We start from the raw sequence: 72089 nt of genomic DNA, 5'->3' as shown, positions 1-72089 counted from the left end.
ATCCTCTTCTGCCTCTTTCCTGGGAAGGAAGGCAGGGTGGTAATGGGCGGAGCTTGAAACCTCCGCGAAAAACCGCCCGAAGGCGTTGGAGACAGCCACAGGATCGACGAGGACCTCATTAACTGCGTGGGCTTTAATGCCCGACAGCCGGCGCAGGCCACCCCATACGACAAAAGAGGGAGTAAAACTGTTAAAGGAGCTGGTGAAAGAGGCCCAACAAGCTTTTTTGCTGTCTTTGATGACTCTACAGCATTGCGCTCGGAGTCGTTTGTATAAAATACAATTCGCCAACGTAGGATGGCGGCGAAAGGTGCGTAAAGCACGTCGTCGAGCACGGATAGCGTCTCTACAAGCCTCATTCCACCAGGGGACGGAAACGCGACGTGAAGAAGAGGTAGTACGAGGAATGGAATGTTCGGCAGCATTGATGATAACAGCCATGAGGTATTCGACCTGACTGTCACAACTGAGAAAATCGTGGTCCGGAAAGGTCGCCAGGGAGGAGTAAAGTCCCCAGTCAGCTTTCGGTATGTTCCAGCTCGAAGGATGTGGGGATGGGGTGTGGTGCAGGAGACGAACGACACAGGGGAAGTGGTCGCTCGAATAGGTGTCAGAAAGGACATACCACTCGAACCGATGGGCAAGAGTGGTAGAACGGATCGAGAGGTCCAAGTGGGAGTAGGTATGAGTCGAGTCCGAGAGGAAAGTCGGGGCACCAGTATTGAGGCAGACAAGATTGAGATGGTTGAAGACATCCGCCAAGAGTGAGCCTCTTTGACAGGATGCAGGAGAGCCCCAAAGGGGATGATGGGCATTGAAGTCGCCAAACAATAAAAACGGCGGGGGAAGCTGAACAATCAGGTGCATCATGTCAGCCCGACTAACAGCGGATGACGATGGAGTGTAGATGGTACAAACTGAAAAAGTAAAAGCAGAAAGAGTAATACGGACAGCTATTGCTTGGAGTGGGGTGGTCAGTGGGATGGGATGGTAATAGACATCGTCCTGAACGAGCAACATGACCACACCATGAGCTGGGATACCATCCACAGAGGAAGGTCATACCGCTCCGAGGTATAGTGGGGAAAGGCAATACAGTCAGTCAGGTGCAACTTGGTTTCCTGGAGACCAAGGACGAGCGGACAGTGCAGGCGGAGGAACAGTTGTAATTCCTCCCGATTAGATCAAATACCTCTTATGTTCCAATGTAACAAGGCCATCGCTAGTCAAAAAAGAGGGGTAACGAGACGGGGGAAGAGCTGGTCACCTCGACGGCCGCGGAGGGCCAGGTTTCGAGCGAACAACGCTACAACTGGCGGGAGGCGGACCCTGTTCCATCGAGTCGTCGCCAGCTGTGGCCGCTGTCCCTGGTTGTGTAGGAGGGGCAGCATCATTTGCCGACAAGAGGCCAGCTGAGCGCCTGGCAGCAGAGCGTCCCGGCGAAACTGAGGACTGCCAGGAGCAGCGACTCACGAATGGAGCGTCAGACAGAACGCGCCGGGGTGGAGAGGGGATAGAGACTTCTTCTTGGAGGCCTTCTTGGAAGTCCGAGGAGGCACAGGGATGGTGGGCTGGACCCGAAGAAGGTCCTCACGCGCGGGGTCCGTTTTGGAACGCCGGACCTCGGAAGCTGGGGTCTGGAACGTTTCCACGATGGACGCCTGAGAAGAGGATCGCTTCTCAGGCGGTGGGGGGGGGGAGTAGATGGAGGAGGAAGGGTGGCCCCTGGGGCAGAGGGGGCGGGGGCCACGGGGGAGGAGGATTTGGAAGGGAGGGATTTGGGAGGCGGAGGCAGAGACCCCAGATGGGGGGAGGAGGCGGAGGTGGCACAGGATACGGGTGAGGATACCCCGGAAGGAGTGGACACAACTGAGGCAAACGAAGTGGTCAATGGCATGGGATGAAGGCGGTCATACTTCTTCCTGGCCTCAGAATAAGAGAGACGATCCAAACTTTTGAGTTCTTGTATCTTCTTCCCCTTCTGATATGCGGGGCAGTCTGAGGATCTAGGCGAGTGGATCCCAGGACAATTAATGCACCGAGGTGGTGGGGTGCATGTATGTTCCTCACGAAGAGGACGTCCACAATCGCCACAAAGGGGCTCAGCCTCACACCGTGACGATATGTGCCCAAAGCGCAAACACCGAGAACAGCACATAGGAGGCAGGACGTAAGGTCACACGTCGCACCGGTAGCACATCACCTTTACCTTCTCCAGGAGAACGTCCCCCTCGAAGGCGAGGATAAAGGCCCCAGTGTCGATGCGACCGTCTTTGGGGCCGCGCTGGACTCGCCGGACGAAATGCATGCCTCGGCGCTCCAGGTTGGCCCTGAGCTCCTCATCAGATTGCAGCAGGAGGTCCTGATGAAAAATAACCCCCTGCGTCCTATTTAGTGCCAGATGCGGGACAATGGACACTGGGATGTCGCACGCCTGGAGCGCCGCCGACTGTGTGGTGGAGGTGGTCTTTATAAGAATGGACCCCGAACGCATCTTACTGACAGCCTCGATTTCCCCGAAGATGTCCTCAATGTGCTGAACAAAGAACATGGGCTTGGAAGTGGCGAACGTCACCCCATCGGTTCGAGAACAGACCAAATAGTGGGGTAAGTACTTCGCCCCAAGCCGGCGGGCCTGTCCCTCCTCCCAGGGAGTGGGCAAGGGGTAAAGGGCAGGAGAATCAGAACTAGAGACAGTACCTTTCCTTTTGAAAGACTCGGCCGCAGAGCGACCTGATACATGTTGACGTTTCATCTGCGAAACGTCCGCCCCGATACCACCCACTCCGACCAGGGGCTCTCCCCATGGGCGCCACCCCAGCCTCAGCAAGGGCCACCTGGCAGGATGACCGTTGCCGGGAGTCCTGATGCCCCAAGGAGACGGGCATCTACTCCTTGGCCGACGTGGGGAGGGTGCAGCTCAGGTACGATCCCTGTGTTGTCAGGGGGCTACAACACAGAGGGTACATGACGACCCCACCACAACAGGCTGGCTACTGTGCTGGATTTCTGGTGCCATGGAAAGTCCATCATGATCGTAGGTGCAGATGGGGACTCACTATGGGCGTAACTTGTACAACCCATCAGACGTTTAGGCCCAATTTGAGGAATAGTGGGTATGGTTACAACGCTGGTACAATGCTGAGTGCCAAGGTCTTAGTGCACTGAGGACCAGTGGTACACCACGTAAGGCGTCCTTCCCCAAAAGGCTCATACTTCTGTAGAATTTTGAAAAATGGAGGTCAAACCCCAAGGGGGACCATCACATGGAAGGCCGAAACGGTTGAAACTCCTTTTAGTCGCCTCTTACGACAGGCAGGAATACCTCGGGCTTATTCTTACCCCGGACCCGCAGGGGGGAATCAGACTGGGTGATTATGGTGGCCAGGGAAGATGCAACAATTCTTCCACGTGCTCACAAACTAGTCCAGGACGATGCGCGCTGTGAAATGAGGGCCCCTGTCGTCTTGGAAGACATAATCCTTGGGACAAATGAAAGTTGCAGAGTAACCAAGAGGTTTATGCAATACCACAGAATGCTGCTCTAATCACCATGGAACTCCCCGCCATGGTTGATTCTTGGGACGAAAACTCGCTCACAAGTCGCATCCGGTGAAATGATTTTCTTCCATTCCTCCATAGATCAGGTTTTATGGCTCCTGTGCTAACTACACACTTGATATAACACAACCACATGGCCAGTGACATAACACAGAGCCTATCAGTCCTACATATTGCTACAAAGGCAAGTTACGAAATACTTTGGTAGAAATAGAAATTTTCAAATACATAACTAAACATACTGCCATTATTTTAAGTTCACAACTCGTGGTCTAGTGGCTAGCGTTGCTGCCTCCGGATCACGGGGTCCCGGGTTCGATTCACGGCCAGGTTGGGGATTTTCTCTGCCCGAAGACTGGATGTTTGTATTGTCATCATCATAATCATCATCATAATCATCATCATAATCATCATAATCATCCGTAACAGTAGCTAGACTGGACTGTGTAAAAACTGGACAGTGTAAAAATTGGGACTACTTACGTTCTGCTGATGACCGCGCAGTTGAGCGCCCACAAAACATATGTATTTTAAACGAACAGATCGTTCTAAAAATAAAGAAATTCGTCGAAAATTTCGCTAGTCTTCTTTAATTTTAACAAATTTCTCTCTGATAATACAAGTTTCAAGTAGTGTTACATTTTTTTCGCCTCCAGAGGGCCGAGCGGCCACCGTGACACATCCTCATGCGGGAACCCCGTATTCGAGTCCCGCTACTACCAGGGCATTTTCCCTGATGTCAATTGTGGAATTACCCGCCAGATAGCAACTACAAGATCTGGAAAGCCGGCAAGGCGTCATGGAGCGTAGTGTGCTGACCACATGCCCCTCCACACCGCATCGGATGGTGAATATACACTACTCGCCGTTAAAATTGCTACACCCAGAACAAATGCAGATGATAAACGGATATTCATTGGACGAATATATTATATTAGAACTGACATATGATTACATTTTCACGATATTTGGGTGCATAGATCCTGAAAATCAGTACCCAGAACAACCACGTCTGGCCGTAATAATGGCCTTGATACGCCTGAGCATTGACTCCAATAGAGCTTGGATACCGTGTACAGGTACAGCTGCCCATGCAGCTTCAACACGATACCACAGTTCATCAAGAGTAGTGACTGGCGTATTGTGACGAGTCATTTGCTCGGCCACTATTGACCAGACGTTTTCAATTGGTGAGAGATCTGGAGAATGTGCTGGCTAGGGCAGCAGTCGAACATTTTCCGTATCCAGAAAGGCCCGTACAGGACTTCCAACATGCGGTCGTGCATTATCCTGCTGAAATGTAGGGTTTCACAGGGATCGAATGAAGGGTAGAGCCACGGGTGGTAACACATCTAAAATGTAACGTCCACTGTTCAAAGTGCCGTCAATGCGAACAAGAGGTGGCCGACACGTGTAACCAATGGCACCCCATACCATCAAACCGGGTGATACGCCAGTATGGCGATGAATACACCCTTCCAATGTGGGTTCACCGCGATGTCGCCAACACGGATGCGATCATCATGATGCTGTAAACAGAACCTGGATTCATCCGAATAAATGACGTTTTGCCATTCGTACACCCAGGCTCGTCGTTGAGTACACCATCGCAGGCGCTCCTGTCTGTGATGCAGCGTCAAGGTAACAACAGCCATGGTCTCTGGGCTGGTAGTCCATACTGCTGCAAACGTCCTCGAACTGTTCGTGCAGATGGTTTTTGTCTTGCAAACGTCCTCATCTGTTGACTCAGGGATCGTGACGTGGCTGCACGATCCGTTACAGCCATGCGGATAAGATACCTGTCATCTCGACTGCTAGTGATACGAGGCCGTTGGGATCCAGTACGCCGTTCCGTATTACCCTTCTGAACCCACCGATTCCATATTCTGCTAACAGTCATTCGATCTCGACCGACGCGAGCAGCAATGTCGCGATACGACAAACCGCAATCGCGATAGGCTACAATCCGACATTTAACAAATTCGGAAACGTGATTGTACGCATTTCTCCTCCTTACACGAGGCATCACAACAAATTATCACCAGGCAACGCCGGTCAACTGCTGTTTGTGTATGAGAAATCGGTTGGAAACTTTCCTCATGTCAGCACGTTGTAGGTGTCGCCACCTGCGCCAACCTTATGTGAATACTCTGAAAAGCTAATCATTTGCATATCACAGCATCTTCTTCCTGTCGGTTAAATTTCGTGTCTGTAAAACGTCATCTCCGTGGTATAGCAATTTTAATGGCCAGTAGTGTAAATGTTGTTCTTGCCATACGCTTGAGGTCATTACACACAAGGTACGTAACATATCCATGAATTGAAAAAAGTATCATATACACATAGAACACTACTATATACAGTGTACGTCACTTATAAGGAGCGTGTCTTTTGTGTAATACGGACACAATAGCTGATGGGCAACGCCGGAAACTAGTCCGGTAAACAAAAATAACATGAACAAGCAGCATCTTTCGAACAATTAATTAATAATGTGACATTTAAAATTTCTACAAGCTGCAGAACACCAAATGTGCAAGAAATTCCGGTAAGGGCGCTTGCCTCTCTGATGAGTGTTTTTTTCAGGTCCAGTTCGTCCTAAGATTCTCGACTCATGGAGCTCCCTTCGTGTTACTTTGGCGGTCAGAGTTCGCGACATTTATTTCTGCAGTGACTTTTGCAGCCGTCTTATTTCCCTTCACAATGATATGCAATGACCGTCTCTCACAATCAATCGACACACTCGTTTGCGTTGTCAGCGAATGACGCTTTTCCGCTTTCTACATACGCGATATAAATCTTCGGTACAGTACCTGTTAAAACTCCATCTTGTTGGCTCCCATACGACCACCAACAATTTTACCACGTTCGAAGTCACTCTGATCCGACACAATGCACACGCAACTACACTGGACACTCCTCTTACCACGACTGATATTTTCAAGGGTTTGCAAAGGTGCCGTTCGTCTCAAATGCAACAGTGCAAGCTGCAGCTTGGCCAGCTTCTGCGTTTATGTTCGAGCATGTTTTTCTCGCAGTGTTTCCACACTTCGCTCCAATCCCTGTAGCTCAATATCCACTTGCGCTGACCTGTGTTCACTGATATAGTCCCAAATCCAGTGAACGGTGACTAACGGATGTTATATATGTCGCCGGGTGGCGTAGCCGTGCGGTCTAGGGCGCCTTGCCAAGGTTCTCGCGGCTTCCCCCGTCGGAGGTTCGCGTCCTCCCTCGAACATGGGTGTGTGTGTTGCCCTTAGCGTAGGTTAGTTTAACCCTTTCAGACCCTCTGGCTACAATTGTGTACATTAAATTGTACTGCGTCTTAGCTGCGACAGAAGTATTCTTTCCCAATGGAAACCTGAGGAACATATATGAGAACAAGCTTTTCATCATGCACAAGTGATGCCAACTAATGGACATCTCTATGAAAATATCAGCAAGTCAACATAGCAGTGCACGGCAGCTCGTGTCATCAGAATACACACGCGTGGCTGATTCGCTGTATTCCAGTAGATAATTGAAGATTGTTATCGTTATTTTGCATGGTAATTATTGACCGAAGATTTAGGTGTTTAATACAACAGAGAATATTTCGTTATTAGTTTTTTAGTCCATAAAATGAAGCCAAGTATACAAAGTATGTTTTGAAAACGGGTACATATTTTTGTGTAAATCTTGTATCTAAAATCATTAAAAAATCACCTGAGAGCATCACCACATAAAAATATTTTCTGTTCTCTTGAAAATATTCAGGTCTGAAAGGATTAAGTTGGATTAAATAGTGTGTAAGCCTAGGGACCGATGACCCCAGCAGGAAGGTCCCATAGGAACTTACCACAAATTTCCAAAAATTTATATATGTCCGATTTGGCTCTTCTGGCGGCACCTGTAGGTGAGTCCTCAGGCACTCGCTGAGAAACTCTCGTAATACCATCTCACGTTTATCTTCAAGTGCTACCTAAAGAGTGGATGTATAGTGGAGGGATATCTACTCGGGAACTTTTTGTTTGACTTAACGCAGATATGTAAAACAGTGTTCTCGTGTGTGCCTTCTGTGGAGTCCAGCCTTAACTGTGTTGCATCTGAGACGTAGTCAGCTTTCAGATCTTCCATGTAGGTTGTGTCCTGAGTCTCCTGGAAGACACGGCATGGACTAACGAGGAGAGCTGCATCAAACCAGTTTTCGGCCTGAAGACCACAACGAGAGCATTCGTTTGGTCTATCTGGAGACAGCTGCTGTGTCGAGGGAGACCGCTTATTAAGTCACTGGGAACGGAATACTTCTGTACCCCTTGTGACAGGATTGGCATCACACCTTGTATTGGCTATCACAACGAGCACACGACACAGTGTTCTCTCGGTGTCTGAGGTTAAGCAAGCACTTTAAGTTGCATGTGCCACCACTGTAAAGCAAATTTTCATCTAAGTTCCCCGTTTAGAAAGTATTCACCCTTGATAAACTCAACTGCCACGAGTAACACTGTGTTTGCACAGCGGTCGCTGCCAACTCTTGCACTTTGTAAAAGTGGATAGCTAAACAAAGTAAAACGGTTAACGGCAACGACATCAGTATATTTATAACTGTAGCACATTTTGCACTTGAATGACCCTGAGAAGTGCAAATCAGCTAAAAACTAAAAACGCGGTAGCTCTACTACTCATGACGTTACTAACCAGGTTGCCTTTATCAATGACATCACCATTTTCAGGTGACTAGCCGTTCCCTCTTTCTCTACGAGTATGATGCAGTCTGCATTCCAAGAAGTGAACAGAGGTGACAATTAAAACGAAGCAGTACCTTACAGACGATTAAAATAAAATAGTCCATCACAATGTAGCTTCAGAGCAGCCGTCTTGGTTGTACTTAAAGGTATCTGATCTATTGTAGTGTAACTACGTAAGTTTTGTATAAATGGTTTTCTTTTGATATATGACCATGTGCAGACTCCGTCACCTACGTCAGTTACAACACACTTCAAAATTATTTAAGTTCCTTTTAAATTGTCTCTAAATGGTTCTTGAACGAAACTGTAATTAAAACATCATTTGAGTCGTATGCGCAGAATTATGTCACTCAGTCCAATTTGTTTGCGTAAACTTTTTCAATACAGATGTCGTTTGTTTCTCCTCAGAAATTATATTAATGCAGGTTATCTGCTTTAATAGATATTAGAGCCACATTGAATAAACTTTCAAGACTCAAACTCGCGATGAACGCTGTCAGAAATTAATTATCTTGTCAAATGAATTACTTAACATAATTCTTCATAAATAAATTCTCGGAACACGTATTTAAACTTTTGTAGCATCCACTAGTTTATTATCTTCCTACATATAGACGTGAACCTGAGCCTTGACAAAACAGAACTGAACATTTACAACAAGATTAAACTTTCTATGACGTCATTGTTGTACAAACATCGCTAATTCTTATTTTTTTTATTTTTAGAAGCACGACCCAACAACTGTTTCAGGATCTTCTGTTGCTCTTTGGCTGTCGACCCGCGACGTATAGTGGCCAGCAATTTTCTCTCTGGTCCCGGCAGCGAAAATGCTGTCTCCGTTCGTTGCGCCGCCCTCTCCGTACATGAAACATAAAAAATAAATACAAAACTTTAGACAATTCACAGCCATTACAAATATTACAAAAACACATAAACAAAAACTAAATTAAACTTATATTCACCTGCAAACTGGGCTGACACTGGTGGATGGGTGACGCTTCAATTTCGCGTCCCACTACACTATCTCAATTTTTTGCGTTAAATTTAAACGTATCAAAAACATTATCTAAAAATTACGTGAAAATACACCACCAAAACACACACACACACACACACGTCAAAACCAGTACCTAATATCAGACTGTCACATTAATTGTTACAAACCAAATATGATTAAACAATAACATCCTAAGCAGGTAACTGACATTTAAATTTATAGGGCTACACTTTTTGTAAGCACCATGGAACCTCAAATTAGTTTTTCCAACAGCCTAATTGTTCAATTACGTTTTGTAGTGTCAGAATGTTACTACAATCCCTACCTTTTCAGTGAAAGTTCTTCAGCAGTGCAATGTTTATGTAATTGTTAGTTCCGCAACCGGTCAAGAAATGCGACAGTAAAACACAAAGGCTGTCGAAAACGTTTGCTGACTGTATTACCCATAATCATCTACTAAACAATACAAATGCCCCAATACACGATATGTAAAAAGCCACAGCATAACCAGAAAAATGAACAGACTGAGCTCTATCATAGGACGGGCTGAAGGCATTTTGACTAAATCTTTACTCTTGTGTATCGCTTAACATGCATATTTTCGTAATACAGAAGGAAAATGTGGTAATACGAAATGGTTACATGCAACAAAACATGGCTAAAGGCAGTGGTGAAACAAGACTGAAGAAAGATGGCTGAAGGTAATGGTAACACAAGATGAAGATGAAAAATCTGTATCTCAAAACTGTCTTTGCACTGGATTAAAATTGGTTATCAAAATAAGTATTCATCCTGAGTGAAAAACATACAAATACGCAGGATGATTATCATAAAACGTAAGCATAGTTACAGATATAGGATTGCTAACAAAAGCCGGCCGGTGTGATCATGCGGTTCTAGGCGCTTCAGTCTGGAACCGCGTGACCGCTACGTTCGCAGGTTCGAACCCAGCCTCGGGCATGGATGTGTGTGATGTCCTTACGTTAGTTAGGTTTAAGTAGTTCTAAGTTCTAGGGGACTGATGACCTCAGAAGTCAAGTCCCATAGTGCTTAGAGCCATTTGAACCATTTTTTTGCTAACAAAAATTTCAGTTTTGCAGGAAAATAAAATGTTTTCGTAAAATAAGTAAGACTCCAAGCGCAAAATATTTCTGACACTACTATTGTAACTTAACTGTTCTAGAAGATTAAAAAAATTATACATTGAGTATTGACACTACTGATCTAACTTAGGTTAAACACACACATTCTGACACACGAATTTCTATGTCCATCTTGCATGCATGATGGACGCTCAAATTAACCATTTACAGATCTAAATTGTTTGCATTACTCATCAAAATACACGTGGTTACTCTTATTGGCAGTACTGAAAAATTGCAGGGTAGTCGACAAGCATACTTCGATATATGTAAAGTGGGCGGCCCTATTATGTCTACGCTAAGGTCTGACAATTATATGAGCCGTGACTTTGAAAACAGTCAGAAGCATTTCTTCCCTAAATCATTATCAAGCTAATGGACTTTCATTCCCATGAAGATAGTTTTACTGATCCAAAAATCTACCTGGTTGCCATATTAAGAGCATGTGCATATGATATCACTCTTGTTGCGTGTTGTACAAATCCGGATTTTTTTTCAGTTTCATAGTATAGTTTTCCTAAAATTAAATAATTTTAATTTACAATAATAATCACGATTTACACTGAGACAGATTCCGATTCATTTATTTTACGACGATTCCTGGTCCTGAGAACCAAAGGCATACTCGACATGTAATACGATAAATTCTTATCTCTGTTGTATACTTCACAAATCTGAAATGTTCGATAAGCGATGACATCACGTGGCTTGTAAATATCTAGCCCTTCTACTTTAATGACTTTTGTCCACGTACAAGAGCAATGGTGACGCAGCCGTTACCGCGTTCATTCGTATCCTTGTTAGTGAGAGTGAAGTTCAGAACTCCACTGCAAAACACCGATAGCCCATGCAATATGGCTTGGGCGCCTACGAAATCCTTGGTAGTAATAGAAATGTTGTCTATTGCTTTAAAAACAGTAAGACTACTCCTAAAATATCGCGGCATAATTAATCTGTCTCGTTGTTGCTGCACGTGCGGCTGCTCGACGACTGACGCCGTCTTTCCAGATTCATTACTTATATATCTGCCAGTTAACAAAACACAACTTCTGGGCTGTGGCGCAGTGGCAGCGGAAGCGGAAGGGCGCTGACTGGAAGTTTTGAATTTCCGTGGTCGGCCGCCTTGTTAAAAACTAGAGGCGGCCTGGCGCGGCAGATAGGCAGCCAGCTACAACCCTTTCGAGACGAGATTTTCGCCCATATGAACAAACATTAATAAGCATTTAGCATCCCAGAGTGCACCAGAGAGCATCCCAGGGTGCCTCAGAGAGCTACAACACCAAGAAGAATCGCTTCTCGGCATTTTGGCAAGATCGATGTGCAGTTTTTTAATAGATAAGGATTAAGGATAAGGAATCTGTCTCAGTGTGGGTGAAAGGTGTTGACAACTGCAAAAAGATCGCACTCGTCGTTGCAGCATAGGTGTAACATTGGTTTTTAGAATTTATCAGACGGAATTTTAATGTTCATAGATGTTCTGATGACAGTAGCATGTTGGGGCTGCGACACATGTCTTGCAGGAAAATACTATCTTTAGTAGGTGAAAGGGGCTGCTTTTATCTGGTAGCTGTGCCTTGAGAGCATAACATATCGACATGAGGTGTTCTAGGAAGAGTTATGTTTGACAGTGCACGTTTACTGCTGAATTTTTATGTGGACAGCTAATAGCACAAACTATGTAAGGTAAGACAGAAAAGGAAGCTGTAAATACTTTTATGCGGTTGTCAGTATGCTAGTATTGCAATTTATTGGACGGTTTCATTATTTTATAGCACATGATAATCTGACAGAACATTTTGCGATAAAAAATATGACAACAAGTGGTGCAACATTATCAGTGCCGATTCATGAGACATTTGTACAATAGCTTAACAACAGAATTTGATGCGGTTTGAAGTGTTGCTGTTTTGGTCTTCAGTCCTGAGACTGGTTTGATGCAGCTCTCCATGCTACTCTATCCTGCGCAAGCTTCTTCATCTCCCAGTACCTAGTGCAACCTACATCCTTCTGAATCTGCTTAGCGTATTCATCTCTTGGTCTCCCTCTACGATTTTTACCCTCCACGCTACCCTCCAATGCTAAATTTGTGATCCCTTGATGCCTCAAAACACGTCCTACCAACCGAAGCCTTCTTCTAGTCAAGTTGTGCCACAAACTTCTCTTCTCCCCAATCCTATTCAATACCTCCTCATTAGTTACGTGATCTACCCACCTTATCTTCAGCATTCTTCTGTAGCATCACATTTCGAAAGCTTCTATTCTCTTCTTGTCCAAACTAGTTATCGTCCATGTTTCACTTCCATACATGGTTACACTCCATACAAATATTTTCAGAAACGACTTCCTGACACTTAAATCTATACTCGATGTTAACAAATTTCTCTTCTTCAGAAACGATTTCCTTGCCATTGCCAGTCTACATTTTATATCCTCTCTTCTTCGACCATCATCAGTTACTTTACTCCCTAAATAGCAAAATTCCTTTACTACTTTAAGTGTCTCATTTCCTAATCTAATTCCCTCAGCATCACCCGATTTAATTTGACTACATTCCATTATCCTTGTTTTGCTTTTGTTGATGCTCATCTTATATCCTCCTTTCAAGACACTGTCCATTCCATTCAACTGCTCTTCCAAGTCCTTTGCTGTCTCTGACAGAATTACAATGTCATCGGCGAACCTCAAAGTTTTTACTTCTTCTCCATGAATTTTAATACCTACTCCGAATTTTTCTTTTGTTTCCCTTACTGCTTGCTCAATATACAGATTGAGTAACATCGGGGACAGGCTAAAACACTGTCTCACTCCTTTCCCAACCACTGCTTCCCTTTCATGCCCCTCGACTCTTATAACTGCCATCTGGTTTCTGTACAAATTGCAAATAGCCTTTCGCTCCCTGTATTTTACCCCTGCCACCTTCAGAATTTGAAAGAGAGTATTCCAGTTAACATTGTCAAAAGCTTTCTCTAAGTCTACAAATGCTAGAAACGTAGGTTTGCCTTTTCTTAATCTTTCTTCTAAGATAAGTCGTAAGGTTAGTATTGCCTCACGTGTTCCAACATTTCTACGGAATCCAAACTGATCTTCCCCGAGGTCCGCTTCTATCAGTTTTTCCATTCGTCTGTAAAGAATTCGCGTTAGTATTTTGCAGCTGTGACTTATTAAACTGATAGTTCGGTAATTTTCACATCCGTCAACACCTGCTTTCTTTGGGATTGGAATTACTATATTCTTGTTGAAGTCTGAGGGTATTTCGCCTGGTGCGGTAACGTTCTCGCTTCCCACGCCCGGGTTCCCGGGTTCGATTCCCGGCGGGGTCAGGGATTTTCTCTGCCTCGTGATGGCTGGGTGTTGTGTGCTGTCCTTAGGTTAGGGGACTGATAACCATAGATGTTAAGTCCCATAGTGCTCAGAGCCATTTGAACCATTTCGCCTGTCTCATACATCTTGCTCACCAGATGGTACAGTTTTGTCATGACTGGCTCTCCCAAGGCCATCAGTAGTTCTAATGGAATGTTGTCTATTCCCGGGGCCTTGTTTCGACTCAGGTCTTTCAGTGCTCTGTCAAACTCTTCACGCAGTATCTTATCTCCCATTTCGTCTTCATCTACATCCTCTTCCATTTCCATAACATTGTCCTCAAGTACATCGCCCTTGTATAAACCCTCTATATACTCCTTCCACCTTTCTGCCTTCCCTTCTTTGCTTAGAACTGTGTTGCCATCTGAGCTCTTGATATTCATACAAGTGGTTCTCTTCTCTCCAAAGGTCTCTTTAATTTTCCTGTAGGCAGTATCTATCTTACCCCTAGTGAGACAAGCCTCTACATCCTTACATTTGTCCTCTAGCCATCCCTGCTTAGCCATTTTGCACTTCCTGTCGATCTCATTTTTGAGACCTTTGTATTCCTTTTTGCCTGCTTCATTTACTGCATTTTTATATTTTCTCCTTTCATCAGTTAAATTCAATATTTCTTCTGTTACCCAAGGATTTCTATTAGCCCTCGTCTTTTTACCTACTTGATCGTCTGCTGCCTTCACTACTTCATCCCTCAGAGCTACCCATTCTTCTTCTACTATATTTCTTTCCCCCATTCCTGTCAATTGTTCCCTTATGCTCTCCCTCAAACTCTCTAAAACCTCTCGTTCTTTCAGTTTATCCAGGTCCCATCTCCTTAAATTCCCACCTTTTTGCAGTTTCTTCAGTTTCAATCTGCAGTTCATAACCAATAGATTGTGGTCAGAATCCACATCTGCCCCTGGAAATGTCTTACAATTTAAAAACTGGTTCCTAAATCTCTGTCTTACCATTATATAATCTATCTGATACCTTTTAGTATCTCCAGGATTCTTCCAGGTATACAACCTTCTTTTATGATTCTTGAACCAAGTGTTAGCTATGATTAAGTTATGCTCTGTGCAGAATTCTACAAGGCGGCTTCCTCTTTCCTTCTCTCCCTTTTCCTACTGACGAATTACAGTCACCCATGACTATTAAATTTTCGTCTCCCTTCACTACTTGAATAATTTCTTTTATCTCGTCATACATTTCATCAATTTCTTCATCATCTGCAGAGCTAGTTGGCATATAAACTTGTACTACTGTAGTACGCATGGGCTTTGTGTCTATCTTGGCCACAACAATGCGTTCACTATGCTGTTTGTAGTAGCTAACCCGCACTCCTATTTTTTTACTCATTATTAAACCTACTCCTGCATTACCCCTATTTGATGTTGTATTTATAACCCTGTAATCACCTGACCGAAAGTCTTGTTCCTCCTGCCACCGAGCGTGACTAATTCCCACTATATCTAACTTTAACCTATCCATTTCCCTTTTTAAATTTTCTAACCTACCTGCCCGATTAAGGGATCTGACATTCCACGCTCCGATCCGTAGAACGCCAGTTTTCTTTCTCCTGATAACGACGTCCTCTTGAGTAGTCCCCGCCCGGAGATCCGAATGGGGGACTATTTTACCTCCGGAATATTTTACCCAAGAGGACGCCATCATCATTTAATGATACAGTAAAGCTGCATGTCCTCGGGAAAAATTACGGCTGTAGTTTCCCATTGCTTTCAGCCGTTCGCAGTACCAGCACAGCAAAGCCGTTTTGGTTAATGTTACAAGGCCAGATCAGTCAATCATCCAGACTGTTGCCCCTGCAACTACTGAAAAGGCTGCTGCCCCTCCTCAGGAACCACACGTTTGTCTGGCCTCTCAACAGATACCCCTCCGTTGTGGTTGCACCTTCGGTACGGCCATCAGTATCGCTGAGGCACGCAAGCCTCCCCACCAACGGCAAGGTCCATGGTTCATGGGGGGGCGTTGGGGGTGGTTTGAAGTGCCTTCATTATTTATGTTTTTGCTTGTTGAAAAATTAAAGTGTGACTGAGCTTCAGGAGATAAACCATTCTTTCATAGTTTTGTCTTACGTGGATAAAAGGTTACCAAGGGGTGAAATCATGGGAGTAATGAGAGGTTTAATATGAATGGTGTTGCCTTTGTACAGATGCTAAAGTACTCTGACGTGGTTGCCGTCACACGGGTAACAGTCTACCATTTCATAGTTTTGCCGTTCTTTCTACACATTCAGTGAACGCACATACGAGTTATATAGGCCTATTAGCCAGTAAACTTGCCCAAACTGCTGTGTACTTCCATTGAAGTGCATCTAACACTGCCGAATAAACAAACCAGAGACAGTAAAGTATCGAAGTTTGTGGGCAAAGTGTAAAGTTAACATTATTGTTGTCGACAGCAAGTACTGTTAGTGAATGGAGCAATTGTCTCCAATCAAGACACTATTACTAGTCATTTTCCTTGCTGTTCCACTCGTAAATAGAGCGATGAAAAAACGACTATCTACATGCTCCGTATGAGCCTTAATGTCTCGAATCTTATCTTCGTGGTCCTTAGGGGAATGCATGTTGGCGGCTGCAGGATTATTCGGCAGTCAACTTCAAATGCAGGTTCTCTAAATTTTCTCAATAGTGTTTCTCGGAAAGAACGACGCCATCCCTCCCAGGGATTCCCATTCAAGTTCCCGAAGAATGGCCGTAACACTTGGGTCTTGTTCGAACATACCGGTAAAAAATCTAGTAGCCCGCCCCTGAATTGCTTCGATGTAATCCTTTAATCCGACAGGTAAGGATCCCAAACACTAGAGCAGTATTCAAGAGTAGGTCGCACTAGCATCCTTTATGCAGTCTTTTTACAGATGAACAACACCTTCCCAAAAGTTTCCCAGTAAACCGACGTCGACCTTTCCGCTTCCCTACCACAATCCTCACGTATTCTTTCCATTTCATGTCACTCTGTAACGTTATTTTCAGATATTTAAACGACTTGATGTTAAGCGGGACGCTAGCAACGCTGTATCTGAGCAATATGGGTACGTTTTCCCTACTCACCCTCATTACATTTCTCTACATTTAAAGCTCCCTGCCATTGATCATGCTAACTAGAAATTATGTCTAAGTCATCTTGTACCCTCCTACAGTCACTCAACTTCGACACCTTCGCGTCCACTACATCGTCATCAACAAAAAACTTCAGATTGCTGCCCAACCTATCCATCAGATCATTTATGTATATAGTCCTATCACACTTTCCTGAGGCACTCCTGACGATAACCTTGTCTCTGACGAACCACCGAGGACAATACATGGGTTCTCTTACTTAAGAAGTCTTCGAGTCAGTTGCGTATCTGAGAAAATATTCCATATGCTCGTACCTCCGTTAACAGTCTGCAGTTCCGATTTGTAGAAATGTCGCAGTTTATCATGTAACAAATGATAAAGCTGAGCTTCGCACGAGCGATGCTTTCTAAACCCACGCTGATTCGTGGACAGAAGCTTCTCGGTCTCAAGGACATTTACTATATTCGAACAAAGAATATGTTCAAGAATTCTGCAGAAACCTATATTAAGGATATTGGTCTGTAATTTTGTGGGTCCGTTCCTTTAGCCTGCTTATATACCGGAGCCATCTGCGCTTTTTTCCCAGTCGCTTGGGACTTAGCGCTGGGGGAGAGATTCACGATAAATGGAAGCTAAGAAAGGGGCCAATGCTGTAGAGTGCTCTTTGTCAAACTGAATTCGGATTCCATCAGTACATAGTGGCTCATCTGTTTTCAGCTCTTTCATGTGCTTTTCTACACCAGGGATACTTATTACCGTGTCTTCCATACGGGAGTGTAATTCATATGCAAAATAAACTGGTGTCAGAACTCACGGGAAACAACGATTATCTAACGAGCCACTGGAGGCCACGTATCCCTTGTACCAAAATACTCAGAGCACACTCACCCAGTAGATACATTTTTAGTTAAAACAAGTAAAGCAATATTAAATTTTATTTTTATTTCGAACAAAGTGACGAATCCATTCTGAAGGTTAAGATGTTCGTTCTTTGTAGGATCAAGACATTGACTGATCCTGCATCTCCACTGTTGAAGTCAGGATGAAATATCTGCTTTATCCAATAACGGACTTCATAGAAAACATGTCTGAAGAAATGGGCTGCTCAAGTTCTTAGCCAGGCATCCCCGTGGGAAGACTTTCCCCAGACGTTGTCGGACCTTCACTGACCGACGATATTGCAGTTCGCGATATTTGGCAGATTATGAGATCAGAATTGCTGGTACGGCAATAATCCAGTTAATAAACCCGAGCAGAGGAGGCAGCCGTGCTGCAAGGCACCAGCTGGCCGGCTCTTAATGACATTCTGCGAGGCTCCTGCGCTCACAACACTCCGCCGTGTGTCCGTGACGCGTTCTTCTTCTAGATATCACAGAAAATAAAGCACTATATGTGGGACAGAAATGCTGCTACACGACTTCCAAGTAAAGGTAATAAGCATTTCTTAGGGCTGATGACGACAAATTTTGAGAAATCGTTTCATTCATGGTGCAAAGAAATTGGACATTGTATCGGTACCGTTCTAATGAGAAACATGATAAACCATTTTAAGAAAGAATATAATTTTCAAAGTCGGATCTGGCGCATATATCTGCAATTTCTGATACCGTCTCTCACTTTACATGCGGTATTCTAACTCTCTGATTTACTAACACAAAGACTGTTCACTTAACACCCAAATTGTACCAAAATAACAATTCACTTAGAGGAGTACAATAATAATTGTCATGTTTCCTGATGATCAATGGCACATTCTTGCATATATGTTTTTCGAAAGTCATGACATTTTCTGCGATTTAAAGTTAATTTAAGCCTCATTGAACCAATATTGCCTTTTGCCACTCTTGATCTGCGTCTCATAAATTCAGGTTTTATATTATTCAAAAATCGTTTGTTCATTATTAGTTTCTAATACACTGTACTTCAAACATATTAATTCTGTAAATTAGTATAAGTAACGTTACAGCTAATATTTTTATACGTAGTGGATTATTTGACACTAATAATTGTTTGTAAAATATTACAATTGAAAATTCCAATCAAGGACAACTGCCAAGATGAGAAACATAGAAGTAGATATCCTCGATGTAGCAAAGCAGCTCAAATGACGTAATAAAGGTATGGCCTCCTGTCCATATTGTATACCAGTCGGGTTTCTTTCAGAATATGCTGATACAATAACTCCAAATGTAGCAATTATATACAATCACGCGCTCACACAAAGATCCACACCTAAAACTGGAAAATTTGGACAAGTCACACCAACACCCAAAAAGGAATAATCCGCTGAATTACAGGCCCATATTACTAACGTGATTTGCAGTAGGGTTTTGGAACATGTACTGTGTTCGCACATTATGAAGTACCTCGAAGAAAGCGATTTATTGACGCACAATCAGCACGGTTTCAGAAAACGTCGTTCTTATGAAACACAACTAGTTCTTTATACTCGTGAAGTAATGAGTGCTATCGACAGGGGATGTCAAATTGATTCCATATTTTTAGATTTCTAGAAGGCTTTCGACACCGTTCCTCACAAGCGTCGTCTAACCAAACTGCGTGCCTATGGAATATCGCTTCAGTTCTGCGACTGGGTTCTTGATTTCGTGTCAGAAAGATCACAGTTCGTAGTAACAGAGGGGAAGTCATCGAGTAAAACAGGTATAATATCCGGGATTCCCCAAGGAAGTGTTACAGGCCCTCTGTTGTCCCTGATGTAAATTAACGACGAAAGGAGACAATCTGAATCGCCGTCTTAGATTATTTGCAAATGATGCTGTCATTTACCGTCTTGTAAAGTCATCAGATGATCGAAACGAATTGCAAAATGATTTAGATAAGGTATTTGTGTGGTGCGAAAAGCGGCAGTTGGCAGTTAACGCTGAATAAAGAAAAGTGTGAAGTTATTCACATGAGTGCTAAAAGAAATCCGCTAAATTTCGATTACGTGATAAGTCACACAAATCTGAAGGCTGTAAATTCAACTAAATACTTAGGGATAATAACTACAAACAACCTAAATTGAAACGATCACATAGACAATGTTGTGGGTAGAGCAAACCAAAGACTGCGATTCATTGGCAGAACACTTAGAAGGTGCAACAGGTCTCTTTTAGAGATTGCTTACACCACGCTTGTCCGCCTTATTCTGGAATATTGCTGTGCGGTGTGGGATCCGCGTCAGGTGGGACCGACAGATGACATCGAAAAAGTACAAAAAAAGGCAGCTCGTTTTGTATTATCGCGAAATGGGGGAGATAGTGCCACAGACATGATAAGTGAATTGGAGTGAAAATCATTGAGACAAAGGTGTTTTTCGTTGCGACGGGATCTTCTCATTAAATTTCAATCACCAGTTTTCTTCTCAGATTTGCGAAAACATCCTGTTGGCTAACACCCACATAGGGAGAAATGATCATCACGATAAAATAACAGAAATCAGGGCTCGCTCAGAAAAATTTAAGCGGCCTTTCTTCCAGCGCGCCGTTCGAGGGTGGAACGGTAGAGAGACGGCTCGAAGGTGGTTCATTGAACCCTCTGCCAGGCACTTTATTGTATATAGCAGAGTATGCACGTAGATGTAGAAGTAGATGTAGAAAAGCAGTAGAATTTGGAACATTTCCCTAAATTTGAAAAGAAATTACAGGGTATTGTTTAGATGTTCGTTGAATACTTATGAACGTAATCACCATTTCGTACAACGCATCTACTGAGCCGTGGTACCGGACTCTATGCCTTGCTCGAAGAACTCTCCCGTCGGCTCCTTCCCCAAGTCAGAACTTTTCCCGCACGTGCTCTACGGTTGAAAATTTAATTCCCCTCACTGATACCTTCAGGGAGGTCTAGTAAAATTCTACACATTTTCGAAACTAGTAATATGTCAACATCTACATGGATACTCTGCAAATCACATTTAAGTGCCTGGCTGAGGGTTCATCGAACCACCTTCACAATTGCCGGCCTGAGTGGCCGTGCGGTTCTAGGCGCTACAGTCTGGAACCGCGAGACCGCTACGGTCGCAGGTTCGAATCCTGCCTCGGGCGTGGATGTGTGTGATGTCCTTAGGTTAGTTAGGTTTAAGTAGTTCTAAGTTTGCGGGGACTGATGACCTCAGAAGTTGAGTCCCATAGTGCTCAGTGCCATTTGAACCTTCACAATTCCCAATTATTCAAACCTTGTATAGCGCGGGGGAAGGACGAACACCTAGGTCTTTCCGTACGAACTCTGATTTCCCTTATTTTATGTTGGTGATAATTTCTCCCTATGCAGGTCGGTGTCAACAAAATATTTTCGCAGTAGGGGGAGAAAGCTGGTGACTGGAATTTCATGAGAAGATTCCGTAGCAACGAAAAACGCCTTTCTTTTAATGATGTCCAGCCCAAATCCTGTATATTTCTGTGACACTCTCTCCTATATTTCGCGATAATACAAAACGTGCTGCTCTTCTTTGAACTTTTTCGATGTACTCCGTCAGTCCTATCTGGTAAGGATACCACACCGCGCAGCAGTATTCTAAAAGAGGACGGACAAGCGTAGTGAAGGCAGTCTCCTTAGTAGATGTGTTACATTTTCTAAGTGTCCTGCCGATAAAACGCAGTCTATCGTTAGCCTTCCCCACAACATTTTCTATGTGTTCCTCCCAATTTAAGTTGTTCCTAATTGTAATACCTAGGTATTTAGTTGAATTTACGGCTTTTAGATTAGACTGGTTTACCGTGTAACCGAAGTTTAACGAGTTCCTTTTAGCACTCATGTGGATGACCTCACACTTTTCGTTATTTAGGGCCAACTGCCAATTTTCGCACCATTCAGATACCTTTTCCAAATTGTTTTGCAATTTGTTTTGGTCTTATGATGACTGTATTTGTCGATAAACGACAGTGTCATCTGCAAACAACCTAAGACGGCTGCTTAGATTGTCTCCCAGATCGTTTATATACATAAGGAACAGCCAAGGGCCTGTAACACTACCTTGGAGAACGCCAGAAATCACTTCTGTTTTACTCGATGACTTTCCGCCAGTTACTACGAACTGTGACCTCTCTGACAGGAAATCACAAATCCAGTCACATAACTGAGACGATGTTACATAAGCACGCAATTTCCCTACATGCTGCTTGTGTGGTACAGCGTCAAAAGCCTTCCGGAAATCCAGAAACACGGATTCGATGTGAAATCCCTTGTCAATAGCACTCAACACTTCATGTGAATAAAGACCTAGATGTGTTTCACAGGAATATTGTTTTCTAAACCCATGTTGACTGTGTCTTAAGAGACAGTTTTCTTCGAGGCAATTCATAATGTTTGAACACAATATATGTTCCAAAATCCTGCTGCATATCGACGTTAACGATATGGGCCTGTAATTTAGTGGATTACTCCAACAACCTTTCTTGAATATTGGTGTGACTTGTGCAACGTTCCCGTCTTAGGGTACGGATCATTCGTCAAGCGAACGGATGTATATGATTGCTAAGTATGGAACTAATGCATTAGCATACCCCGAAAGGAACCTAATTGGTATACAGTTTGGACCAGAAGAGCTGCTTTTATTAAGTGATTTAACTTGCTTCACTACTCCGAGGATATTTATTTCTATGTTACTCGTGTTGGCAGCTGTTCTCGATTCGAATTCTGGAATATTTACTTCGTCTTCTTTTGTGAAGGCGTTTCGGAAGGCTGCGTTTAGTAACTCTGCTTTGGCAGCACTGTCTTCGGTAGTATCTCCATTGGTATCGGGCAGAGAAGGCATTGATTGTTTCTTGCCACTAACGTACTTCACATACGACCAGAATCTCTGGATTTTCTGCCAGGTTTGGAGACAGAGTTTCGTTGTGGAAACTGTTATAAGCATCTCTCATTGAAATCTGCTCTAAATTTCTAGCCTCTGTTAAAGATCCCCAATATTGGGGATTCTGAGTCTGTTTAAATTTGGCATATTTGTTTCGTTGTTTCTGCAACAGTTATCTAACCCGTTTTGTGTACCAAGGAGGATCAGCTCCGTCGTTTGTTAATTTATTTGGTATAAATCTCTCAATTGCTGCCGATACTATTTCTTTGAACTATTAAGCCATATTTCGACAGTCGTGCATGATCTTGTACCTTGAAAATAGAAAAAGGACTTTGACGATGGATCATGTCATACTTCGAAGTGAAATGAGTTTCTTCAATGTGCCAACAATTTAACGTGTCTTGAAAACGGAAATTTCTATTACTTTCCAGTAATTTCTATTTAAAAATTTATTTAATTTGTTATTGGTTTTTGATACTGCTTTTGCTAAACTTGATTTCACTTACTGATTATTATTATTAGTTAAGTAATAATACAACAGGTAGGTGATTAAATACAGTACTAACAAGATTTTCTCGATTGCAATGCTTTTGTATTTCAATACAATATTTGCTATTAGGTACATGATCACATCGTTCCTCGCAGTATATTTTCCCTCTCGGAAAAACATTAACTGCCCGAAGTTATCAGAGAAAGGATGCAGTGCATAAAATATGAATGCGATTGTTTAAAAACGGAATAAGATAATATAGAGGCGGAAGTGTGAAAACTGTACCATGGTATAACACTCACCATGTATCAGTAAGTGGACAATTTCAAAAACACGTGGTTTTAATCTTTTTCAATTTGATGAAAAAAGTGTAACGAGCAGAAATTTATTACAATCCTTTATAGTTTCTGACTTATTCTGTGCGTCTTATACTTCGCGCTCCATCTTCAACCAGTATTTTCTTCTAATATATACTCAGAACTACAATTTACATCTACATCTACATCTGCATATATACTCCGCTAGCCACAAAGCAGTGTGTGGCGGAGGGCACAATTCGCGCAAAAGTCATATTAACCCCCCCCCCCCCCACCACCCCCCCCCCCACCCTCTGTTCCACTCGCGGACCGCGCGAGGGAAAAACGACTGTCTGAACGCCTCAGTACGAGCTCTTTTTTCCGTTATCTTTGAATGACGATCATTACGCGATTTAAAAGTTGGTGGTGATAATAAATGCTCTACATCCTCGGCGAGGATTGGATTTCGGAATTTATTGAGCAGCCCCTTCTGTTTAGCGCGTCGTCTGTCTGCAAGTGTGTCCCACTTCAAACTTTCTGTGAGATTTGTAACACATTCGCGATGGCTAAATGTACCACTCACGAATCTGGCCGCTCTTGTTTGGACCTTCTCAATGTCTTGAATCAGATCCAACTGGTAAGGGTCCCATACAGACGAACAACACTCTAAGACTGGGGGAACTAACGTATTGCAAGCTATTTCCTTTGTTGAAGGACTGCATCGCTTCAGGAGTCTACCAATAAACAGCAGTCTAAAGTTCGCCCTACCCGTTACTTGTGTAATCTGATCATTCCATTTGAGATCATTTCGAATAGTCATACCCAGATACTTGACTGATGTTACCGCTTCCAAGGACTGATCATTAGTTTTGTACTCATACATTAATGGGGATTTTCGCCTTGTTATACGCAGTAGGTTACTCTTACTAATATTCAGAGATAACTGCCAGTCATTACACCATGCATTTAATTTCTGCAAATCCTCATTGATTTTGTTCACAACTTTCGTGTGATACTACTTTCCTGTAGACTACAGCATCATCAGCAATCAGTCTAAGGCCGTTGTCAATACCATCAACCAGAGCGTTTACGTAAATCATAAAAACCAGAGGACCTATAACGCTGCCCTGGGGGACACCTGAAGTTACGCTTGTTTCTGTTAAATACACCTCGTTCAGGACCACAAACTGCTCCCTGTCTGTTGGAAAATCTTCTATCCAACCGCATATGTCATCGGATAGGCCGTAAGCGCGCACTTTTTGTAGCAAGCGACAGTGCGGAACAGAGTCGAACGCCTTTCGAAAGTCGAGAAATATGGCATCAACCTGGAAGCCGGTATCTAGAGCCTGTTGTATATCATGCACAAAGAGGGTCAGCTGTGTCTCGCGTGATCGCTGTTTCCTAAAACCGTGCTGGTTTCTGCAGATGAGCTTCTCAGAGTCTAAAAAGGTCATTTTGTCTCAACACAAAATACATTCCATGATTCTGCAATAAATCGATGTCAGTAAAATTGGCCGGTAATTATGTGCATACGATTTTCTACCCTTTTTATAGATTGCTATGACCTGGGCGTTCTTCCAGTTCCGCCGAACTTTCTGCTGCTCCAATGATCTATGATAGATGATGGATAAGAATGGTGCTATATTTGTAGCATAGTCAACACAATGATACACAATAAGCTCTTAAGGTAAAATAAAAGTTCAGTAACTTGAAATAAAGTATTTTTCATGGGCATTAAAACCCGATTAACGTTACACTCCTACAGCAAACTGGAACGCAAACATTCGGCTTGCGAGCATTACCGCATGAATCACACGTTGACAAAATATCATAATTCCGCAGAATTTAAGCAAGATTTTGAACATTTTCATAAAACCCATACGCAAACGCGTATTCACCAATTCTTATTGAAGATCGAATGGCATTCGTAAGCTGTCAACGTTCCGGACTACTAAAATTGAAATCCAAACGCGAGAATCACTGCATTAACAGGACGTGAGATGAAACAAACTGTCTTCAAAATATGTAAAATGCGTGAATCATCATATTAATGGTATGAAGGTGCAAAACAATTACTATGCGATTGCCATTGATACTTGCTCGCATTCCACATTTTGTTAATATCGTCAGAAAATTTCACTGTGTTCCTCTGTACACATTTTAAATGAATGTCACATTGAATGTGAGGTCACGTTGGTATACTCCTGACTGCCACGTGACCCCACGTCGAGTTGGAAGTACTTTGGTATCGTATCTTCTTCGATGATGAATCACTTCTGTCGTTTCTTATTTACTAAATTATTTGGCAAAAGTTGACCGGACGCTGTACCATTTAAAACAAATCTCTTTATAATTTGGGGAAAGGAATTGTGGAGATATCTATGAAAGGGACAGAAGTTCTTTGAGGTGATTAAGGGAAATTACGAAGTCTACGTTTACTCTTACTGCTGGTTACTTGAATTCTGTCTTCCTAAACACGAATTCAGCGTTCTTTCACGAGTGCAAACCTATACAGTAGAGCTGTCAGATTATTATCCAAGCTAGACCGTTCAAGATGGCACTATTGTATTCAGAATCACACGTCGATGAAGATCATAGTGCGTGGTGTTGAACAGGATTTTCTGTAATAACTATTCTCGGCAATACTAGTTGGTGGATCAGACCGTTGCCGTAGCAAATACAGGGAAATATAGGCTAGTACGGTTTGTTTGTGCTGTATACTCTCCTAATGTGTGACGGGATCCGTTTCTCTGTCACTGCGTAATTGATGGTCACGCGCAAATTGAATTTCACACAGAGCATAACAGTTACTGTTTACACACCTGGCAAATATTGGAACATAACAGTTGCTGCTGTGTTAATGCACTTCTCTCTACCTAGTGATTCGCGTTTCATCAGTGCTCTTGCCATTATCAAGGCTGCAGCACGATTCTCTGTGATGTTGACCGTCTTTAATTAATTGCTAGTAAACCGTGAATGGTACATGTTTGTGCTGTACGAGTGCAAACACTGTTCCTATCGGGAATGATCGTATGTTCTGTCCGACATGTGCTCCAGAGCAGTCCAATGGAGGCAGGTAGAAGAGGCTTGTTACCGTCTGAATTCTACAATTACAGCGAGAAAGGACGACACAAAGAGAAAATCCGTTTAAATATAATATCTGATTGTTTCTCTTTATTTATGTAATATTTAATGAGATCTATTTGAATAAAGAGATCTTGGTCTTAAGCGGCGTAAATGGGTGTAACTTGTAACGCTACAGATTATTATCAAAAAAGTGAATAAAATGCTGTTACACACAACTGTCTGTTGATTTTAGCGCTTGAGCCCCCAAGCCCGTCTGTGCGTCTGCGCAAATTATAAATTAAAATTAATCCACAGTTAGTGTTCCTAGGGACCTGAAATCATGGGTAGCTTTCGTGGTTTGGCTACGCCACATTCTAGGTGTAAGCTGAACGCATTTGCTGCATTTACCCTCAAAACCCACTCGCAGAAGTTCAAGAACAATGTGTAGGCAGGAATTCGCGGAGAATAATGTACGTAACTCATCGTATTTTATAATTTAAATAAAGCTGAATTTATTCACTGTCTCTTTAAACCTGCAGCAACTTCAAAATCGTTTAGCACTGAATTAATTTATGACTGTGCGAGAGCTTAGAGAATACCAGAGCGGTATATCATGTTAACTATCGCGTAAAATCCAGTAAAAGTCTAGGAAATAAATCAGAGCTAATTCAGAGTAATCAAGTTTCAAATTGACTTTCCATATGTCCGAATGAGTTAAAAATTACAATTTCAGATCATCTGAAATAGGCAAAAAAGTTTCAGACATTTATCCACCTAACGTGAATTTCCTCAAAGGATTCGCTGCCAACACTTACGAGAAAACGACAAGTACCGAGTTAACACTTTAGAAATTTACAGTGCCGAGACATGATTTAATGGTCGCTCACATATACTGCTCGCCTGCTCCAGTCCCCAAGGATGAATGATCTCGCGCAAGATGGCTAGCAGTTACGTAACCCCTCGCAATGGTCATGAGTCAAATTTGTACAGTTTACGTCTCCCACTACACACTTAACAAGTATAATTCTATGCTAAATATACACTACTGGCCACTAAAATTACTACACGACGAGGATGACGTGCTGCAGACGCGAAATTTAACCGACACGAAGAAGATGCTGTGATATGAAAATGATTAGCTTTTCAAAGCATTCACATAAGCTTGGCGCCGGTGACGACACCTACAACGTGCTGACATGAGGAAAGTTTCCAATCCATTTCACATACACCAACAGCAGTTGACCGGCGTTGCCTGGTGAAACGTTGTTTTGATGCCTCGTGTAAGGAGGAGAAATGCGTACCATCACGTTTCCGACTTTGATAAATGTCGGATTGCAGCCTATCGCGTTTGCAATTTATCGTATCGCGACATTACTGTTCGCGTTGGTCGAGATCCAATGACTGTTAGTACAATATGGAATCGGTGGGTTCAGGAGGGTAATACGGAACGCCGTGCTGGATCCCAACGGCCTTGTATCACTAGCAGTCGAGATGACAGGCATCTTATCCGCATGGCTGTAAAGGATCTTGCAGCCACATCTCGAATCCTTAGTCAACAGGTGGGAACGTTTGCAAGACAACAACCATCTGCACGAACAGTTCGATGACGTTTGCAGCTGCATGGACCATCAGCTCGGAGACCATGGCTGCGGTTACCCTTGACGCTGCATCACAGACAGGAGCGCCTGCGATGGTGTACTCAACGACGAACCTGGGTGCACGAATGGCAAAACGTCATATTTTCGGATGAATACAGGTTCTTTTTACAGCATCATGATGGTCGCAACCGTGTTTGGCGACATCGCCGTGAACGCACATTGGAAGCGTGTATTAGTCATATCCATACTGACGTATCACCCGGCGTGATGGTATGGGGTGCCATTGGTTACACATCGCGGTAACCTCTTGTTCGCATTGACGGCACTTAGAACAGTGGACGTTACTTTTCAGATGTGTTACGACCCGTGGCTCTACCCTTCATTCGATCCCTGCGAATCGCTACATTTCAGGAGGATAATGCACGACCGCATGTTGCAGGTCCTGTACGGGCCTTTCTGGAAAATGTTCGACTGCTGCCCTGGCCAGTACAATCTCCAGATCTCTCCTGAACTGAAAACGTCTGGTCAATGGTGGCCGAGCATCTGGCTCGTCACATTCACCAGTCACTACTCTTAGTGAACTGTGGTATCGTGTTGAAGCTGCATGGGCAGCTGTACCTGTACGCGCCATCCAAGCTATGTTTGACTCAATGCCCAGCCGTATCAAGGCCTTTATTACGGCCAGAGGTGGTTGTTCTGGGTACTGATTTCTCAGGATCTATGCACCGAAATTGCGTGAAAATGTAATAACACGTCAGTTCTAGTATAATATTGTCCAATGAATACCCGTCTATCATATGCATTTCTTCCTGGTGTAGCAATTTTAATGGCCAGTAGTGTATTTATTATAGATTCATTTGAATGTAATTTTCTCAGCTTTCCATTGCTCTTCTTGTTTTTTTTTTTCATAAATTAAGTGGTTTGTTGAGATTTGCTATCGTAAACACTACTTTAGACAATTTGGTTGCTAATGAACAAAAACAAATAAATGTAAATAGATTTACACATCAATATCAAAGTTTTTTGGCTACACTCATACTACTTTCGTTTCTTATTAATTTTTTTTGAAATTTCAGTTTTTCATGCATGGAATGCAAATACGAGCCTATAATTTAAAATATATAATGTTTACAAAAAAATCTGCTATTATGTTATGATAGTATACCATGAGCTCTATCCCTGGGCAGTTTTCACAAAATGCATTCGTCTTAATTTTCTCTTTGTTAAGAAGTCACGGTCTTTTGTGTAACTATTCCTGGTCGGTTGTTATTGAATTTGGTTTTATTTGATATCCGTGGTGGTCACTCGCTTCAACCATGGTGGTAGCCTATTCCATGTCTTCTGCCAATGGCTCCACGTCTTGGGTTTTTCCCAGGGCACTCATTCGGTAATTTATTTACCCGCACTCTCCCTTGCACACGTGATATTTCACATACTCTCAGTGTCCGTGAATCACTGACAAAAGGGAGGACAAGGGATCACAGACTTACTTCAGACTTAGTACACCTTTAGTAGGCCATTAAAACAAGTTAATGTGCACGTAGGAAGGTGCACTAGTCTGGCAATTCAGGGAAAATGGCAAGAGTACTTTTATGCTTCTATTATGTGACCTAGCTATCTGTAAGTGGGTGCCGGACCTTAGAGTTCACCGTGGTCAATTGGTTTACAGGGTTGTTAGATTTCTGGCATTATTTGACGAGCAACTACACGATTTTATGGGGCAAAGCGTAATATGGTACGCTCTTTCCGAAGTGCTTGGGGTCGTTGTTATGGGCCCTCCAGACCATTGAGGTGTACCGGATGTGAGAAGAGACTGAGATATTGCACATCATGGACTGATGGAGACATCAATGACAATTATAGGGAGTTTCACACTCGCTAAACGAGAATAAGACCAGGACATCCCGCCGGCTGGCTGCTGTGGACACCCCCAGAAAATAAAAGAAACGAAGAGAGAGAGAGAACAAAAAAGAATTGCGAATAAAAATATTAGAACAAAATGAACGATAAATAAAATATAATAAAGTAATGTAACCCTGCCTTTATCCTTTTCTTTTTTAATAAAATGTTCAGAGGAATATTTAAGTTTTGTTCCTGGGCGGAGCCTGAAGTGGTGGCGCACGACCATCCCAGTTAGCTTTAGGGTGAAAGTGTGGGTGGCACTAACTTTGTTTTTGTTTTTAGATTAGATAGCTTTTTGGGGGTAGTATGGGTGATAGGGGCCAACGCCTGAAGTGGAAGAAGTCGAAACACTACATAAAGATCTATAAAAAAAGGGAGAAAAAACAAATAAAGCAAAAAAAAATTTAAAAAGCTATTAGCATTCGAGCTTCGTGAGAGCAGCATGTATGACGCGATGGTTCGACTAGCGCTCGAGCTTAGTTATTCATCTATTTTTTTCCATCACTGGTTGTATTATGTAATTGTAAGTAGGCTGTTTAGGTTTTTATGTGGGTAACGCCACGTAGCGCTCTGTACGAAAATCACTCACTGTGCTGTGTGCAATCTGTGGCTGGTTGGCATTGTTGGAATAGTCGCTATTGTAGTGTTGGGCATTTGGATGTGAACAGCGCGTAGCGTTGGGTAGTTGTAGGTGAGCCGCCAGCGGTAGTGGATGTGGGGAGAGAGATGGCAGAATTTTGAGAGCGGACGATATGGACGTGTGTCCGTCAGAAAAACGAAATTTGTAAGACTGGATGTCATGAACTGATATATATATATTATGACTTTTGAACACTATTAATGTAAAAACATTGTTTGTTCTCTATCAAAATCTTTCATTTGCTAACTATGCCTATCAGTAGTTAGTGCCTTCAGTAGTTAGAACCTTTTATTTTGCTGGCAGTATTAGCGTTCGCTGTATTGCAGTAGTTCGAGTAAGGAAGAGTTTTGTGAGGTAAGTGTTTCATGAAAGGTATAAGTTATTGTTAGTCACGGCCGTTCTTTTGTAGGGATTATTGAAAGTCTGATTGCGTGCGCTAAAAATATTGTGTGCCAGTTTAGTGATGATCAGAATAAGTAAAGAGAGAAATGAGTGAGTACGTTCAGTTTTGCTCAGCTGTTTGAAAATCAAATAACGTAAGAGGTTTACCAGCACTGTCATTTATAAATTTTTCTAAGGGTATGTTTCATAATTTATATGAGATTTTAGAAGTAATATAATGGAAAAACAACACGTATTTGCATGAAGTTTCGATTTATGTTTTCCATGTCTGAATGACAAATATTATCATGCAACATGTGAAGGGCTTATTTCGATAGTGGTACAAGTCCATTACCTCCACTTTTCTGCCTATAATGCTTCTGAAACTAATGATCCAAACAAACAGAAAGAAAGGTTCATATCCAGGAAGAAGCCATATACTTGAATATTTCTAGTATCTCAACTGCAGATTTTTCAGCGCTAGTTTAACTTTAGGACTCTGTATCTGAAAATGAACAAAAATGGACTTGTACCACTATTGAAATAATCCCTTCATGTGATGCCGAGAGCACATCCAGCGAATAATTGTTTATTACTCTTATGGTCTGACGCATTGTGACTTACTATATTACTGATTATGAATAATGTCATTTGCATCATTATTTATCGATGTTTGACTTGAACTGTCCTAGCTTGTCCCCCATCCTTGAAAATTTAATTACAAATCGTAAGTAGTCAAATAACATATGAATATGAACAAAATCTTCTCGGTTTTCAAGCCACGTCAATTCCAATAAAACTCTTAAGCTTTCGAAGGCTAGCTCCGCCATCGCCGTCAGGAGCAAAACTACCGATAGCGGGGGCTGGCACTATTTCCCGCTTTTATACCTACGATTACGGCTGTTGGCACCAGTCAGAGAGGGCCGAAACGACGCATGCGTGGGACCGAGTGACGTCAGGTGGGACGAGGGAGTGGAACTGCTCTGAGCTGCCCAACTCACCTTCCACGCATGCGTCGTTTCGGCCCTCTGTGATTGGAGCCAGCAGCCGCAATCGTAGGTATAAAAGCGGAAAATAGTGCCAGCCCCGTCATTCAGTATTTTTACTCCTGACGATGACGGCGAAGCTAGCCATCGAAAGCTTGAGAATTTTATTGGAATCGATGCAACTTGAAATCCAAGAAGATTTTATCCAGTCATGCTGCTGCAAAGGACTCCAAGGACACAACATATGAAATTCACTACAACTTCATGAAAATGCACGTGGTTTTTTATTTCATTATATTAATCCTTAAAAAGTCATATACATTGTAAAATGTGAACAGGGAAGGAAAAAATATAAATTAAAAAGTAAGTGTTAGTGGGATTCGAACCATCGCCTCATCCACAACTGTCTTGGAAAGTGCTAACTCTAACCATTTTTTTTAATTCGAGCTTGGGTTGTTGCAGCCACAACACAATGTCCTAACCACTATTTTTATTTATTTCTGTTTTTAAGGAACCTTTCCGGTGCCCAAATGGACGGGTGGGAGCAAAGTGGGAAGGGTTCACACCCAAAGCCTGGTCACTATGTCCCATTCCCACCATCCAGGAACCAAGGAAAGCGTAGGGAACACAGAGGTGCCAAAATCAGCATTATTTATTTATTTATGTTTCTTTTTCTTTTTTAATACCTCCGAGAATAGCAGGAAATTGGCGTCGCGAGGAGGAGTGCGCAGCAAGACGGCAGACTCATTGAGACTATGGATGTACAGTGTCTACTAGAAGAACATTCCAATGACCAGAGAATATATCAGCTCTAAGCGTGGAAGAGGCGGGGATTGGCTCTTCATGACTGGAACACCCCAGCTCTACGCTGGGTTAAGGAAGACGCTGCAAAGGACATTGGAGAAAAATTGTTTATATTTTGGATTGTGGACAACTGCACAATGGCGTTCATTAAGGCACTCCCAGAAATCAAGGATAATTTTATCACTATCAGCAAACAAGTAGTGAGCTGAGTGTCCACAAATCCACTTCGCAGAGTTCGTGTTTGATTGCGGAAAGTATCCCGTGTCCAGAAAGAGGACCAGTTGAGTAGGTATCTCATGAAGGGTCGTATGAGTAATTGGGGATAACATCTGTCGCACTAAGAAGCAGACACCTCTTGCCGAGCTGCACATCAGGCGGTGCTCGTCTGTGTCCATAGCATCAGATGCGACACACAACAGGATGTCTGCGAGGTGAATCCCATGAAGACATGACCGTCATACTTGCTTCCCATGGCAGTAAGGTACAACGCAGACTGCAAGTCAGTGTCAAGATAAGGAGCGCACATCAATCGCCAAACGGCACGCCAGTCGACGTGGGATGTTTCCCCTACACTTGATCACAACGGCTTCTTATGGCTAGTACCTTCGCACAGATACATCAGTTACGTAACACATGCGTAAAACTTCTCTTGCCATTTTCTCGGAACTGCCAGAGTAGTGCATCTTACTACCTGTACATTATGTTGTTTTAACGGCCTACTAAAGGTGTACAAAGCTTGAAATAAATCCGTGACCCCAAAGTAGTGGCCTCCCCTAGCGAGATTCATAGCTGCCGCCACCTATTGAAGACGCCAATGCACTCACAGCCCTCTGAGCACACCACTGTGAGATCAGCTTCCTTAGTTGTCAAAATACGTGCAACTGCCCAGCCACGCCTGTTTGTCACAACAAGTTGCGTACTAATAGTCGCATCTGCTGATTAAAATTTTTGCTCTCTTGTATACAGATGAACTCTCACAACACCCCGATTTGCTACGCCATTCCTGCAGTGAATTTGTCACCAAACACGATGGGTTACCAACAAAAATTAAACCTATATCTTTCCTACCTTTAACATTACCCTAAACGTATGTGAACCTTTTTGTCTCTGCGTATACCCATGTGTAAGAAAAACATAAACAACAAATTCTATCATAGTATGTTAATGCTCTAAACTCCTGAATTTTGTGTATATGCGTGTGTACAGCTTGTCTGGCAAACATAATAAACGAACTAAAATCAGAATTATGTAGTCAAAGTACCTACATTAAATTATACACATGGCCAAGCAATATATGACCTAAACAATGCCTGAGGGAGGTTAGACTATCATGCTGAAAAGCGCCACTGCTAAGCCGACACACACATAGCACAGTAATTCGTGAAAACTGCACATTGCATTCGTACCTACGCCCTTCCATTCCAACTTGTCCCGTACTCAACAGTCCTCTGTGTACTGTTCCTTTTTTATTATCACTTTGTCAACCAAATCATTTATATCATCTCACTTGTTCTGTATTTTTTGTATCACAAACAAAAAAAAATCAGTGAACACAACGCATTTGTAGTATTCTTATCCACTTCCAGGCCCATTACAACGATGCAAGTCCAATTTGTTAACAGCTTTCGAATGATACTGTGCTTTGTGTTTTTATTTCTGGAATATATCTCACAAGATTCGTGTGATTTCTAACGGCTGCATCTGTTATGTCTGCGCTGAGTACCCAGTGAAAAGTCAACAAACAAAGGTAAGTGAGTTTGTGAGGAACGCTTATTTTGCGTATTTGAAATTGAAACATGGAGATCAATAACAAAGCATGGGCCAGCATACGTTGCCCAGAAGATACTAGGAAGTTCGTCGTTTGTGGTTTACGGGTAGGAAAAACACATTTCGTTTTGGTCTCATGATGTTGCACCAACTGCGAACAGTAAAATCACGCAACTGACCGCTACATCTGCTCGGTAGATGTGAAAGGAATTAATTCAAAAATTAAAAAGGCAATATCTTACTCTAATCTTGACTCAGCTATTTGTCCAGTGTCCCATGACTCTGAAACACCAATTCCACACTCACCTTTTAATTTAGATAACATCCTGAAGGAGTCAGAGGACCCTGACACATTAGCTTCCTAGGACGAATTTAGCTCAGATTTTCCTTTCGACGAGGGCCCCCAAAAATTTTTCTCAGAATGAGCTCAACGACCTAGTGAGAGATTTTTCAAAAGATGTAGCCGTATTGTTAGGATCAAGGCTGAAAAACAAAGACCTGCTTTCATCTGGGACCTGCTTTTCGTGGTAGGCCTCTACAGGCATCCAGAGGGATAATTTACTCAGTTATTCTCCAAAAAGAGAAATCTGGATTATTGTAACAACATTATGGCCTCATGAAGTGTTTTGATATAGAATATGTTTCAACAGAATGGAGCATATTCATTACCTATTTGAAAGCTAACCTCAATGCACTTCTTCTCCGTAATGGAAAGGTATTTGCATCTGTTCCTATGAGACATTAGGTTCATATGTAAGAAAACAATAATGACTTAGCTACGATTCTTGAGGGAACCAAACGTCAACAGTATCAACAGATGGTTTGTGGTTATTTAAAAATACTGACCACGCTGTGGGATCAACAAGGGTTTCTTTGTTTATGGATTAGCAGAGACAGACAGCTGCCGTGGACAAAAAGTGACTGGCCAACACGAGACAGTTTAACCCCTGGCAAGAAAAACATCATCAATACGATCTTCGTTCCACCAGAAAAAGTTTTATAACCATTTCTTCACGTTAAATTAGGGCGTATAAAGCAGTCCGTCGAATCACTGTAAACAGACGGGAATTGTTTCAGATATCTGTCTTCCAAGTTCCCGAAACTGAATTAAGTTAAAAGAGAGTATTTTCACTGGCCCCGACATAAGAAATCATTTATCTAATCCACTCCTTTCGGAAACAATAGAAGGAGAGAATAAAGAATAATGGGACTCTTTCAAGAACGCAGTGTACAAGCTTTCACGAAATACTGAGGACCATGACTACAAAACCACTGCACAACGGGTGCTAGCAGTGTATGAAGGTGCAAGATGAGCACGAAAGTTCATTTCTTACACTCCCATACTGACTATTTTCTAGAAAACTTGAGACCCTACAGTGAAGATCAGGGTGAAAGGTTTCACCAGGAAATCCGTGATAACGAGAAATCTTAACAAGTAATAAGGGTTGTCAAAATGTTAGCTAATTACTGCTGGATGTTCGATCGAGAAACCAGAGAAGGACTTCGGAAACGGGTTCGGAGAAGCATCAAAGAGATTGCTGAAAAGATTTCACCAGAAAACGAGTGCACTTAAAACTGTGCATAAATAAAAAACAATTTTGATCAGTTTTAAAGGAATATAATATGTTTAGTTAAGCGTAATAAATTTTTATCAAAATTCTGTTTTTATTTAGCAGTAAATCTGTCCATGAGTGGACATTGTGGAAATCATTTTTAGATTCTGCAACCTTTAAAACGTACAACTCAACAGAAACATTGCATGCACCTGCATTTCTTTTTTTTTTTTTTTTTTTTTTTTGTGGACCTGTGTACTATACAATACTTACAACCACCAAGAAAGAACAGTAAGAATGGAAGACCAAGAACGCAGTGCTCTAATCAAAAAGGGGGTAAGAGAGGAATGCAGTCTTCAGCCTCTGCTATTCAATCCATACGTCGAAGAAGCAACAACGGAACCAAGAGAAGGGTTGCAGAGTGGGATTAAAGTTCAAATCATAAGATTAGGTGATGGTATTTCCATGCTCAGACGAAGTTAAGAAAAATTACAAGGCCTGATGAATGGAATGAAATGTCTATGGAGTACAAAACATGGCTGGGAGTAAAACCGAAAAAAGACTGAAGTAATGAGATAGCGATAAACATCAAAATCGAAACTTCGATTATTTTATTCCAAGTGACGCGGTTTGTAAACCGAAATGATTCTATTGAAGTAGAAGACTGATGATTCACAAAAACAAGAGAAACAGAGGAAAAAAAGAAATAACCTCTCATACTGTGTGTATCATATTCATTTCGTCCATTCCCGATACCACTTTCTAGCCAATACGTTAGGTATTTAACGACATTTATTAGTTACCTTGTAATCGGACGTTGACGTGTTCATTCTCTTTCTTCTTAAAGCTAAAGTGTCTTGATATTCATTGCATTTGCTAGCCGCGCTGTCTAACGCGCTGCTTCCCGAGCGGGAAGGCGTGTCGGTCCCCGGCACGAATCCGCCCGGCGGATTGGTATCGAGGTCCGGTGTGCCGGCCACCCTGTGGACGGTTTTTCAGGCGGTTTTCCATCTGCCTCGGCGTGTGGGGTTGTGAAGCACTGAGGGCTACGACCGGAAGAAGCCTGTCCGTCGTTTTCTAGGTCCTCAGTTCAATACACATATTACATTCAGTGAAAACACTAATTCCACCTACATTTCATAATTTCCTTACAATCACCCATCGGCCAACAGTCCTTAAGTGCTGCTGATATTCTCTAGTAAATCATTTACATATGTTGAGAACATTGCTGGTATTATTATGCTTTATAGGAGTCTCACCCGACATTATTTTCATTTCTGTCGAAACATTAGCATTTCAGTATGACGGACTAGTGTGTAAAACTGAGTTGCTTGTGTAAAAGTTTTTAATAACAGCAGCATAAATGAGATTTGTGCACAAAGGGTTATTTGATTTTATTACAAAGCATAACTTTACGTACTGCTTCATCAGTTAATATATGATATTTCTGTCTCAGTTTTGCATATTAAGTCCCACGCCCGGGTTCCCGGGTTCGATTCCCGGCGGGGTCAGGGATTTTCTCTGCCTCGTGATGGCTGGGTGTTGTGTGCTGTCCTTAGGTTAGTTAGGTTTAAGTAGTTCTAAGTTCTAGGGGACTGATGACCATAGATGTTAAGTCCCATAGTGCTCAGAGCCATTTTTTTTTTTTTTGCATATTAAGTCCCAAGGTTACTTACTGAAGGTACACCCAAAACTGTTAACAGGTGATACGGGGGATGGACAAAATAATGTGGTGGTAATTGGATGCCTGTGTTTGACGGTAAACAACCCAGCTAAGGCACATGCTGTGCTGGACTGTGCATGTTGAGTAAGGACTAGGCATCAGTGCAGCCTGTTTACGAAAAGTTTGCATTCAGAGGCCAGAGTCGAAGAACAGTGAAATACCTAATGCCGGCCGGTGTGGCCGTGCGGTTCTAGGCGCTTCAGTCTGGAACCGCGTGACCGCTACGGTCGCAGGTTCGAATCCTCCCTCGGGCATGGATGTATGTGATGTCCTTAGGATAGTTAGGTTCAAGTAGTTGTAAGTTCTAGGTGACTGATGACCTCAGAAGTTAAGTCGCATAGTCCTCACAGCCATTTGAACCATTTGAACCAAATACCTGATAGAGTTCCAAAGACGACAGGTTATGGGGGCCCGATTAGCTGGAGTATCAGTAACCAAGACAGCCAACTTACTGAATTTTCAAGAGCAACTATTGCAACAGCCGGCCGCGGTGGTCTAGCGGTTATAGGCGCTCAGTCCGGAACCGCGCGACCGCTACGGTCGCAGGTTCGAATCCTGCCTCGGGCATGGATGTGTGTGATGTCCTTAGGTTAGTTAGGTTTAAGTAGTTCTAAGTTCTAGGGGACTGATGACCAAAGATGTTAAGTCCCATAGTGCTCAGAGCCATTTGAACCATTTGAACTGTTGCAACAATCATGACAGCCTATACAAAACATGGAAAGACATCATCGTGTAAACGTAATAGTGGGCGCAAATCAAAACTAAATGACAGAGATCGTCGTACGCTAACACGAATTGTGTCGAAACAACACAAAACTACTGCAGCTAAAGTGACTTCAGAGCTCAACAGCCACCTTCGAAACCCCGCATCTATTGACACTGTCCGCTGAGAACACCATAAAGCGAATAATCATGGACGAGCTTCTATACCAAAACCATTATTGACGACAACAAATGCAAAGAAGCGTAAATCATGGTGTTAGGAGCATAAATCCTGGACAGCTGACCAGTGGTAACATGTCATATAGTCAGACGAGTCAACTGTCCAGGACAGCCGGATTGGGAGGCGGTGGGCGGGAATAAACCGTTAGGGCAGTTTTAGGTAAATGGCCATTTATTGGCAGTAAATACATTGAAATGGGTCACATAGTCAGGCCTAGGGAGGCGAGGGTGAGCCAGAGCGCAGTCAGGAGCGAAACATAGTTCGGATGAATAAGGAAAAGCTGTGTCTGCCATTCGGACAAGTCCGAATGGCGTGGCAGCTACTGAAAAAACAAAGTCCGCGGTGTCGCAGCACCAGGAAGGGCAGGAGATGTTTACTGCTACAGCACGCGCAATCGAGAGAGAGGGGCCCGGTGGCAGGTGGTCGGATACATCCAACATGGCCATGCGGCTTCCTCCATTCTGATTGGTCAGAAGCCGAAGAACCCGCGGGGGCTGCATGGAAGTCTCCTGAGCGTGACGTGCACAACATCGTCGTCTGGGCGGCGTTACCTCGTCAGCACATGGGGGAAGCACTTGATCGAGATGCTTGCTGACTTGCTGTTGCCAGACTGTAGGACGAGAAAATTACAGGCAGCCGAAGCTGCCGGCTAATGCTGGACCATAACGAGAGAATAAAATAAACCCTTTGAAATAAATTAACGGTAGAATCCCCTACTGTCTGGCTCAAAGGCTGTGCTACAGCCAACGATTACGTGAACAGTTTAGGTGATCAGGTGCACCCCATGATTCAAATGTTGTTCCCAACAATGATGCCACATTTCAGGACTATAATGCAGCCATTCCCACGGCCAGGACAGTACAATCATGGTATGAGGAGCACGCAACTGAACTGCAGCGTCTTCCCTGGCCAGCACAGTCTCCAGACTTAAACATATACAACCCTTGTGGTTGCTATAGGAGCGCAGACTCCGGGGCAAATTTCCGCCTCCCTCGTCACTATAGAAGAGGTTCTGATCGAAGAATGGCATAACATTCCACTGGAGACTGTGCAGTCATTATATGCCAGTATTCCAAGAAGAATCGCAGGTATATTACGGGCAAATGGAAGTCCAACCCCTTATTAATAAGCCATTCCCAAGTAAGTACAGGTGCTCACATTATTTGACCTAACCCCTGTACTATACGTACGCTCTAGAGAAGCCTGAGAAGGAACTGCTCTTATTGTGGTCTACTACTTTCTCTTCACAAATTCCGAAGCCTAATTGGTTACGTCCAGTGAGGGTATTTAGATTAATTTGGCAGTCAAAGCAAGATACCACCTGCCCTGCCTTTGACTCATGGGCGGCTAAAGCATGCCTTTCAAATGCAAGAGTCCCACTAAGTTATATCGTAGGTCTGATCTACGAAATGAAATAGATGCATGCAGTGGGGACGCTAAGAGTCAGAACGACATTGCAGTATACAAACTCGTGCTAGACAATGTATTTCTCATCTATGCAATCGGAAATTTAGCACCCAGGACAAGAGCTTTTTAATCTTGATAAACGATGACGAAATTTATGTTGCGAGAATGATCTGACGATGTCGCTGCTTCGAGCTGCATTCATTAGCAAATTTCATCAAGTCGACTTACCTGATAGCTGTAAAGACAGCAGAAGAGTACATGTCGAAGTAAGCCAAGTGTATTTCTTCTTATTGCGGAAGAACTGTTAAGTGGGGTAGATACCATGAGGAGACCCAACAATGGTACACACACATAAAGCCGCGTGATTGTGCGTTCCCACAAGGAAATGTTGATAGTGCTCTGCAAAGACAAACGAATATTCAGATACAAAGATATTGTAATGATAAAAATATTTATTAAAGGATAGGCAACAACGTGGGCAATTACAATCTGTATCAAGTACCACACCAAAAAATCATACAGTGAAAGCTTCTAATTCATCTTGGGGTTAAAGCTCTTTTTTCCCGTGTTTCCTTTATCAATAGATATGTTTTTGGATAGGGTTCGCCTTTAGCAAAAAACAATTTTGTTTTTTAACTCAAGCATGTTTCACTGCAGTTGCAGCATCTTCAGTGGGTTGTTATTTTATGGCTGTTAAAGATAAAGAATGTTCTTTACTGTTTGTGTACATGTAGATATTAGTTTTCAAATCGTAATTACAGATATTTGAAAAAAAAAAGCCGGCCGGTGTGGCCGTGCGGTTAAAGGCACTTCAGTCTGGAACCGCGTGACCGCTACGGTCGCAGGTTCGAATCCTGCCTCGGGCATGGATGTGTGTGATGTCCTTAGGTTAGTTAGGTTTAAGTAGTTCTAAGTTCTAGGGGACTGATGACCACTGAAGTTAAGTCCCATAGTCCTCAGAGCCATTTTTTTGAAAAAACACATAAAATTATGAATTCATACCTTTCTACGACATGGTGTGGTTTTCCTGATGTATTATGTCTTTACAGTGGCTGTTTTGTTTCACAGTTTGTCATCTGCAACCACTTACACCTTAAAGTAGATAAATTATTTAAGCCAAAATTACGATTTAAAAATTGTTATGACTATACCTGAAATTAATTAATTCTATCTGTCTCTGTGTGTGTGTGTGTGTGAGTGTGTATTTATATTATGTTTCACTTATGTTTTCTTTTTCCTCATCTTCATCACTGTCAAACACTAAATATTGAGCTGTCACTGTGACTGTTTCACTGTTTACCAGCTGTAAAATCAAACACGGTGGACAGTGGAACAGTTGAAGGTGTAAAAAAAAGAGGGCTGATGGTGGAACAGTTGAAGATGTTCCTGGCGGCTGTTCTGAATCTTGCAGGGGTGTCTGTGCATCTGTGCATTTTGTGTGTGTGTGGGTGGGGGGGGGGGGGTGAGGGGTGAGGGGGGGGGGAGACAGAGAGAGAGAGAGAGAGAGAGAGAGAGAGAGGGAGGGAGGGAGCGAGTGAGAGTGGGGGGAGTGTGATAGTAGGTATGATTCAGAACATTTTACAGCCGGTAAACAGTGAAACAGTGTGGTGTGAAATATTATGGGATTTAACGGCTTACAAAGTACTTATCTTAAATTATCCTAAGGACAAACACACACACACACACACTCATGCCCGAGAGAGGACTCGAACGTCCGCCGGGACCAGCCTCACCGTCTATGACTGCAGCGCCTTAGACCGCTCAGCTAATTCCGCGCGGCAAACAGTGAAACAGTGACAATGACAGTGACAGCTTCATATATAGTGCTTGACAGTGATGAAGATGTGGGAAAAGAAAACGTAAGTGAAACATAATATAAATACACACACACACAGAATTGATTAATTTCAGGTATAGCCATAACAATTTTCAAATCGTTATCTTGGCTTAAATAATATTACTACTTTAAGCTGTATGTGGTTGCAGAGGACAAACTGTGAAACAAAACAGTCACTGTAGAAACATAATACATCAGGAAAACCATACCATGTGGTAACAAGATATGAATTCATAATTTTATGTGTTTTTTCAAATATCAGTAATTACGATTTGAAAACTAATATTTACACGTATACAAACAGTAAAGAACATTCTTTCCCCTTTAACAGCCATAAAATAAAAGCAAACTGAAGATGCTGCAACTGCAATGAAACATGTTTGGGTTAAAAAACAAAATTGTATTTTGCTAAAGGCGGACCCTACCCAAAAACATATGTATGGAAAGCATTCTTACTCACAACATAAATTTCGTCATCGTTCTTACTACGTTTACTCGAGAGAAAGAATGACTGATAAGCACAGCGGCTCACAGATATGAGAAGCAGAACAGGACATCTTAGCCGTGTGGGGTTCATGTTTCCACGTTGAAGGAACGCGAGAAATCTCCTCGTGACAAACGCAATACAGGAAATAATATGTTGGGCAAGAACCATTGCGGAAGCATGTCAGCCAAGTGTGGCTACTGCCTCGAACACGTTGTCTTAAGGATGAATCACTGCAGCAAAGCTGCCTGGGCGACACATGTTTTGCGCAATTATTACTGGAAGGAATTACTTCACTTCCAATACATCAACCAATATGAAGGAAACACGCCACGAGGAATCGGGTTCCCAATAGGAAACTGGCTCCCAACTGCATGTAACTTCCTCTGCAAGTAACGCTACAGACGCTGCAGCAGAAACTACAGTTTTTATGCAGAGTCAGTAGCCTAAGCAAAATGGAGAAAAGTTGACAACTTTGAAAAAAAATTTTACGGATTCTTGGACAAGGATACAGTACCTTTCACAAATGTGAATCCAGTAGTCCAGATAGAATGTTTCTCCGATCGTTAATGTCAACATTTACAGAACCAAATAGACATGACAAATTAGATTTTCAAATTAAAGTTGTGCAGTTATTACAAACTTACGAGCGTCATCCTAACTCACAGTGTAATCTAAATTTGCCCTTTCGTGATGAATCTAATTCCATAACGTGTGCGCACCATCTACTTTTCCAGTTTCCAATGAAAGAGTCGAATCTGGAGATTCCTCAGTGTTATATTTCGATGTCATGAATACTGAATTGAATTATACTATCAATATCTCAGATTTTTTGGTAAATACGTTAAATTTTATTGGGATTTGTATAACAAATAGAAATGCAGCTGTGTTATAGTATGCCCAACTGTATATTATTATTATTATTATTATTATTACTATTATTTTATATGAATAACACTTACCTTAATGTAACTGATAGCTTTTCTTCGGCTCCTATACTATCTCGCATCTTGGTATCTCTGCGTGCAAGTTTTTCACGTACTTTAGAAAGGAGATACTCAACTGGTTGTACTAACACGCGATACTAATAAAAAAACCTGGCTGGATAATTTTTCGTCGTTCGTATATACTGTTCATGAATTTTTGTTTGTGAGGCCAATCTACAATTATTGGATGTATTCACCACTTTCACTGTTTCTTTTTCTGTTTTCGTCACCTGACAACAAATGACGAAGTATTCGTTTTCGATGTTTTACTCAGTTCTGTCATTGTACAGTACTTCACAATTCTCAACACGCACACTTCACTCTAGTCGGTGCACGATGGATCGTGCTACAAAGGAAACTATGTTAACAATATATCGTATAGCTGGCTGGCGTGCTACCAAACCTGCATCCTTTCTCACATAAAACGTTGCCTTTATTTAACGTATGGTATAGCCAGGTGTCTGTGGTAAGAAAACATTGCCGTACTTTCGGTAAAATCGTTGCCTTAAGGACCACTCGTGTAGTCTTAACCTTAAATGAATTTTGACGACGTGGTCTCTGACTGGCTATCACGGGCCAGAGTCCTTCAACCTCCGAGACATACCACGTGAGACTCCCCAGAGATACTGCGGGGAGCAAGACAGAATAATCTATACTTGTCAAGTTACGATATTTTGAGAAGACTGTCGAACAACAACCTAGCATACTTATGTAACACATTTCACCTTGAAGGATTGGAAGCAACTTAATAAGAACGCTTTCAATGAAGTACAGAACCATCATTTCTTAGTTTTGTGTATGTGTTTGATGTGGGAGAAAGTGAGAGAGATAAACTGCATATGTGATAAGTACGAAATATTGCACGTAATGAATTGAAAGTAGTACTAGGTTAATGCATAAGACAGCCACATAAGCAGTCAGCAAACTGCCATATTTTTCACTGATAAAGTGAATAATTTGTAAACAAAATGACTCATTCCTCTATCAATTTGCATTTGTGACCCATGGAATAGACAGACAACTAACTCCAGAACGAACATTCATTCTGCAGGGGCATATGCGTTCTGGCGGATTAAATTATTTTGGTAAGCCAGCTGTTCCCAATATCCCTTCCTACAGGAGCGCTAGTAGCGTAAGATATGCGCGAGAGCGTCTGCGGTGTTTGAAAGGTAGGAGATGAGGCAGTGGCAAAAAGGAGGTGTTATGGATCATGCTTGGATAGCTCACTAGCAGAGGCTTTTTCTGCAAAGGCAAAGATTATCGTTTCAAGTACCGGTCCGGCACACAGTTTTAATCTACTACACACATTTACCTAACTGACTAGCGAACTCTTCGCTGAAACACAGGATGAAGCACTGCGTACCTGTCTGAGTCAGGTCGCTGAATTTTTTTACCAAATACTGTTGTATTCGTAACACTAAATGCGCGCAGATACTTAATAATCAACATATCTCCAGCCCTCAATCCCGAATCAGAAGCCAGCAGACAACAAAATGACAGTTCACCCACGTCATTTTCCTGGTTCATCCCGAATACCAATATTTGCATTCGCACGACCTGTCAGGAATTTTCTAGTGATCAACATACTCGACAAAACTGTCTTGCATTCATTTAGAAACCTCAACTCTTACGACGGTATGGAACCGAGCAAACTGTCACTGAAAAAAATTCATAATAAAAAATAACGCTGCCTGTAAGTGGCATAATTTATTTATTTTCTTTTTTCTTTTAATCTGTTACCTAGATACAAGAAACACACCAAATGTTGAACATCAGTTGGCATGAATATAACACATGAAATTTTAACATAATTTCAAACGTGTTAGTATAACTAAGTATTATGGCGTTTAATGAAGAAATCTACATAAAAAGAAGAAAAATAATAATGATAATTTTAAAAAAGAGAAAAGTTTCTTTTCGATTCCGCGATGATTGTTCGTCTTGACGATGTATTTTGTAGAATTACGCACCTTAACGCTTCCCGGTCATCGTCAACTTCAGAATCTGTTGGATAACAAATGAAATAAATTAGAAGTATTTCTACAAGAACTGCAATAATACAGACAAGGTGTCCCAGGAGGAGTGGTCAATATTTTAGGATACGCCAGAACGACCATTCGAAGCAAAAGACTCCAACAAACATACGTTCTAAAATGCATACGTTAAGAGCTATGACCTCTTCTTCATCTTCGATACTGTGTACCAACTCTTTTCTGATGCAGGCACTTTCCGTATTTTGAGAGGTGATAGTACAGACCAAGACCAGAAAAAGAGTCCAGTAAGCATGGCCTCTAAACTGCCTTTTCTTAAGAGTTATGAGCACTTATTCGCGTTCGCTACTGTGAAAGACATATGTTCTACTGAAGGAGTGGCTTGTTTCACAGGCCAGTATTATTTACTGAGGTAGTCTACGTTAACAATTTGTAGCCGTTAGGTTGAGTCAAATGCAAATAGGATTGTCATGTTAAATTCCAAATTAAAGTCTACAGATTTTTTCTAGTATTAATGTCATTCTTGAAAAATTATATATATATATAAATAATAATATGGAGAAATGTGACGATGACAACGGTTTAATATGTGGCTTAAAATTTAAAAAAAAGAAGAAAAAGTAACTTATACTTCAGCTGCTTTGCAACGCCTTTTATCTTTTTGTAAAATGAGAAAAAACACTGACTATTACTAAAATACATGAAATGTACGTCAAAACATTAACATAAAAATTTCTGGCTGTATACTTTAGTATAGTCGCCAATTCACGGCTAGCAGCGTTTAATTGTTTTGCTGACACTGCAAAGGTGCTCATATCCGATGCAGCCAGTGAGCACCAAGTTGATGGGACGCAGTTTTCGTTATCCATCCATTTCAGACAACGCAACCCATTCCAGTTACAGGTTTTTATCGGCATATTACGGGGCACGAGACCAAGAACATCAAAGAATGTCGTCTCTAACGATTTCGTGCTCAGAACTTCATTTTAGTTAAATCTGGTATCGAGTTAGAGAGACTGTTTTTTTTTAAGTGTTGAGGGAGAGGGGGGGCGGGGGAGTTTCAGGAAAAAGTGGAATGGAGTCCGACAAGCACGCGTGTCTGACATTCCTGCCTCTCTGTATGTGCAGTCACGGACGAACCAGATTCCGCGCGGACAGTTCGCTAACTGCCAGTTCTTTTGCAACGCCCGCCGCTTCGACAACAAGGCACTATCCTCATAATCGTCTCTTTCCGTTTCGCCTTTAGCTGTTCTGTTAATTAAATGGACCAAAGGAGGAAAGCGGAACAATCTCGGCACGCTCGGCTCTCCGAACGATCTACTCGCATTGCGCGGACGGCAGTTCCAGCAGCCCCTCGCTCCCCGTCCCCGCTGTATAATAAATATTTAAGTTTGGAAACTGCCGCCGGGGTGGTTCAGTATCTGCCAGAGGTAACTCGATTACCAACTTGGGCCGCAGCTTGAAATCGAGACGGCGCCTTCTGAGTCGTTATCTAAAGCCGACGAATTCGCCCAGAAACTTGGCGAATACATTCGCGGTAATTTCATACTCTCGGAGGGACAGCTTTAGTGCGATACTTGTGTTTAAAGGGCCGCTTTCAACTGTGGAAAACTGGGAGTAGAGGCAAGTGAGGTCGCGCTTTGGTAAGTGCCAGAAAGATACTCCCAGTCGCTTACCAGGCAATGTCCTCGTCTGCTGCTCCTCTGCAGGGCTCGTATGAGAGAATGGTGGGTGCTGGGCAAAAGCCGCGGATTTACTGAAGCTAAAAGCTGTGAACCATGGACTTCCACGAGGTGGGGTGGCTTGCGTGCCTCAGCGATAGAGATAGTCGTAACGTCTGTACAGCCATAACGGAGGAGTATCTGTGGAGAGGACAGATTGACTTGTGGCTCCTGAAGAAGGGCAGAAGCCTTTCCAGTACTGATTTGGCCTTGTAACTGTTACGTCTGCCACAGACGGCCCCTGCCAGGCAGACTACACTCAGGACACCCCTGTGTACCATACAACATACACAAGCACTTGCAGGCGCAACCAAGAGGAAAACAATTCTTCCAAATAAACAGAACTTGCTAGAGACTAATGCGAACCTTTTTCTGCAGAGGTTGCCTCACAGACACAGGGAAGTTGGAGTACTCCGTCGAGCTCCGCCGGCATAAAGCATAAGGCCAGCGCAGCAGCAGTACAGCCAGTTCCTCGCCGAGCTAGGACCAGCTCCGAAGGATCTCACCAACGCTCTTGATGAATAGTCGTCTACATGTTATTTGTTTTCTTTGTGTGTATATAGTGATTGTTCGAGAAGTGTAGTTCAGTTTCAATAAACGACATTTCACTGAGTGCTCTAAATTATTGAGTATTCTTTAGTAACATTAATCAACTTGGCCTTGTAATGCTGGTACTGTGAATGACTAAAGCATGAGAAAACTACAGCAGTAATTTTTCCCGAGGGCATCCAGCTACATTATATGAATAAATAATTATGTAATCCTCTTGGGTAAAATATTCCGAAGGTAAAATGTTCTCTCATTCAGATCTTCTGGCGGGGAATACACAGGTGGGTGTGTTTAATAGAAGGTTCAGATCAAGGAATGAGAACTATTAATCGAGTATGTTGGTTGGAGAACACGCTACTCCAGGCTACTGACGAGGGATAGCGAGACGGTAAACCTGGATGTGGTTTTTAGGCGGTTTTCCACATTCAACAACATGAATTTTGGTCTTCTACCCACGACCGCCCTCAGATACACAATACTTAGAAAGCGTTATTCGAACTCTACCATAAGACTGTACTAGACCCAGGTAGATGGGGTTTCGTCCCGGAGGGAGTGACGACCTCAGGAAGGGCACCAATCCACCAAATGTCAGTAACACTGCAAAAATATGAATACAGAGTCATTCAGTTTCCCCTGCTGTTCTCATTTTATGGCCTTCAAATACAACGCACATTATTTTCACATTCTCTCGCTCTCTACAGAAAAGGTGAACAGGACCTTCTTATACGACATTTAATGTAGTTAAATATTTGTACCGTGATACGATCTTGCTAGAGGCCGCAGATTTCGATTTATTCAAGGAAAGTGACCTTCAAAAGAATGCGTGCTCCCACGACCATTTTTAGTTTTCATTGATTGTCCTTATTACGCCAGAGGCTTAATCCAACACTTACAAATTATAACGTGGACATTTTTGTGAATTTTACCTAACAATTTCCTGAATTTAACAGCATACAATACACAATTGCAGCTTTGTATTTGTCACGCCTTCTGATTATCAAACTACTGTATTTGTGAGCGTTAAGTTTGGAGCGAATCGTCAACGTAACTCGTTTTAGTGTCACATTTACAAAAGTCGTTTATCTTTCTTTACCCTTACATGGAAGTTTATATTAATAAAATTAAGGAAATAGCCGACTATGCCGGTGCGAAATAGCCCTATAAATACTGACCAAAATAGGTCGAATATAGGAAGCAGTTCATGTAGTCGTAAATTTTTGTACGGTGGTAGGAGGGAGTAATACGAAAAAGATCCTATAAATAGTGACTAGTCAGGAATGAGTGTGGGGGATGGAGGTGCGTTTAAAAATCACTTTTGTACGTTTTTCTTGAACAAGTCGAAAACCATGGTCTCCAGACGAAACGTTTCCAAGTACAGAATTTAGCTACATTAAATTTCCTACAAAAAGGTCCTTTTCATGTTTTTGTACAACTAATAGTTTGCGCGGAGCGACCGAGAGAATATGAAAATCTCGCACGTGGTTTCTGAAGGCCAGGTATAAAATTTCTGGTTGTGTAAAGCGTCATCGGAAGGGGCAGCTGAATCCGTAGAGTGACGGAAAAACGCAGAAGGAAAGGAAAGAATGAAGTGAAATGCGGTGTCAGGAGAAACAGGTCTTTTTTTTTCAGGCGAAAACACCGTTATAAATACAAAATCAAATCAAAATAATCGGGTATAGGTCTAATAATGAAAATGAAATTAGAAATGTGAGTAGGTTACTATGAACAGCATAGTGTACCCATACATTACCCAGCCAAACACAGACAACACCCACCACAGTAGTGCCAGTTTATTTGCTAATACCCTCCTGATGATAAGAAGAGTGTATAATGAGCTAAAGGAAGTGAGACAAAGATTTCGAAACAAGATTCTATACTGCAAGGAATTTCCTGGAGCTGATGTGGACTTGGACCATTATTTATTGGGTATAATGTGAAGATTCAAAGTGAATAAGTTTCAAAAAGGTAGGAAATTAAGGAGATGGAATCTGCATGTATGTAGAAAAATGCGGGTGTTGTTCAGAGTTACGATTGACTGAAAGAGGGGAAATAAGTACAATGGAAGACCAATGGGTAGATTCGAAAAATGATGTAAAGAAGGTCGCCTAGGATCTAATACGGAAAAATACATAGAAGAAGTCAGTGGATAAGTTAAGAGATACTGAATTTAATAAACGCAACAAGAAAATACAAAAATGCAGCTGGTAATAGGAGATACAGGTAATAGAGAAACGAACAAGTGCGAGCAGGGCTCGTGCTGTGAGGGTTCCTTACAAAATTATGTGAACAGATAGTTTATCTGAAGTTTTTGGTGAGTGAGTTTGCAACTATCGAAATATGTGACATAGATGGCAGTATTTTTTGATTTCATTGACCTTTACACCGTCAAGAGACCGCAGAACCTACTATTTGACATAAATCTCAACGTGATACCTCCACTCGTTCCTGAGAGAAAGGGAAAAGGGGGCCAAAAGAGACAGACAAATAGATGGGTGGGCCACGAAGTGATGCAGCAAGAGTTCCTTTTTTACTGACTCAGGTAAGGAAACCTAAAATGAGATTGACAGAAAGTGCAAAAAGGATGAGCAGGAATCTCTAGAGGACAAATGCAAGGCAGCAGAAACGTACATAACTAGGCGAAAGTAGATACCGCCTATAGGAAAATTAAAGAGACGTTAAGAGACGAGCAGCTATATGAAAATCAAGAGCTCAGGTGACAAGTTACTATCAAGCAAAGAAGGTGAAGCTGAAAAGTGCAAGAAATGTATACAAAAGCCCGTACAAGCGAAATTAACTCGAAGGCAACTGAAAGACCAAAGTCGAAACAATGTTTCTGGAGCAGACGACATTGTTTCAGCATAACTGAGAACTTTGTGAGAGCCCGCCATGACAAAACTATTCCACCTGGTGTATAAAATATATGAGACAAACTTCAAGAAGCATGCAATGATTGTAACCACAAAAAAGGCATATGCTAGCATAGTGTGAATAATACTGAAATATCAGCTTAACACATCATAGTTGAAAATACTGCCCCGAGCTATTTACAGAGGAATGAATAAACTGGTATAAACCGAGATATCGGTAAAGATCACTTTGTATTCCGAAGAAATGTAGGAACGCGCGAGACAGTGTTGACCTTACGTTCACTGCAGATTTATGGAAAGCTTTTGACAATATTGACTCGAATATGCTTTATGAACGTTTGCAGGTAGGTGGGAACAAACGCGGGTATTGACAGGGTTATTCATAGCTTCTCCAGAAACTATACTGCAGCTGTAAGAGACGAAGAAAATAAAAGGGAAATAACAATTGGAAGGGAGTGAGACAGTATAGTAGTATTTCTCCCACGTTATTCAATGTGCGCAATGAGCAAGCGATGAAGGTGACAAAGGAGAAATTTCGGAAGAGAATTAATGTTCAGGGAAAAGAAACAAAATTTTTTGCTTTGTCGAGGACACTGTAGTTCTGTCAGAAACTCTAACGGAGCAGTTTATTGGAACTGATAAGATAGAAGAGTATATAGTGGGTAACAGTAACTAAATGGGTATGTTTTTGAAATAAAATATTTTACAGCAATATTCCCACTATTTTATGGCCACACCTCGTATTGTCTTGAAATGATTTTACAAGATGAAGGCCAATAAAACTATGACAAGGGTAATACAATGTGGCAGAATTAAATCAAATAATTCTGATAGATTAGAAAATGAGATGCTACACGTATTACAAGTTTGTTTATGTGCCCATCATTAGCAGCAAGCACATAAGTATTCGTTTTGTAAATAAAAACCGCCTTTTTCTTGCTGTAATGTATCTTCCTTGCTCCAGATGCGTTTCGCCTTTTTCTTTAAGGAATCTTCAGTGAAATCTAGAATGATACAGTTTTCTTTTCATATACGATTTCTGCACATTATAAAACAGTTTACTTCTTATATTTTACGTTATTAAGTGATTACGTACAGTTATCCGAGTTTTTGGTTATCAGCTACGTTTCCTCTGACGTGGTCACATGCCGGAGGCCGCACGATAACTTCACTTACGAAACGTACGCACATTGTCACCTTACGAACTTTTTTCTTCACATTTTTCCATGTTCTTTGCGCTGTTTGCTCTGGAGCACTATTATTCTTCTGTCACTCCTCCTAGACATTTTACCGAATATTGTGATTTAAACTCATGACTACTGTGTGTTCACTTTATTTCTTGCTACTTGGTTTCTTTATGAACATCTTACCAAAATAACGAAGTGTATGCTGAAAACTAATGTCTGTTCATTTTTATTCTCTTTATACTGTATTTGTGTACATAGGTAAGATAGAGAAAGAGAGAGAGAAAGAGAGAGAGAGAGAGAGACCGACCGACAGACACAGAGACTCTACCATGTGTGGCATTCTTTGTGCGTGCATGTGTGTGTGTTAACCACTTCCGCACATACAGCTGGACGTCGTCGTCCGGGGTGAATCGTTTGCCCCTCGGGGCCTTTTTAAGGGACCAAAAATTGCGTAATGACAGGGAGAGAGGGTCCGGACTGTGTGGAGGCTGGACGAGAACCTCCCATTTTAATTTTTGCAGGAGTGCCGCGACTGTGTTGGCGTTATGAGGCTTTGGATTGTCGTGGAGCAGAATCACTCCACGGGTGAGACCGCCTGGTCGTTTTGATTTGATCGCTCGGCGAAGGGTGGTCAAGGTTTGCGAGTAACGCTGGGCATTCACTATTGTCCCGTGCTGTAGGAAGTGAATCAGAAAGGGGCCATTTGTGGTCCCCTTAAAAAGGCTCTGAGGGACCAACGATTCACCTTGGGCGACGACGTGCTGCTGTACGTGAGGAACTGGTTAACATCGCAGCCCCGGGAATTTTTTTGAGGCAGCCATTCACCGCCGTGTGTCACAGTGGAACAAGTGTCTCAACAGCCAGTGTCAATACTTCTGACATACAGGTACTGATTTCTGTACTTGTGCCTCCGGCTCGTTTCTCTTTGAACGCCACTTACATATCCAAAGATACACTCCAACACTGACAAAAGACATAGACATATACCAGAAGCAGGTATACAAAGAGGTGAGAAAAGTCATGGGACAGCGGTATCCACATATGCAGATGGCGTTAGTGTCGCGTATGCAAGATATAAAACAGCACTGCTTGGTGCAGCTGTCATTTGTACTCAGGTGATGCATCTGAAAAAGTTTCCGACATGACTATGGCCGCAGGACGGGAATTAACAGACTCTGAACTCGGAATGGTGATTGAAGCTAGACATATGGGACATTCTATTTCTGAAATCCTTAGGGAATTTAGTATTCCGAGATCCACAATGTCAAGAGTGTACCGAGAATACCAAATTTCAGGCATTACCTCTCATCACGGATAAGGCAGTGGCCGACAGCCTTCACTTAACGACCGAGAGCAGAGGCGTAGAGTTGTAGATATTAGTAGAAAAGCAATGCTGCGTGAAATAACCTCAGAAGTCCATGTGGGACGAACACATTCTTTAGAGCAGTGCGGTTTAATTTTGCGTTAATAGATTATATCAGTAGACGACCAAAGGAAGTGTCTTTGCTAACAGCACGACATCGTCTGCAGCGTGCCCTCCGGGCCCGTGACCAAATCGGTTGGATCATGGCCTCGTCGGATGAGTGCCGATTTCAGTTGGTAAGAGCTGTGGTAGAGTTGGTGTGTGGCGCAGAACCCACGAAGCCGTGGACCCGAGTTGTCAACAAGGCACTGTGCAAAATGTTGGCACCTCCATAATAGTGTGTACTCTGGTCCAGCTGAACTACTTGCTGACTATTTGCAGCAATTGTTGTACTTCATGTCCCCAAACAATTTTCGTGGATGACAATACACCATGTCACCGGGGCACAACGGTTCGTGGTTGGTTTGAAGAACATTCTGGACAATTCTAGCGAACGACTTGGGCACACGGATTGCTCGACATCTAACATTTATGAGACAGAATTGGCAGGTCAGTCAGTGCACGAAATCGTGTCCTGTAACACTTTCGCAATTATGGACGGCTATAGAGACAGCATGAGTCAATATTACTGCAAGGGACTTCCTAACTGTTTAGTTTACGCCACGCCAGGAAAAAGGAGTTTCGATACGATATTTGGAACTAATTCAAGACTTTTGTGACCTCAGTGTATAGCAATTACAGTGTAGCACTTGTGATGGCAGATACGTAGGTCCGCAGCTCGTGGTCGTGCGGTAGCGTCCTCGCTTCCCACGCCCGGGTTCCCGGGTTCGATTCCCGACGAGGTCAGGAATTTTCTCTGCCTCGTGATGACTGGGTGTTGTGTGATGTCCTTAGGTTAGTTAGGTTTAAGTAGTTCTAAGTTCTAGGGGACTGATGACCATAGATGTTAAGTCCCATAGTCCTCAGAGCCATTTGAACCATTTAGATACGTAGGACAAACAGGTAGAGGCTGGAAGTATGGGACAGACTACCCCATATTTGCAGACACTTAAGAGAACACAATCACAAGGCAACTTCTAGAGAAGAAGGCACTAAAATAATTAGGATAAACAATAAAAACACTTTCTTACGCTGCAACAAATTTACCACATACAAGAAACCAGAGCAGTAAAGACAATTCAGTTGAATGATATATATATATATATATATATATATATATATATATATATATATATATATATATATATTACTGGCCATTAAAATTGCTACACCACGAAGATGACGTGCTACAGGCTCGAAATTTAACCGACAGGAAGAAGATGCTGTGAGATGCAAATGATTAGCTTTTCAGAACATTCACACAAGGTTGGCGCCGGTGGCAACATCTACAACGTGCTGACATGAGAAAAGCTTCCAACCGATTTCTCATACATTAACAGCAGTTGAGCGGCGTTGCCTGGTCAAACGTTGTTGTGATGCCTCGTGTAAGGAATAGGAATGCGTACCATCACGTTTCCGACTTTGATAAAGGTCGGATTGTAGCCTATCGCGATTGCGGTTTATCGTATCGCGACATTGCTGCTCGCGCTGGTCGAGATCCAATGACTGTTAGCAGAATATGGAATCGCTGGGTTCAGGAGGGTAATACGGAACGCCGTGGTGGATCCCAACGGCCTCCTATCACTAGCAGTCGAGATGACAGGCATCTTACCCGCATGGCCGTAACGGATCGTGCAGCCACGTCTCGATCCCTGAGTCAACAGATGGGGACGTTTGCAACACAACAACCATCTACACGAACAGTTCGACGAACGTTTGCAGCAGCACGGACTATCAGCTCGGAGACCGTGGCTGCGGTTACCCTTGACGCTGCATCACAGACAGGAGCGCGTGCGATGGTGTACTCAACCTGGGTGCACGAATGGCAAAACGACATTTTCTCGGACGAATCCAGGTTCTTTTTACAGCATCATGATGGTCGCATCCGTGTTTGGCGACATGGAAGCGCGTATTCGTCATCGCCATACTGGAGTATCACCCAGCATGATGGTATTGGGTGCCACTGGTTACACGTCTCGGTCATCTCTTGTTCGCATTGACGGCATTTTGAACAGTGGACGTTACATCTCAGATGTGTTACGACCCTTGGCTCAGGATAATGCACGACCGCATGTTGCAGGTCCAGTACGGGCCTTTCTGGATACAGAAAATGTTCGACTGCTGCCCTGGCCAGGACATTCTCCAGATCTATCACCAACTGAAAACGTCTGGTCAATGGTGGCCGAGCAACTGGCTCGTCACAATACGCCAGTCACTACTCGTGATGAACTGTGGTATCGTGTTGAAGCTGCATGGGCAGCTGTACCTGTACACGCCATCCAAGCTCTGTTTGACTCAATGCCCAGGCGTATCAAGGCCGTTATTATGGCCAGCGGTGGTTGTTCTGGGTACTGATTTCTCAGGATCTATGCACCCAAATTGCGTGAAAATGTAATCACATGTCAGTTCTAGATTAATATGTTTGTCCAATGAATACCCGTTTATCATCAGCATTTCTTCTAGGTGTAGCAACTGTAATGGCCAGTAGTGTAACAAGTAACTCACTGTTTATATTAATAGATAAAATAGTAGTCATTTTGCAGCTGATGATTATTATGATAATAATATCACTCAACCCGTTTGCAGACGTTTTCACAACGTATCGATGGTTGGAAGAGTGTCAGGTAGCTACGCCAGTGGGGGAGTTCTTCCCCCCTGTGGTTCAAACTGGAAGACTTTATTCCCGGGTTACGCCATTTTAGGCACCGTGTTGCAGGAGAGCCAGGAGAACGCATGTCTCCACTTCGGGTGTTATGGTAGGAAAACTGGGTGACCAATGAGCTTCATTACCTTGGATCACGCTCAGAACGTGCAAGTTAAAGACAGCATATGCACGGAAATGCGCGAAGACATGGTAATTTTCGTGTTTTTGACAATTTTGTTGACTATTGGTGTGATGCTCACTCTCAGCGTGGTAGCGTACCTTTGTGTTTGGAAATCAATAGTTGAAATTTCTTCAGTTAAGAGAGCGGATAACATGATTCATTTCTATGTACGCGTTTTTCAGTTTTACTTGGTTTTGATGACTTTTCTTTGTATGATAGTGATGAGTGCACTTCGGAATGAACACATAAAGGAGCCTTAAGCTATCAATGTACTTGCAGTACACGATCCTTCCTGCCACCTAACAGTGTGCTAATCTTAATTAGCCCTAGGAGACCGAGATTGATCCTAAGTGGATGCAAAGGTCGTAGTCAGGAGATGAAACTATAATATGATTATCAATTTGAGAAATAAATTCTGTACAGCGAGATCCCTGTAATGCTCTTGTTATGAAGGAGACCTTCATTCATCCCTAGTCACCGTAAATTCACAGTAATTGATTGTATTTGATTCAGGTGGAGCGTTACATAAACGAAGAAAATTATGTTCAGAATGACAAAGAATTGTAATCTGAAGGAAAACAGTTTACGGGCAAAGGCAAATATCTGACCCCCTCTATACTAATTGTGCTGTCTGATGACAATATCAGGGAGCGTTATTTGCGTGCAGTATTTCAATTAATCTGAGTGATGACAGTTAATATTAATCATTTAATTAATCGGGGTATAATTGTAAAGGTGTCCTTTTGTCACTAGCCATAGCAAGCAATGAGAGATAGCTTCAAGCTATAACCACTGAAACTATTAACAAATGAGACAGCCAAGCGCTCTTAATAGGTATGAATGAACCTCAGACTCGATAAGCACATGATAAAATCAAACGAGCAAGTAGGGGTAAGTTTCAAATATGATTACTCTTTTTCGACTTATTTGTACGTCATGACGACCATTTCTCTTGGGATCTGTGAAAGATACATTAGCATATTTGCTTTTCTTTGTAAATATTTACTGTGTACGTTTGTTTTTGTTCTACATCCTGCAGCATCTCCTCCGGATTATTGGATCTAAAAACACATTTAATCTAATCTAATGTGGCTGCTTCACAAGATTTATATTCTGTTGGCTACTTCGTAATATTTGTCAGTTAGCGCACTAAAGTTTCAACACCCTGTATCTCCAGTAATCAGCTCTTCGATTCCGCAAGCTGAACAGTTTCCGCACAGTCTTCCTACCTCCTATAGTGTGTGTGTGTGTGTGTGTGTGTGTGTGTGTGTGTGTGTGTGTGTGATGTCATGCAGCCCTGTTCGGTAATATATGGCATTTGCCTGTGTGAGCGTGGAATGAAATTGCCATGCGTCCCACACAACATGAATGAAACAGCGACAGGCCCCATTCTGGCCGTTAAAATAATCCCCGTGTTTCCATTTCAGTTTCAATGAATTCTGCAGCACGAGCAATCTCGTACACAGGAGTCGCTAGCCGCTGTAACGTTCACAGGCAGGATAGCTCTGGCAATGTCAAGTGTATTCCCCCTTCATATTACTGTTCACATTCCACTGGGAAGTAGAACATACAAAAATTGTGTTCATTTACATTGGCTGTACGCGTAGGCAGAAAGCATTTTAAGTTTTTCGTACGTCTTTAACCAGTCCCGCAAGATTATGAGTTATGATCCCAGACTCCCCCGACAAAATTTCGGAGGTTTTTCACGAATATTCTCTGAACATTTTGGTTTACGTGACACATGGTTTCCGATGGCTCGTCACAGAGTAACGGCAGTTTGTTTCATTTGTCACCGTATCTGTATTGCATAGAAAATGCAGTGTAAATATCGACAGCATTCGCTATGTGTCTTCTTTAGAAACAAACACGTTCCATTCATTTATTCCAACGAAAGCCAATTTCGTTGCAGCTATATTTCAAATTTTATCTTAATGCTTATTTCATAATAAAATAAACAGTTACAATGGTAACGGTATTGACATTCATCAGAATGAATAAATAACAAGTAATAGTCCAACAGATGTACGATACGTAGCCACCTCCATAAAAATTTCTGCACTCGCTCACGGCTGTTGCTGCGTCATGCAGCATTTCATTGGAGAGGGATTTCGGCTGGTTGTTGAGCAAAGCGAGAGCCTAATTTACGATAGCGCTCATTTAACAACATGTACCGTAGCATAACGACGTAAATAGAATGGTGCGCTGTTAATAGGAAATCAACAGTATTTTGACCAGAAATAGTACGTATGTGAAAAAAAGGTCATCGCACAATGATTAAGAACAAAATAAGAATTTTTTTGAGTAAACATTAAACTGATTTAGTTCCCCGTGACACACAAGTGGGCACCAAAAAAGAATAACAGAAGACAATCTTCACATATTCACCAGTTAGTGCAATATATTCGGGCAACCATAACAACACCGCAAATATGAAATAAAATGATCGTATGACATTTGTGGTTGGCAGGACCTATTTTAAGTTGTCTGGCTACCTAGTACAAATTTTTTTTTAATTTCACACCCCTTCAGTGAGTTGCGTGTCGATGATGATGAAACAGTGACGGAAACAAAATAACAATCTGTCCCCAAGTGGATAAAATGTCTAACCCAGACTGGAACCGAACCTGGGACCTTCTCATCTAGAAATAGCAACGTTAACTACTTTCTTCTTCGTATTATGTCTTTCATTTCCAGTTACTGTTAATTTTGTAAGATTATATAAGATTTGTGATGACGAAATCGGTTTTTAATAAGTTTTCTATTTTTCAACCATTCCATTGAATTTCACCATGTCAAAAAAACGTTTGGGGGTCGCATACCACCGCGACAACAAAAGAAAAAAATTAGCATGCGATTGGATTTGAACATGAGGTGCTAAAATTGGAAACTGTGCAATTTTTCTTGTCTCATTAGTTAAAACATAGCACTTCTCCTGGACGATGCAGGAAATGAACTGATGTTCTTATTTCGTTTGATGAGGCAGCTTTTTATTTTTTTATTTAAATTAAATTTCTTCTCAAATGAAAATTAAGTTATGAGGAAAAAATTTCATTCCATGGAACTGAAAAAAATTGATACTAAAGTCCCTTTCTAATTTCTCCTTCTTTTGTAATCCTTTATGTCTCTCTTTTTTTCTGAAACTGACATTTACGTTTATTTACAGTGAACGGAGTTCCTGTTTCTTACTAGTAAAAAAAGTAAATTCACGAAATAAAATAAAATTCTTCAGCTTCATTGTGGCAAGCTTTGATAAAATTCTGTTTGTATTTTAACCACATTTATTATTATTTTGACATCTCATTAATTGCTATTGTGGCTGTGAATTACTTCTCAGTTCCAGTGTCTACACTTGTCGTTATGATTTTGTAATAGGTCTAGATTTTGGACAGGACACTTCGTTTCTCTATTCGTAAACATCCGTTTGGTTCTAACTGACCATACAATCTGCTGCTTCTATATCTATGTTTCTCCGTTACGAATGTCCAAATGCAAACTGGTTCTCGCTTCCGAGTCAGATACTGGTGTATTTCCAATCTGTTTCACCCTAGTCACTATTGGCAGTTGCTGAGGACTCTCTTTTTGTATCGTTTTACCCTTCTCCGTTACTACTCGTAGAAATTTTCTTCTTAGACTTTCTGGACGAAATTGAATCGTCTTTTCTGCACCAGCAGTTGTGTCCAGTCATGTGTTCTATTGTTTCAGTTGGTGAATTCGCATATACTTCCGTTCGATGTACCATCAAACTCGTTTCAAGAGTTGGCTTTGGGCACAACCATAGCGTCGTCTTGAGCGATATCCACCGCGGACATTTCCAGTTTGTTTGTTCTAAACTGTCTGACCGCGATTGCACTAAGAGGACCGGGTTGTTTACCGTTTGTTGTCTTGACACTGGTAGTGTCAGTTGTGCTGTAATCTTGAACTATACTACTAGCCTAGGGTTGACTGGTAGGACATGGATTAGCATCCCTCGTTCCTAAATCGTTCTGTTTCTTTCCACGGAAATTCTCATTCATTTAACAAGTTTGGAACGTCACTACTTTGTTCAGTCTTATTGCTTATGTTGTAACCGCGACCGGAAGGGTCGCGGGGTGGCCGAGATCTGAGGCCGAACCAAACGAAGAGCGTCCCGTGCACAAACAAACGAACAGAATGGACGGACACGAAACAACGGGGGATCATCGAGAGAGACTTTACGACGACAACACGCAAGAAGGAACGGGTTGACAGAGACAACCAAACGAATCCGAGGCGTCTGCTAGTACTGAAAACAAAGAACGGTAAACACTCTGTCGCTGTCGAGGCGATATGTCAAGACGCGCGCAACGATCAGACTCACTGGCTGAGCTTTTTTTTTCCTTTGTTGTTATTTTGACACCGTATACAAAGGTAGGTTGGCAGCGGCAATACTACGCCGCTCTTCGGCCACAGATAACACAGTTATTACAAATGGAGACATCGAGAAACGAAACGACACGGTGGATAGACAACAGTAGACAAACAAATTTCAAAATACATGAAGTCGTTCACAAGTGCAGCGTCCAAAGGAAAACGTTCAGCACTCAGGCACTAACAGAGACGACAAGAATGGCACACGTGAACGAAGGAGCACAAATGACGAAACACTGAATCACTAACACGATGGCACACACAAAACACTGGCGACGATCTCCGGCGCGCGAAGGTTCACTGTACGTGCACGAGTCCGAAGACCTGCCAAAAGGGGAAAAGGTGGGGGAGGAGGGAGAGGGAAGGGTGTATATCCAGTGGCAGAGATGGGAGGGGGAGGAAAGAAGGTAGGGGGGTTGGGGAACCCAGGGGGGAGGAAGGGAGGAGGGAGAGAAGGGAGGGAGGGTGCCCTGACGAAGAAAACATAGGGCGTGGACGGGGAGGACTGGCTTAGCGACAGGCGGTTAAATACATGATCGGGGGCGCCGCTATTGGCCGCTGGGACCACGTGTTCCACTGTGGCGCCCTCACACCAAATGTGGGCCAGGAGGCGCGCGCTGCCACGGCTTATGGCGCGATGGTGCAGAGACCTCTTGGGGACTTCGACGTCCATGACGTCTGATGCGGATTCTAATTCCGCGGCGCGCGGTACCAGAGTTTACAGTCTCGGCATCATTAACTGCAATTGAATTATTCTCAACAGACACACCGTTTGTTAGCAGTTCCAGTTACTAGGTCAGAAGCTAATTGTTTCCTTTTAATTAAGTTAAGCTCAAGAAGGAATATTCGTCTTGGACAGTTCTGGTTAACGTGGTTTGTCCCATTACATAAGGGTGATTCAGCTCCCCATACGTACGGGTTTACACAATTCGCTACGCCCTCAAATACCACGAGAAAGTTTTTCATATTCTCTCCCTCACTATGCGCAAACTATTAGCCGTCCAGAAAAAAACTGAAGAGGACACTTTTGCGGAAACATTTTGTGCACTGTTGATCATGGGATCGAAATTCGCGTGCTTGCGTGCCTTTGGGTGGCATGACATAACCAGTATTACCTGTATGTTGCCAATTATTGTGTGGTTTCTATTCATTTTGAAAATATGTGACTTATTGTTGTCATTCCGCAGCTCGTGGTCTTGCGGTAGCGTTCTGGCTTCCCGCGCACGGGTCCCGGGTTTCGATTCCCGGCGGGTCAGGGATTTTTCCTGCTTCGAGATGACTAGGTGTTGTTGTGTCGTCTTCATCATCATCATTCATCCCTATTACGGTCGGAGGAAGGCAATGCAAACCACCTCCGGTAGGACCTTGCCTAGTACAGCGGTGCGGGTCTCCCGCATCGTCCCCTACGCTCCTCGGAGTATGGGACCTCTTCATCATCATCACCATCACCAGTCAAAATTCAGCAGAACATAAAATTGTCCAGAGAAACACCAAAAAAGACTAAGACGCATTAATGAAAAATACAAGTATGAAATTCACATACACAGCTGACAACAATATCCGGCATAGACGTAAGTACCAATTTCTATAACCGAAAATTACCTTAACCAACACTATAATAAAATAAAAAATGTTATGTAACTTTCGCAGATGGTCTGAAGATGGCAATCTAGCGAAAATGGATCCATCACAATAAATACATCGTTAACTACTATAACTGTAATTTGAATTTTATGCCTAATGCAACTAAGAGGTATCTTCTACGGTACAGGCCCATTGTATCGTAAAATGGCGTGTCTGAGTGAGTTGCATCGCTGTGTTCTGTTCAGGGTGGTAAACAACTAAATTGCTGCTAATGCCTGTAGCAAGACGCGTAATCGAGGCTGCCGAAGAAGATGCAGCTGCCGGTCCGTCTCGAAGCTGAAACGGAGTGGAACAGTACTTGGCGATGGCCAGACCTTTTGTGGCATAGCTGGCTCCAGAATCCTGTAAGCTTTCGCCTTCTACATAACAGAAAAGCTTTAGAACTAAGTGGACGGGCAGTGCCAAGGGCGTACGTACTGAGAGAGCTGATCTCGTCTTTTTCCCAACAGAGGCTTCCTGTTATGACACAGTTCCAGTCGTTGGAAAAGAGGTACTCAATGCGTCCCTACCCCTTTTCAAGGAAGAAGAACAACTTCAGTAGTTTCAATGGTTACCGATTCCTCTAAAAATGACGGCAGCCAAAATATATTTCCAGATTTTGCATCCTCAGTATGTTAGGAATCATTATCAAGAACGTTCTCTTCTCTCGGAAATTTCGAAAATGGTTCAGACACGATTCACTTTGCAAGGAACTCGGAAAGAAACTGGTAGGGACGCGTTGGATAGACCGGTGGATTACTCACTGCCAAAGGATCCTGAAATTGTCATCTGGCTAATTGCCTATCAACCCGTACCCTATACTTCCTTTGCTTGCGGCTTTGTACCGATACCCACGCGCTCGTATCACTGTGTGATGGATCTGGGAAGGTTCGTTGCGTTACACACTGTGTTCTTTTTCTGTTGGGTGGATGGTAAATATCTGTACTATTTCGCACAAGACCATATTGGTAAATGGAAATAACTTCCACGGAAAAGCTGTCCTCATCTTCGAAGCCTTCGAATTTCACTGTTCAGCCTTTTCTCGTGTTCGTGGAGCCTCTTCCCTCGTTCCTGAGAAAATCAAACACTGACGTGATACAGTCTCCTTCAATGTGATTGTTTTCGTATCGAAAAACACACATTTTTCCTCTAAGTACATACTTCTGTCCACTAATCAGCACGATTTCGCTTGTGTGGAATTCAGCTTGTCCTTTTCTCACATGATATCCTGCGAATTACGGATGAAGGGCAACGGGTAGGTTCCATATTCCTAGACATCCGAAAAGCATTTGACACTGTACCCCACTGCAGACTGTTAACTGAGGTATGGGTATATGAAATAAATTTCCAGATATACAAATGGCTCGAAGACTTTGTAAGACGTGTATATTTCTATTGTCTATTGTCAAATAGACAATAGTTTTGCTATTTAGGGAGTAAAATAACTGATGATGGTCGAAGTAGAGAGGATATAAAATGTAGACTGGCAATGGCAAGGAAATCGTTTCTGAAGAAGAGAAATTTGTTAACATCGAGTATAGATTTAAGTGTCAGGAAGTCGTTTCTGAAAGTATTTGTATGGAGTGTAGCCATGTATGGAAGTGAAACATGGATGATAACCAGTTTGGACAAGAAGAGAATAGAAGCTTTCGAAATGTGGTGCTACAGAAGAATGCTGAGGATAAGGTGGGTAGATCACGTAACTAATGAGGAGGTATGGAATAGGATTGGAGAGAAGAGAAGTTTGTGGCACAACTTGACTAGAAGAAGGGATCGGTTGGTAGGACATGTTTTGAGGCATCAAGGGATCACAAATTTAGCATTGGAGGGCAGCGTGGAGGGTAAAAATCGTAGAGGGAGCCCAAGAGATGAATACACTAAGCAGATTCAGAAGGATGTAGATTGCAGTAGGTACTGGGAGATGAAGAAGCTTGCACAGGATAGAGTAGCATGGAGAGCTGCATCAAACCAGTCTCAGGACTGAAGACCACAACAACAACAACATTGTCAAATCACAATTTATGAAAGATGTTTATATTTTATTAATAGGATTAAGTAGGAATAATTAATATTTGTCATGTTGGAAATAACTGTGGTAGCAGGGAATGTCTGCACCAAAGTACTGTTGACAAGAGAGACCGCAAATTGATATAATTTTAAAAAAGTGTGGGAGAGACCGCGTATGGATACATTTTAAGAAAAGAGCGGGAAAGACCGCGCATTGATACATTTTGTAATGGTAGCAGGGATTGTCTGCACCACAAAGCATTGTTGGCAGGAGAGACCGCACTTTAGCGTTCGTAGGAAGTAAGTAGTAGGCGAGAAGTGAAGCGAGTCCGTAGCAGGTCTGAAGCGAGAGGTTGAGAGGAGCGGTGTGCCTGCCAGCCACCGGCTATGACTTATAAGAGATTATAAACGGGTGTACAAAGACATCAGCTAACTATTATAATAAGAGAAACTAATATTATTGAATTAATTTTTTGAGAAACTCAAGACTACTGAAGGTATGTTTGCGCATTGCTAGTTCTAAGATTATTGTAAAAAGTAAATCCCATTTGAACGTTTGTAAAATCATTTCATTCACAATATAATTAACTTTTGCCACCAATATTGCATTTCTAATTATAATCCATCCCAAAAACCATCAACGTAAAACTTTACAAAATTTTATTGTTGTCAAGAAAAAGTTTAACTATGAATTACGTAACTTCAGTCAAATTAATTAAAGAATAACGTCAGCTTTGCTATTAAAGAATAACGTCAGCTTTGGTAATAAATACAGCCACTTATTATGAAAGCCCACCAGCAGCTATTAGAGTATAGTAAAACAGAGTAAGTATATTCATGTCGCAGTTCGATGTAGCAGCCAGATGGCGATCCAGCAACAGTAGAAAAGGTAAGGAACAGTTTTGGGTTATTGCAGATAACGACTGAGGGCCACACGACGACGACACATTCTATGTTTCGTCGAAATAATCCAAAAATCACTTTTAAAAAGCAGCAATTACATTTGTATGTGAATATTGAGAAAGAGAATAAATTTCAAAGGGAAGATTTCATTTGTTATTATTAAGCAAGAGATAGAAATCCTAAGGGAAGGTTACATAGGTTATTGTAAAAGGGAAGGTTATCATTAACAAAAGAGATATAGAGGAGACGGGAAGGTTTCAACATCTTAAGTAATATTAGCCATAATGTTCTGCTCGACGGTGACTGTTCACCGGAGACAAGGACATTGTCAGGAGCGCCCCGTGAAAGGGTGATGGAACGGCTATTATTTTCTATATACGTTAATGATCTGGTGTACGGGGTGGGCAGGAATCTGCAGTTGTTTGCTGATGATTCTGTTGTGTACGGGAAGGTGACGCAGTTTGCGGGGGCTGTAGAAGGCTATTTCGTATGATGAATGGCACTTAGCTCTAAACGTAGAAAAGTATAACTTAATGCGGCTGAGTGGGAAAAACAAGCTCGTAACGTTCGGATACTTTATCAGTAATGTCTTGCTTGACAATGTCACGTCGTTTAAATATCCGGGCACAAAGCTACAAAGCGATATGAAATGGAACGAGCTGATTGCGGTGGGCAACATGAGTGGTCGGTTTATTGGAAGAATTTTCGGGAACTGTGGTTCACCTGTGAAGGAGGCAGCTTATAGGGCGCTAGTGCGACCTATTCTTGGACGCTGCTAGCGTGTTTGGGGTCTGCATCTGAATGGAAGACCTCGAAGCAATTCAGAGGTGGGCTGCTAGATTTATTTTATCGAAACGTTTGAACAACAACCAAGTATTAAGGAGATGCTTCGGGAACTCAAATGGAAATCTCTGGAGGAAAGGCGACATTATTTACGTGGAAGACTATTGACAAAATTTAGAGAACCAGCGTCTGAAGTTGACTGTTGAACTACCCTGTAGCCACCAACATACATTAAGAGTAAGAACCACGAAGACGACATACGAGAAATTGGGATTCATAGTCATTGGGAGGCGTACAGACATTCGCTCTGTTCGCGAACAGAAAAGGAAATAACCTGTAGTGGTACAGGGTAGCAGTCGCCACACACCGTACGATTGATTTTGGAGTATGTATGGAGGTGTACATGTACGCAGTTGCCTTAATATGTTCATTCGAGTACCTATGATCGTATGTGACCGGGTGTCATCAGAAGTTGTTGATCTCCACTCTTACTTGTTTATTTATTGTACCCATTGTTGTTCGCCATCAAGGCACTAGAACGGATTGTATGCTTTTTTATATTGAAGCAAAGTATTACTATGACTAAAATATTCAAAATGCAGTCGTAAATTTTCAGTTCAATAACGCTTATCACTACTGAAGAAATAAAAAATTGTCCTGCATGTTGCAGAACCTGTACATCTGTAAACGCTGCCACTGATCTACTCACACATCTAGTCCTAACGTATCTGTCTACGACTAATCTTAAGCCGGATACTTTCCACAAGTAGCTCCGAAGCGATATGAAATGGAACGAGTATGTGAGCATTGCGTTGGAGAAAGTGAATGGTCGGTTTATTGGGAAAATATGTGCTACTATTTTTCACCAGGTTACTCTTTACTCAGCACCGTATTCTCCGGAGAAAATTCCTCACTGCGACTTACAGATCTCACAGCAAATGTTATAGTAGGGACTTCCAAAGGTGTTTTCTTTTTCTTCCCCAAGGCACTCGTATCTACTTTTGTCAGGCAGAAGTAACTGTTTCCTAGCAATGTGTCGTACTTGCAACCGCTCATGAAAATCAGTAGGAAGCACTTACACTACTGGCCATTAAAATTGCTACACCAAGAATAAATTCAGATGATAAAGAGGCATTCATTGGACAAATATATTATACTAGAACATGTGATTACATTTTCACGCAATTTGGGTGCATAAATTCTGAGAAATCATCACCCGGATCAACAACCTCTGGCCGTAACAACGGCCTTGATATGCCTGGGCATTGAGTCAAACCCAGCCAGCTTGGATGGCGTGTACAGGTACAGTTGCCCATGCAGCTTCAACACGATACCACAGTTCATCAAGAGTAGTGACTGGCGTATTGTGACGAGCCATTTGCTCGGCCACCATTGGCCAGACGTTTTCAATTGGTGAGAGATCTGGAAAATGTGCTGGCCAGGGCAGCAGTCGAACATTTTCCGTATCCAGAAAGGCCCGTACAGAACCTGCAACATGCCGTCGTGCACTATCCTGCTGAAATGTAGGGTCGTAACACACCTGACATGTAACTTCCACCGTTTAAAGTGCCGTCAATGCGAACAAGAGGTGACCGAGACGTGTAACCAATGGCACCCAATACCATCATGCCGGGTGATAGGCCAGTATGGTGATGACGAATACACGCATCCAATGTGCGTTCACCGCGATGTCGCCAAACACGGATGGCACCATCATGATGCTGTAAACAGAACCTGGATTCATTCGAAAAAATGACGTTTTGCCATTCGTGCACCCAGGTTCGACGTTGAGTACACCATCGCTGGCGCTCCTGTCTGTGATGCATCGTCAAGGGTAACCGCAGCCATGGCCTCCGAGCTGATAGTCCATGCTGCTGCAAACATCGTCGAACTGTTCGTGCAGATGGTTGCTGTCTTGCAAACATCCCCACATCTGTTGACTCAGGGATCGAGACGTGGTTGCACGATCCGTTACAGCCATGCGGATAAGATCCCTGTCATCTCGACTGCTAGTGATACGAGGCTGTTGAGATCCACCACGGCGTTCCGTATTACCCTTCTGAACCCACTGATTCCATATTCTGCTAACAGTCATTGGATCTCGACCAACGCGAGAAGCAATGTCGTGAAACGATAAACCGCAATCGCGATAGGTTACAAACCGACATTTATCAAAGTCGGAAACGTGATGGTACGTATTTCTCCTCCTTACACGAGGCATCACAACAACGTTTCACCTGGCAACGCCGGTCAACTGCTGTTTGTGTTTGAGAAATCGGTTGGAAACTTTTCTCATGTCAGCACGTTGTAGGTGTCGCCACCGGCACCAACCTTGTGTGAATGCTGTGAAAAGCTAATCATTTGCATATCACATCATCGTCTTCCTGTCGGTTAAATTTCTCGTCTGTAGCACGTCATCTTCGTGGTGTAGCAGTTTCAATGGCCAGTAGTGTATAGTGCAACTGTGGAGAAATGCAGTAGTCATAGCGTCGTCCTTCGCTAAAGCTTGTGGTTCCTTAGGATGGAAGATTTGGTTTGATTAGCCTAGGAAGATAAAAACGACAGTGGTCCTAGCCCACTATTGTTCGAATTGAAACAGGATTAATCGTGTGGTTTCACTTCCTGTGGTTCCAGTAAAGCCAGCTAGTACCCTTAAAAAGTAGAAGCAGGCCTTTTACTAACTCTTTATTAGACGTTACTTCTTCAGGACTGGATAACATGAATATTCTGTCTTCTGATCGCCAGCGCGAGGCACTGGAAGATTTGGTGTGTCGTGGTTTCATCACCCTCAACGGACAGCCTGCACATAAGAGGTTCTTTTTCTATATCGATCGTGTGTAGGTGTTTCATAAGATTCCTGGCCTACCATGAGTTTAGTCTGTCTCCGGTTCAAGCACAGGATTACAGCACTTCTGTTGAACGCCTGGATTTGGCATCATTACCTTGGCATGTTTTTGGTTTTGAATCACAGTTGAATATTCTTCATTTTCGTATTTTTTATTTAATCCTCACCATAGTTTGTTCATTGCCATTGATTCCTGAGTGACTAGGGACACACAGCAGTTTTACCCTGTTGCTTTCTTCTAGTTTCACAAGGGATTTGTGACATTCTGCAGCAGTCTTTGATCTCGTTGCAGGGGCTGCTTCGCTATCCGAATAAACGTATATGCTACGATTTTGGTAGCGCCTGCACAAATCGTCTTCCGTGCAAATCAGGATAGCGGATATTTCCACCGGGAATAGAGTGTCCAGCTTCACTACAGACACTGCGCTCTCTAGGCTTTATCCTGTATACTTTGGCCCTGGAGCCTTCGTCTGTTCTCGACCAGCCAGTAAACCAGACTGTGTCTTCCGTAAGGTGTTGTGGTTCATTCTTCCACTGCTCCCTACTTCCAGTTGTTAGAGCAGAAGTCTTATTGAAGCAGCTGTAAGTTACTGTGCAGTCGGCCAGCATTTCCCCAACCATTCCTGCATTTACTAGATTCCCTATTTTTATTGTTCACAGGGTCAGCAGGGTTAAGTACAGAATTGGCATGGTTAATTTTAAGGGGTGGCCGGATGCCCTTCGTGCCGCCACCCTCTACCCGTCAGGATGAAAGTAGTGTGCCCCAGCTGTCTGTATCTAGTGTAAATTGCGAAATAGTGTGAATGCGTTTCAAATGTCTACGAGTCGTGAAACTGAGGTGGGACGTGGGGACCAGCCCAGTATTCGCCTAGTAGTGTTGTGACTTGGCAAGACAGCCAAGCCACTAGGAGAGGAAGCCGAAAGGCACGCGTTTAAGCTCACGCAGGCTGGCGTGAGGTCTGGAACAGGTAAGGGAATTTATAGTATCAAAGAACGTAAGTAACTACTGGAATACTTAACTTTAATCCATAATTGGTGAACATCGGTCTGACGGTACATGCATCACAAGATAAATAGCAGTTGATAATGGCGCCTTGCTAGGTCGTAGCAAATGACGTAGCTGAAGGTTATGCTAACTATCGTCTCGGCAAATGAGAGCGTAATTTGTCAGTGAACCATCGCTAGCAAAGTCGGCCGTACAACTGGGGCGAGTGCTAGAACGTCTCTCTAGACCTGCCGTGTGGTGGCGCACTGTCTGCAATCACTGACAGTGGCGACACGCGGGCCCGACGTATACTACCGAACCGCGGCCGATTTAAAGGCTACCACCTAGCAAGTGTGGTGTCTGGCGGTGACACCACAAGTAGGATGTGGAAAACCGCCTAAAAACCACATCCAGGCTGGCCGGCACACTGGCCGTCGTCGTTAATGGGCCAGGAGGATTCGATCTGGGGTCGGCGCGCCCACCCGAGTCCAGGAAGCGGCGCGTTAGCGCTCTCGGCTACCCTGGCGGGCCATTTACCACATTCCCTATGTTGGTGTGGAAATCAGAATATGCTAAAGGTATCCAGCTATTTCCAGTTTTTAACCAGTATGTTCCTGCTGCTGCCTCCATATTAACCTGCAAGCAGCAGTGGGTGTGCTGCTAGTTCCGCCTGATAGTGCCAGTAAGCAGGCCAGACTCTGCACCTTGCCAAGCTAATTATTGTTCCATCGTACTGTAGCCCTATAAATTACCATAGGTTTTATTATAGTGGTGTACATGCAGTACATACTCTTTGTGTTCAGACACCTGTTTTTTTGTTTTTGTTTTTTTTTTTTTTTTTTTTATCCACTGGCACCTCTAGTGCTCGTAAGAGTACCTTTCGTCTTGGAATATATATTCTTCACGTGAAGGGCCCATGATGTTTCCACATCCAAATTTACTCCTAGATGTTTCACTACCCCCTCTACAGGTAGAGTTTCACCGAGAAGCTTAATATTCCAGTATGTGTGTTGGACATGCTTCCTCATAAATGGTTCTACAACAGTTTTCATACGGCTGGTCCTTCCTACACCAGTTCAGCACGACGTTCAGTGCAAACTGTGCCATAGTTCTAACATTATACCAAACTTGCCAGATGTTACTGTGACTAAGTCGTGTGCGTATCCTTCTAGTGTTTAGCTCTCCAATGAGTTCATTCACCACTATGTTCCGCAGTAGTGGGAACGAAACCCCTCGTTGCGTAAGTCCTCTGGTGTTGCTGATCAACATTTTTCCACTCCTCCTGGTGGCTTATACCTTTCATTTGCTCCACCTACATATTGTAGTCTCAGAGCCGTGCTATTCTGCAGCTCTGACCATGGATTCGAAGGCCGTATTGCTAAAAACCCCTCGATATCAAGGAAGATGCAGAAGGAAATGTCCTGAAAGTGCAGTGCTTTTTCCACTTTCCCAACAAGTTGGTGAATTCACGTGATTCGCCTGGCAGATACGCGTCTTGATTTACGTGTAGAAGAATCTTAGCCTCCTTTCCATTTCTAATGTCTTTAAAACAAAGGACGACAGCTGATCAGCCTCATAGCTTTGATATGATCAGTTCTTCCCGACATCAGAATGAAATTAACCATCACTGTCCTCCAAGCATTACGAATGATTCCCGCTGCTAGGTTAGCCCTCAACAGCCTACAAAGGAGTCTAATTAATCTCTTTCATGCTCGTTACAGTAAAGTTGGTATGATTTCTTGTAGACTGGTGGCTTGAACGGTTGAAACATTCCCACCGCCCACTGAAGCTTTTTGCAACCAACACACGTTCTGGCGGATTCCCGTTACTCCCGTTGATAACCTCCAAACCAGTGTCCGTCAGGGACTGAATCTTGGACTATGTTGTCTTCCAGACTACATTGACGGATGTACACATACTGATGACGTTACGAGCGGTAGAATACTAGGGCGACTGGAGGCTGGTCAAACGCAGCAGGTCGTAGCACGGGCCCTCCGTGTGCTTTTTTTTTTTTTTTTTTGTCATCAGTCTACTGACTGGTTTGATGCGGCCCGCCACGAATTCCTTTCCTGTGCTAACCTCTTCATCTCAGAGTAGCACTTGCAACCTACGTACTGAATTATTTGCTTGACGTATTCCAATCTCTGTCTTCTTCTACAGTTTTTGCCCTCTACAGCTCCCTCTAGCACCATGGAAGTCATTCCCTCATGTCTTAGCAGATGTCCTATCGTCCTGTCCCTTCTCCTTATGAGTGTTTTCCACATATTCCTTTCATCTACGATTCTGCGTAGAACGTCCTCATTCCTTACCTTATCAGTCCACCTAATTTTCAACATTTGTCTATAGCACCACATCTCAAATGCTTCGATTCTCTTCTGTTCCGGTTTTCCCACAGTCCATGTTTCACTATCATGCAATGCTGTACTCCAGACGTACATCCTCAGAAATTTCT

Source organism: Schistocerca serialis, chromosome 8, assembly GCF_023864345.2.
Source record: "Schistocerca serialis cubense isolate TAMUIC-IGC-003099 chromosome 8, iqSchSeri2.2, whole genome shotgun sequence".
NCBI lineage: Eukaryota > Metazoa > Arthropoda > Insecta > Orthoptera > Acrididae > Schistocerca > Schistocerca serialis.
This window is presented reverse-complemented; position numbering follows the sequence as displayed.